Consider the following 56,032-nt stretch of genomic DNA (forward strand, 5'->3'; position numbering starts at 1 on the left):
CCGGTTCGGTGAAGCATGTCCTACCCCGTGAACCTTGGTCAAATCCGGCCGGCACCGAGCCCCATTAAGGGCCAGGGTCTTTAATTTACGTGAACAGCTGCATGTAACTAGGTATTTGGATGCATACTGGACAACGCACCTTGAAAATATTGGGACGGTTAAAATATTCGAAGAAATAATGGAATACCGGTTTGGCATCAATGATTTTTTTTACTCAGATTCCAATTTTTTTTCTCTTTTAAAAACATTATCATTATCTAATCATCTTTCTTTTTTACTTTAAGAAAAATCTGATCTGACTTGCATGCATCACATGTCACCTATGTATTCAACCACTGTTCATAGTTATTTTGCCAGTTTGGTATTTAGCTTTAACAGGCACAACTTTATGTTTTGAACATACTGCTGCATGCATGAATATCCTTTGCTTTATAATAACCTATATTCAAAGAAACGTAAGTATCCAATATCAGAGGATTGCTAGCTAGGGCAATCAGCCAAGCTCTTCGTCTTCTTCTTCCTCCTCCTCCTCCTCCTCCTCCTCCTTCTTCTTCTCCCGTGGCTGTTACTGTGACTCATATATTGAGTTGACAATCCTACGACCAGTATATATCCACACATTAGTTCAAATTGTAATGTAATTATTACTTTCCCGTGACTGAAATGGAGAGGCCACTTTCATGTTTGGAGAGGGGAAATCATGTCCACGACATGTTTCTCTTGATTGGAGGCCTTGACAGTGGAAGATCATCACCTTTATCATTGATTTAATCTTGTCTACCAATATCACATTTGACTGAATGCAGACAGCTTTATAAAATCGATGGCCCATGAAAGATTTAAGGATCCGATTTGTTGGTTGCCTTTGAGAAAAGCATTGCTTCAAAGACAAATAATCACAGCAACTATTCGACATGGAAAATGTGGGAAAGAGCTAGCTCGATCGTACTTTGTAATAAAAAAGAAAAAAAGGAATTGAATTTGTCCCACGTTCAGAAGCAAGGTTCTCTCCAATGTGTTAACATAATTATGGGTCGATCTTCTCTTGTAGATTATAATTAATGTGAGATTTTAACTTTCTTTTTATATAAAATGAAATTGAATTATCGATCCTCCTACTTTCATATCGTGTATAATATTTATATGTTAATACATCAAAATCTTCTAAAAATATTTTAAAAAAATATCAATTTAATATTTTTTTTAAATAAAAAACACTTAAAAACTAATTAACTTTCATATCGTGTATAATATTTATATGTTAATACATCAAAATCTTCTAAAAATATTTTAAAAAAATATCAATTTAATATTTTTTTAAATAAAAAACACTTAAAAACTAATTAGTTATATCGCAAAAACAAATACTCCATTAATTTTTTTTGGGTTTAAAAGATTTTAAGAGTTAAAGGGGCATGCTTTAGACAACACAACAATATCGGCCAATCAAGTTTGTGCTGCTTTCATATATAATTGAACATGCCATGTCCTGGTTTGGACCCGCATGATAGATTTCGGATCAACACCGAATTGATCAGTGTTTGGAGAAAACAATAGTACTTCAAAGCTATTATTATTGTAAAGCAAGATAATGATATGAAAAATTATTGTAAAGCTTTCTATTGAGTGCAGTACTTCAAAGCTTCTTTTGCTTCTTATTGATCCACGAAAAAATGATTAGATTGGCTAAGCTTGAGTACTAGTTGAGAATTTGGACCATCATTCCATTTTTCCCATGTTTACTTTAAAGTTGTCGGACAATGGTGAACATGCAGAAGGTATTCATGGTTAATCTAGGATTCCACCGACTTAGCTTATAGAGTAGATTGAGTTTTAAAAAAATCAATTTGAAGCTGTTTCGATTTAATTCTATCAATCAGGTTAAAAACCAATTTAACATTTTAAATTTTATTTATTCAAAATAATATTATAATTTTAGATCATGTTCACGTCATGAATCGAGTTTTTAATAACTCTGAATTGAAAATGGCTCTAAAATAAAAATAAAAAATAACAAGTAATTTTACTTTCACATTGTTCGAAATCACATTACAAGTTGAATTCAATTTAATTTATAAGTAAATTTGAATTTAATTGTCTGTAAAAAAAAAAGACAAAACAAGAAGACTGAAAAGAGAATAATGACTAGATAAATTAGGTTTATATAGAACGAAACAATTTTAATCACATCATTGTGTAAGTGATTCATATACTAAATCATAAAATGATTAATTAATTTGAACTAATACGGTATCTATTTTCATATATAAAAATCCCCTCCAATATTGCTACTATGATGCAATACTTGACTTGACATCTCTCTTTTAAAAAATTATTTATTTATTTTGCAATAAGTTATGGAAATTAGGGTGTGATTTTGTTTTGAAAGTTAATTATAATGAGTTATTATTGGTCACTTATCCTAATATAAATTGGTTAAAATTAAATCTTGTCAAACTTATCATAAAATTTTATACTTGTCACTTTATTTATTGTTATTTAATTATTTATTATCCCTCTAGGGGAAATGTTGACATTATTGTATCCATATAAAATTACTATTTCTTTGAAAAATACTTTATATAAAAATTATATTATATTTTAAAGTCATATAAAATTGAATTTAGGTAATGCATTTATTATCTCTTTGGGGGCAATGTTGACATTATATCCATATATTAAAAAAATAATTTTAATTTCCTAATTTTAGGTGCATTTTCATCTTAGTCCCGTAGAAATTCATACTAGCCTTCCAAAATTCTCAAAATATTTCTTAACATCGTAAAGGCCCATGATAATTATAATCTAACACTCAAGCAATTTAATCCATCCTATCATATGGCTTTGTGGTAATTTTTTAAAAAATAAATATTTTTTAACATTCATAAAGTCCCATGATAATTATAATCTAACACCATAGCAATTTAATCTAGCATTATATCCATAATTATGATATTCATGGCCTTTGAGAGTTTTGACTTATATCAAACTTCATTATCTTTCGCTTTTATATGTATCAGTTGATATCAGAGTCCAACAACTCTTGATGGGTTTGATTAGAAATCATAGATGATATATATTGGAGCACAATAATTCCTAGTGATTAGTTATTATATATTATTGAATAACCATGATCGAAAGAGATTGTAAAAGAGAATATGCTCGTGTATAAAGGGATGAGAAAGTTCTTCATTAGGGAGAAAACATACTAGAACTAATGTGTTGTTTTTATTTGTGTTAGTTATTGTTACTGAAAATCATGATGGTGAGATCCACGATGAGACGGACCACACAAAAATGTTATGTTAAGGATTCACGATGAGATATTTCACATAAATTAAGGTGTTGTGTTAGTGACTTACGATGAGATGGACCACACATAAAATGATGTTTGTAGTGGATGATAGTTGTTGACTAGGGTTAAAACTCAAGGATGAATTCCTTTCAACCCGGGAAGACTGACGCAATAGCTTTTTTAAGAAAATAAATATTTTTCTTAGTTAATTTTTTTTATTTTTTATTTTGTATTATTATGCTATTCTAGTTTTTTTTTTTCATATTTAAAGGAAGTATTTTTCTTATTTTATTTTTCATATTCAATATTATTAGAGTTTTCTAGTTTTTTTCAATATAAAAAATTATAATAGTTTTTTGACGAGGAAGACTAATTAATTAAGATGAATAAAAATTATTTATTTTAAAAGTCTCTTTATAATTATAATATTCTTGATTTTTAAGGATTTTGATTTTAACTAGTAATAAAGCTATTATCATATATTCTTATATATTCTTGTACGTATATATGCGTCATGCATGAACTTTACTTGTTTAGGATGGTAAAATGTAATAGCATATAAAATTTTATTTTTCTAATATAAACTTAATTAAACTCCGATAAAAATTCCAAATGAATCCAAATAAAATTAGTAAAATCTTGCAATCACAATGCAAAATCCCTGTATAATTTTTTTGTTTTCAATCATAGCTTTGGCATGTGATGAATAACAGAGATCATACTTAAACTTCCATTAATTATTCACTGCCATCTAAACATATCTATTTCGAGTTCATAAAAAATAACTATATATTCTATGAGTTTCCAGGAGTATCCAAGAAATATACGACCCTAAGTTTAGAATCTGAAAAGGATAAGTATGGAGGGACAAGCGTCATAAGTGCAGGTGAAACAGAAAGATTTCCAGTCACGACGGCCGCTGCCACCAATCCAAAAAACACTGAGAATACAGCACACAGCCACCCAAAGTTAGAAAGAGACCTGTAAACAATAACAACAACAATGGCAGTGTCCTAGCACAAATCCCTGTACCTACTACGCCCGTCTTTCCAAGAAAGAAACAAAGAAAAGGGCGTTGTTGGGCTCTCGTTGTTTTCCTTTTCTTGATTCTAACGTTATTTGAATGACGAAGAAGAGGGTGTTGTTCTGTGGACAAGGGGGGCTGGAAAATGGAAGCCTTTACGGAAGTGAACAAGGGAATAATGGAATACGTGACAAAGAACATGATGAATTATCAGGAGACGATGCCAGCCATTTTAGCCTTACCGGTGAGATTCTCCCTTCTCTAGGTGCCACCGCTCGTAGCAACCGCCGTGTCATTCTCCGTCGCTACATTCTCTCTCCCTTCGACCCTCGCTACAGGTTATTGCATTAGTTTTTATTTTTATTTTAATTATGATATGATAATGAAAAAGGTATCTGGTTATTTTGAATCAGAAAGAAAGATGCCTTGGAATTTCAAACTCCATAATGATAACAAAAACGAGTGGTTTTGGAATTCCAAGATGTGTTAAACCATGGTTTTGCAAAAACAATCCAAAACCATGATGGTCCTACACTTTTTAAATCTCATGAAAATATGAAGGCACACATCCTCATGCATAGGACATATATAATGTGGACTAAAACTGTTGTTGCAATGATTCGAGTAATGTGATGGGTTTGGTCTACATGAACAAGGTCGGATTATCATTTATCCTATCACTAATTTTGAGATATTATGTGGTTGGAAAGTTGCTCTTAATTGTGATATTTCTCAATGTTCTTTCCTATAGTTGAGCTAATGATCAATGCCTTGGATTTTTTCTTGAATTGCAGGTTTTGTGATACCCTTCTCCATGTTTTGTTATAGCTGAACAATGAATGTTTAATGTTTGATAATGCAGATTATGGGATACTTTCTTGGTATTTCTAGTTTTCTACACGGCATGGGTGTCTCCGTTCGAGTTTGGTTACCTTAGCAAACCTAGTGGGGGTCTGGCCATAACAGATAATGTTGTCAACGGATTTTTTTCCATTGATATTGTTTTGACCTTCTTTGTTGCATACCTTGACAAAAGTTCATATCTACTAGTTGATAACCGAAAAAAGATTGCTTGGAGGTATACAAAATCGTGGCTGGTCCTTGATGTTATCTCCACAATCCCATCTGAGCTTATCAGGGAAATATTGCCTGATAAACTTCAGTCATACGGGTACTTTAGTATGCTTCGCCTCTGGCGTCTCCGGCGAGTTAGTAAATTCTTTTCAAGGTAATTAAATGCTATCTTCAGCCTTTAGCTTCATTTACAGCTGCAATTGAATATATTAAGCATTGTCCTCACTGTTCTCATTAATTACATCAGATTGGAAAAGGATAGGAACTACAATTACTTTGTGGTTCGATGCGTGAAGCTCATATGTGTGAGTATATACACTCATTAAAAATTCAATTTGGTAATTTTCATAAAATTTTTGAGCTTCTTGAAAAAACCATCCATCTTATAGGATCATGATGTAATTGTAGGTTACTCTATTTGTAGTTCACATGGCCGGTTGCTTCTACTATCGCATTGCTGTAAATTACAAGGATCCAAGTAAAACATGGATCGGATCCGTTTGGGAAGATTTTCATGGAGAGAGCCTGTGGATTCGTTATGTCAAATCACTTTACTGGTCTACAACCACGCTCTCTACCACTGGATATGGTGATTTGCATGCTGTCAATCCGCAGGAGATGATATTCGTCATGTTCTACATGATGTTTAATCTTGGACTGACATCGTATTTGATTGGAAACATGACCAATTTGGTTGTCCATGCCACCTTCCGAACAAGGCAATTTGTGAGTAACTTGTCTTACGATCTGTGTTTTGATAGCCTAGCAAGCCTGTGGTAGATTCTGTAAATGATTAAATGAATTATCTCTACCTTAATCATTTGGTTTTCAAGTGTATTAAAGCTTTTTTAGACTATTGACATCACTTGCATGAAATTTTCAGAGAGATACTATCCAAGCTGTTTCAAGTTTTGCACAAAGGAACCGCCTTCCGATTCGGTTACAAGAACAGATGCTTGCTCATTTGTGTTTGAAGTACAGAACCGACTCGGAGGGATTGCATCAACAAGAGACCATTGGTTCTCTTCCTAAAGCAATTCGATCGAGCATTTCTAACTATCTCTTTTATTCACTTGTGGATAAAGTGTACTTGTTTCGTGGGGTATCAAATGACCTGCTCTTTCAGTTGGTAATTCTTTTACTCCATCTTCTTGATGGATTATGGAAGAAATTTTGAAGCTTTTTCCTGTTTTAGAGGTGGAGGAAGCTGTTAATTGTGTTCATTTGATGCTCATAAAAAAAAAGAGAGAGAAGATTATGTCCTCTTGTTGGCCACTCATATTTGTGTATCTGATTTTTCGTTCCATCTCTGTAACTTGAAATTGTTTAATATTGAAGGTCACAGAGATGAAAGCTGAGTACTTTCCACCCAGAGAAGATGTAATTTTGCAAAATGAAGCACCGACAGATCTGTATATTTTAGTCACTGGCGCGGTGGTAATTAACTAAAACTCCCTTCCCCGCCCTCTTCATGTTCCATGTGGTTTCAATTTATGATAGGTCAAGAACACGACTTCAATATGCCTCCCCGGTGTGAACATATCATGCTCGGAGTCCATTAATTGATTTTGAATGACAGTCTTTCCCTTTGTGCGACTTTTTTTGGAATTCATATCTCCATTTTCTAGGGGACATTTTTATGCACTTATTCTTACAATTCTACTTTGCAGGAACTTATCGTGCACAGGAATGGAATAGAGCAGGCAAGTTCAGTGATTTAAACGTTTCTAATTTCTTTCCACCAATTCCATCAGTTGTATTGAGCTAGAAATTAAATTGGAGTATGCTTACCATGATAAATAATTTGCAATTTTTCTAATTGAAGATTGCAGGTTGTTGGTGAGGCTGCAACTGGAGATGTTATTGGTGAGATTGGTCTGCTATGTTACAGACCACAGTTATTCACGGTTCGAACCAAACGGTTGAGTCAGCTCCTACGTTTGAATCGAACTGCGTTCTTAAATAATGTCCAATCAAATGTTGGAGATGGGACAGTAATCATGAACAACCTTCTTCAGGTCAGCAAAAGTTCTTAACAACAACATTTCTCAAATACTGTCACCATACATAAATATTATACTGTCATTTTCTAAAATACTAGCTATCTTTAGTCGTTGGTTATTTTTCTGTAATCAACCACCTGTTGTCATAATTAAGAATAGGAACTTGGTGCTAAGCATGCATTTTCTGTCATAATTATCTTATCTATCGACATCTTTCATTATTTGATAGAATGAATGAGATTTTGGTTTAGGCTTATTTTACAGCATGCTTTATGGTTTGGAACCTTATTTCCTTCAAATATATCAGAAAAAAGCATCGAGAAAGCCATTTGGTAATGATTTGCTTCTTGTAAAAAATCTGTCATGCTTTTGTGATGTGTAACGTAATTCAACATGAACATGAGTGCTTCCATTATGTTATTTTGGGTTCGGTACTGAAATAGGCCATGATTACACTCCATTTCAAATGCTTCCAAGATATAACTCAGAAATTTGAAATTCAATACCACTTGTCTTATTAACAGATGCTAATTACTTGATACTGCCTTTTTTTGGTTGATGCAGCATTTGAAAGAGCTGAATGATCCAGAGATGGAAGGAATTTTGCAACACACAGAGCACATGCTGACTCAGGACAGAATGGATTTACCTCTTACTTTGTGCACCGCAGCAATGAGGGGTGATGATCTATTGTTGCATCAGTTGCTGAAGCAGGGTTCAGATCCAAATGAGGCGGACGAAAATGGACGAACTGCGCTGGTGTGGAAATATTCTTTCATACATATTGCATAAATCTTGTACTCATAACTTTATTGTCTTACCCGGATTCCTTTATTGTATGGACTCGGAGTGCACAGCATATTGCAGCTTCAAATGGGAATGAGCACTGTGTAGTCCTACTTCTGGAGTATGGAGTAGATCCTAACATCAAAGGTATTCTCTCGGGAATAAGCAAACATAAAGACCCGTAACGATTGTTCCGACTCATCTGGCAAAATAAATTTAACAATAATTTCATTTTATTCATGCAGATTCAGAGGGCAATGTTCCTCTATGGGAAGCGCTACAGGGGAATCATAAATCTGTATTTAAACTTCTTTCAGACAATGGGGCAACAATAACTTCTGGTGATGTGGGCCAATTTGCATATACAGCTGCTGAGCAAAATAACTTGGATTTGCTCAAGGAAATTGTCAAATATGGTGGAGATGTAACACTGCCTGCAAGGTGTGGAACTACTGCCATTCATACAGCAATCTCTGAAGGAAACACTGAAATGGTCAAGTTCATCTTAGACCAAGGAGCCGATGTTGATAAGCCAGATCTCCATGGATGGACACCAAGGGCCTTGGCTGATCATCAGGGCCAAGAGGAAATTCAAGCTTTGTTCGAAAATAGGATGCAGACGAATAAAAAAAGGGTTTCCACAATCCCAAAGCATCCAGGGGTGCCATTTGGTAGGAAGCCCATGGCAAGGTATAATAGTGAACCTACAATACCTCCATTTTCTCCTTCTTTTCGTCATGATGTTATGCCACCAGTCCCTGAAGTCTCATGGCCTGATAGACCTCGAAGGAGAAGGGCAGACAATTTCCACAACTCTCTTGTTGGGATGATGTCAGTTGCTAGTACTGGTAAGAACGCTTCTATTTTTGCATTACCTTGAATTTTTTTTAATACCAAGACATAAGTATGACTTCTGGATGTAAGAATTATAGTGGTCAATCATGTGTTTCACGTCAGGAAAATCAGGAGGAAAAAGAATGCATGGTTGCGAGGTATTGAATTACACAGGAAAATAGAGACCACCCTATCAATTGGGAAGTTTGTAATTAACTTAGTCCTTGAAAAGATAACTAGAAACCATCCAATTGCTATACACTCTTGAACAAATAAGTCTCTTTCTTTGCCAACTTTTACTCTAAATAAACTCAAAATTTCAAATTTTGCAGGTGAGAATGACATAATTTCATCTCCAGCCCGTTTTACTGGCTTCGCAAGTTTGAACTGTCGTGCTAGAGTGACTCTCAGTTGCCCGGATAAAGGTGAAGTTGCTGGAAAGATTGTTGCTTTACCAAATTCACTCCAAGAACTACTTGATATTGGTTCCAAAAAATTTGGGTGCAATGCCTCCAAGATTCTAACCAAGGAAGGTGCTGAAATTGAAGATATAGAGGTACTTAGAGATGGCGATCATCTTGTTCTTGTTAGTGATGCCGGCACTTAAAGTTAAATATGTCAGTTGGTTTGAGTTCTGAGGTCAGATTACCTATCCAAGATTCACGGTGGGCCAATTTATTGAGATTGAAACATGGTGGTCCTTCCTGTAGTCTGGCCTTGTCTTTCTATCTTTCAACATTTTCTTCCGGATCATGTTGTATAAATAGAGAAACTGTGATAGCAAATAGTATAACATTTGTCACACACAGTAGTCACAGAAATGAACGTGCTATGCAAATCTGAAGGTCGCAGGGGCCAAAGGAGATAAGAAGTGGAGTGTAAGAGGAGGTTTGGATTATCGCGGTAATGCTGAATGGTGCAAGTCCCAAGATACTATAGTAGTATCAGGGGATGTGAGCTCACCTCTGCTCACTAATCTCTGTCTCTTTCGTTTCTGTCTTCTGCCGATGATGAACTTGTTGTCTTTTTACTCTTAGGGGATCACCTGCAAGAATACCTGGCTGTTTAGATATGGGGTAAACCTGCTGACCCCCCTGTCTTGTTAAAACTGAAAATTAAATTGTATAGGGAATACAGTATTTGAGTAAGCCTAACGCTCATGTGTTTGCTGCAATTTTCCTGGAGAAAATAGAATACTGAACCTGCTCAACCTGAAAGTAAAAAAAATTAATATGGAGAAGCAGTCTATCCATATCTTGGCATAGTACCAACAGTATGAGAGGGTGCTTAAGGGGAGGATATTATTGTTGTATTATCTATTGAATTTTATTTCTTTTCTGATGAATACTTCATTATCAAAGAAACAAAAGGTCAGAGTGCACAAGAGCCTTACAAACATGAATAGTCCTGGAAACAAACAATCAAAAGCAACATGCACTAAAAGTTGCTCCTGCAAATTTCAGCAATATTAGAATTTGCAGTAGCGTTTTTCAGAATTTTCGAACAACATATTATAGAATGATTTTCTTCACAACTTTAAAAGTACTAGAGCAGTTATTCTCATGTGTTCTTCTATTCTCTCCTGTCATATAAAGTAAATATAGTGCATCAAGCAAGCCTCATCACGGTAGTTTTGAAAAAACTCTTCTGAAAATAAGTCTCTGCAAAATGAGGTTCACATCTCCAATCACCTACTGACCTTTGGATGCTAAAAATCTGAAAAATGGAATGGCATATGCTCTTCATTTCTGGACAAGAAGTGATCTCTGTCCTCAATTGCTCCTTTGCAGAAAACACTTTTAGGGTTAACAAGCCTCCCAGTCTTACTATAGCAGATAGCCTTTTCAAGATGGCTAACCAAGCCTGATCCCTCTTTCACCAATCTGCTCCAGTAAGCTTCTTCAAATGAAAATTCCTTTAGGAGAAGGTTTCCAAAGTACAGAATCATCAATAGAAAATGGGATAAACAACACCACAAGTAGCAGCCTGAACACTTTGTATCAGACCAGGCATTCGGCCAGTTCCAATCACCATTGGAAATAACATCACAAATTTTAGCAGTAGAAGGCAATCTTATTTCCTGATTCATGTATAAGCCTCATCCCAGAAATCTTTATCAGAGGCCCTAAAGGATGCCAATTGTCCCACCACAGAAAGACATTCCTCCCGTTTCCAAATGATCCCGCACAATGTCTCAATTTCAAAATTTTCCTCCAATTCTAACTACAATCATCTGGGATTCTCACATTCCAAACACTCCTATCCTCAACGGATATTTATGGCACCAGGCAACCCATAAGGAACTTAACTTTAACAACAAACACCAGGTGTTCCAAGCTACACAGCAGGGTTCCATTCTTTTAACTTTTTCAACAAAATTGACTTATTAAAGAAGATGAAATGGCTGTTAGCAATGAAGAATTCTAGCAGTAGTCTTCTCTAGAAGTGGGTTTCAATCAGCATAAGTGAGTCCCATTGATTAAAGGGGCACCAGAACTCTCTTTCACTCTCACAGCTTGACTATCAGAGACACCACCACAATAGGATTTACTCTTCCAGGATAGGTGCAAGACACTCTTAATAATGAGCATAGCTTCAGTAATTGCTTTAGTTTTAACAGTTTTTTTTAAAAAAAAAAGTTTCTTCTAATATACTCCTCGTGAGCATTGCACCAGTTAGCATGAGTGGCATGAAGTTGGAAAATGAGCAACTTTCCTTAACATGGAGGTTTGGGAAGAAAATTCCACCTGTATGGATTAGGAAAATAAGTATGGGATAGACCATGACACTTTAGGTACAAAATTATGTCAAAAGGGAGAGAAGCTGGTGAGATAGGGACTCGTTTCAAGGCAGATTCCCACTTTCGAATGAGTTTTTTTTTCTTAAGCATATCAAAGTCCATGCCAAAACTATATGCTTGCCAGAGATGGCACTCACTGATCTCTCTAGCGGTTTGAAAGCATGGAGCATATCAAAACAGCTTCAAGGCTCCATAGAGGTTTAACTGATGGCAATGAGAATACAAAGCGAGAATCTAGAAAGGGCAGGCCATTGTATATCTATGTCAAAATGAATACTGGTTCAGCTTAATGTGATTCTGTAAATTGGGAAAACTAATTATAATGTAAAGTGACCAACAAAAATGTGAAAGATTTCTAAAATTTCTGACTATCAATCTGTTCAAGTAAAAAAAAACAATACTAATAATAAAAATTTCACTAATTTCGTTGGGGATAATATGAGGGTTTCTGCATTCCTAATAGTATCTCATTTCTCCTTCCCTCTCAAAATTCTTTTTCGCGGTAGATATATGTGAGCAAATAATCACAAGCTATATATAAAGCCTCCTCATTAACACTGTTCTTTCTGGCATTCTTTCTCTTCTGCAACAGATTCCGTCCGTCGACACAAGTGATATTCTTCAACACTCTTGCTCAAAAGGCCCTTTGTTTCATGTTCTTTAGGTCAAACAGAGGATCGTAGTAATTATCTAGTATATCCTAATTGTTGTTGAGGTACTCATTGTATTCAAAAGTCATCCTTGTTCGTGTGGATAGACCTGCCAAGCATACCATATCATACTCCATCATAAGCATGAATCATTAAGATACTAAGAGAAAGTACACTAAATTATTTAAAGGGGATAAGTATTTCTTGCCTGATGTAATCTATCTTCTTTGAAGCTTTGGGTTCTGAGTTTCAACTCGCCTCTGTTGGTTGTCATCTCATCCAGTATCTCAGCATCATAGAAATCATCTTCACTCTTTTCAGAATCCACATCAAGTGGTTCTCTTTCCTGCACCAAGTTATCATATGCATTAATAATAGTAAGCTAAGCTAGAATACGAAGCAAAATTATCATCAGCTGGAGTTTGAATTATATGCATATAGATTATAATCCGGTCGATGTTTAACCAAATGAAAATTGGGCTATAGGGAAAGAGTCTATTTCTAGAAGCTCATCCAAGTCATTTCTTGGTCAAATAAGCAGAAATTCAACATAACAAGTCCAGTCATTTGCAGCATTCAAGGCTTTGTCATTAACAGAAAACAAATTAACTAAAATAGTATATTCATCATTTTCCTAGACACTAAAGATATAAGCAATAAATTGGGCACAAGTCTAATGAACCATATATATAAGAAATTAGAAGAATGTACCATGAGGGAAAGGCTTCGGCTTCGTGCTGGAGCACCAGCAATTTCTTCATACTCGTCAGCATCCAGTTCTTGCAGATGGTTAGGTTGAAACAGCTTGGGAAGGATGCGCTGCCTTATGCCAATAAGAAGGAAGAATGGTAGGGGGAACAATATTCCAGCTATGGGTATCCATGTCACTCCAAAACAGATCAAAAGGTAGAAAAATTGAAAAATTGTGAAGATAGCAATTTGCTTGAATGGCACCACCTCCACAAATGAAGCATGAACACCTTCCAGGACTCTGCCCAACAGAACGATACCGAAAGCTAAGAAGTTAGGATAATGATGAAAAACTATGATTCATAGATAATGAATTATGATCCTGTAAGTATCTACTGTTTTCAGAAATTTAACATCCTTCCACTTTATACTTCATATAAAATCTTTTAGACAGAACACTTGCTTTATATTGCCAGCTGCGACTGATATGTTGAAAAGTATTCTCAGAACCAAGATTTGTTTGATTGCTATGGATGGAGAAATCAAAACTCATCATTATCATGGAGTTAGATAAGCAATACTTATATTTCAGCACGCTTTGTCTTCTAATTTCAAGCTGTATAACTTACTTGTAACGCCGGCTAGGAGTGATGAAGAGCAACAGCATCCTTTCCCAGAACTGATTCCCTGGAAGACTATCAATAGCCATGTAGGCGAAGTATCCCCATAGAACCGACGTGGGTATTCTTTTTATCAGAGGCAAAGCACACATTGATACTCCAACAAGGATTGACTGTATCAGGTTGCTCATTCTCTGTTCATTAACTCTCACAGGCAAATAAGCATCAATGTGTTTCTCAGGATCAAATTTTTTTTTAGCATCCTCTTCATCATCAGATTTCATGACGGCCTGCTTCAAGTTCTCCAACTCCATATGTACTGAAACATCCTGCAGCATGATTCCTGTTAAGTTCGGAAAGGAACACACTTGAATACAAACAGATTTCAAGACACTGGTTGGTAAGCAGGCTGCAAACTAACAGCCTTGAGCACTTACAGGTGAAGGCGCATCCATTTCTAAAAACACAGCATGCATTCTTCCATAAATTTCCGAGTTGCTTGCTTTTTGGCCTATGCATTCCTTTGCGCTCTTTACCATTTTCTTTCTAATCAACTGCAGATCAAGCTCATAACATCTAAGAGTCTAAACAAACTGAACTTTAACTTGAAAATGTCCTCAGAAGGTGCGCCATACCTGCCTCCTGAGAACTGCAAGGCTCTTGGTGTGCATGCGGGATTGGGGGAGGACACCATTTGAAGGAGGTAGTCCAAGTAACCCACAAATCAATGTCTGAAATCGTGAACAACAGGCAGCAAGTAAGCCAAATATATAGATGGGCTACAGAGGCTAAACATTAGAAAGAAGAAACACTCATGAATCAATCACATACCATGAAACCAAGCAACAAGACATCATAATGGTAAGCAGATGGATTTTTGAGATTAAACTCCTTCTGTTGTGCCATCTGTGAAGCTACGCTGTGGTCAAAAAAATACAAGCCGGCTATCATAACAGCTGGTATTAAGGCAGCAAAGATGTATGTCAAAGGAACCTTCCCCATGTCCTGCAATGTGTGAAACACATTATTATAGATCACACCGGTAAGTTAAAGCTGGAATGAGGTTTCGCCAAATACTAGGACAAATAATTGTTCTGTCAAGCACTCCACAGACTCGCAGCAAGAGAAGCCCCACAGCTGAGGATATGAATCCTGCAGTCTGAAGACTTCGGAACTAAACATTTCCGAATATCCTCGGAAATAAACTACCCAATGGAAACAACAATTCGCTTGATTATTACCTTTATTACTGTCCAATGGTGCACTGATTCAGCATCCGAAAGAAGTGGAACATGAACTCTCCTAGGAACCCCAGAAGGAACTTCGCTGGGTCTGACATAAGACAAAGCTGTCCACAACACGACCATTAGGGGAACTCCATAGTCTGCAATAAAACCTCGGATCCACCCTGCAAGAATGGAATAAAAGATTAAGATAAGTAAATTGAATCTTAAACCAAGTTTCTTCTGTTAATCATCCACCCACCAAGCTGCAGCTCATTACCTGTGCCATATCGCCATGATCTTGCCCTACGGCTTTTAAGGGCGGTGAACAATACACCCAATGAGAAAATTACAGAGAGCAATCCATTTGCATACCGCCACTGGAATTGGTACTTCTCCGGTTTTGAACTTTCATCTTTAGGAATATTGAATTCACTAACCACTCCCTGTAGTATAAAAATTAATCAACCTCATTATACAGCAAATTCTACCATGAAAAGAACAATCACAAACCAGTACCCTGACAGCCTCTTGAATGAAAAGAACTGAAATCAGCATGCCAAAAAGCTCCCCAGCTATCCTTGTAAATTTAAAGATGATGGTAGCTGCATTACAAATTGCAAGAAGAACAAGCAGGAGTGCTGTCCAGACACAAACCCTGTGGAAACAGTTAGGAAAAGAGAGAATCAATAACAGCACATATGCATATTCAATGACTCTAAAAAATCCTTAAGTTTTTTTTTTTTTAATTCCTTACCAACCAGCCCAAGCTAGAAACAATTTCTGCCCCAACTCTTCCCTTCCTTTGCTGAAATTGTACAGATAGGTGTACATTATAACAGTAGGTTCTGCAACCCCTAGAATCAGCAATGGCTGTCCACCTAAAATTGAGTGGATTATTCCACAAATAGCAGTAGAAGCTAAGGTTTCCACAGTACTCAAGCTTCCATCTACCATAAAACAAACACAATCTTCATCATCATCACAACACATGATACACCTTAAACTATCCTCAGAACATAAAATACATGCGCGCGCGCGCGCATATGCTACTATGACTAATTGGTTTTGACCCTATTGATTCTATAGCTTTTAAAATTAATCTTCCAATTCGAAAAAAAAATATTATTAGAGAATAATTACCTGTGTCTCTACTTAATTGCTCTCCAAAGGCAATCACAGGAAGTGCAGAAGCAAAGAAGATATAGAAAGTTGGAGCCAAAATTCTTAATCCTGAACACAGTCCACTAACCCAATCATCCTTATAACATGCTGTTCTCCCTCTTACATCTTTTATTATTCCCTTGAATGGACTCTTCATGCTCTCCATTTTCTAATGCAAAAAACCATCAACCAAGGTTACACTCATCAAATTTTTTATATAAAAGAAAGAAAGAAAGAAGATAAAAAACCAGTTGAGCATACATAATAAATTTGAATCAAATTAACATAATAAATAATATAACTAGAAATAAAATAAAATTAACAAATCTTAAAATCACTTTTATAACAACGTCCTCATTAATTCTCAAAAATAAATAAAAAGCATCCCTAAATTCACTAGCATTGAATGCATTTATGATGAAATTCTTCAACATGGTCAAGAAAATGTTTATCAAGGGCATGCATGCAAACATGCATAAATGGTACTATTCATCACTTTCTTTTATTAAAACCAACCATGCATGAAAAAAATGATATACAGTAAGCCGTTTTTACTTACTAAAGAAGCAAAAAAAAATGAAGAGAATGAAGGAAGTTGTCAGTTCCGGAGGGGGAGGAGGAGGAGGAGGAGAGGTGGTGATCGGAATGTTGTCAACTGGGACTCGTTAAATCTTCTCTCTAGAACTTGATATTTTCCCTCTCTCCGAGAGCGAGGGAGAGAGAGGAATTTGGGGCGAGGTGAGTCGGGTGACAAGAAACGAAGAAAGGAAGGTGTTTTCTAGTTCAACAAACCCATGAGAGTTTGATGGGGCCCAACCTGATTGTGGGTCATACATAATCAGGGGAATAGCTTACGTTTTGTGTTGGTCGACCGGAGGAACCGTGTTTTTTAGCTGGTGTCGGTTTGTTTACTGTTCTTTGAAGAAAACAAATTCAACAAGGATTTGATTTGGTAGCTCCGAATTTCTTTTTTTCTTCTTTTCTTTTTTTGGGATTACTAGTCATCACGGCAAGTTTTAATGTATATGAAGAATAAATTATTTTTCTTGATCTAATTTTTATATAATTTAATGAGGATAATAAAAAAAAATTGGAAGATATTTTTAGGTTTAATAATCTATTTCTAAAATAAAATTTGAAACTTAACTGATAAGCCGTTAATTCATTACTGAAAATACTTATAAAAAAATATAATTTAAGCTTCAAAAATAAATTGAAAAAAAAATAATAGTGATTCATTACTTAAAAAAAAATCAAGTAAAGTCGAATCAATCATGACTCATTACTCTAATCTTAATTTTAGACTAAATTACTCACGTGTTATAATTATAACTATATTAAATATGAAATTATAACTATAACTATGTATAAATTATAATCACTATTTATATCTCTCGAGTTTTGAACTTAATCATAAAATTAATTGTAGTCGAGTTATTAAATTAGAATGTTCAAGAAAATAAATTATTCTAACATTGCTTGTATGTTTGTGTTATGAATGTAGTGGGGAACATAATGGTGCTGCTTAATGATATGGTGCAAGAAGGTTATTTATATGTTTTCTATGGCATCATGGCATGAAGTGAGGAAGAAGGCTCTCATGAAACCGTGTGAAATTGAATCATTGATCAAAACTGTAGAATGTTGAGGTGGGCTCTTGTGAAGAGCTAGCTAGCCAGCTTTGGTTCTGCAACTTTGCTGGACAAACGAGAGAGATGACAAGGAAATGGAGGGTCCTAGAGGCCATGTACTTAATTTCCATATGATTGCAAAGCACATGCACGTCTCTATAGGCATATTTCATGTGATTAATTAATTTTTTTGTTTGTTTTTATTTCCCATGTGCATTGTCCTCCGACAAAAACGAGCTGGGAAATCTGGATTTTCTACCTTGTAGCCATTGTTTTTTCCATTCAAGGTGGATAGAGCCATGTAGACTAGTTATCACAGTAGATCCAGGCTACAGGAATAACAAAATAAGAGGCCATTCATTGCCTGGACTTGCTTTGAACTTGAAAACTTTTTTTTTTTAATGGATTTGAGAAAACTCTACTTTTCGGAAAGCGCACTTTGTGAATCCAGGTGAGCGAGTAAAACTCCAGCTGTCTCAAGTTCTTACAAGAGGTGCACGTCCTGACTCGAACTCGAAACCTGCTATGCAAATCTCAAACCTTTTGCCATTACGCTACACCTTTTGGAGATCTTGAAAACGATTATTCTCATTCCATGCAAACTATCGTGCATGAAATGACAAGAGAATACATTAAGATAATACAGAAGATTCAGGGAAATTAAGAAAACATTGTACCTGTCAAAACTCTCAGCTGCTAGAATTCCCTGTGTGTTGAAAAGGGAGTAAACAAGACAGCAATCGTAGATAGAAAATAAGTGTTCTTCGTGTTTCCTTGTTATGGGGTGTGTGTCGCATGCATAGAAGCATCAAGCATTGTCCCTTTTTTAAATACGAACTTAGTAAACCTAACCCGTCGCCCACTGGCTAGCATTCATTTTTGTCTATAACGTGGGAAATCTTGTAGCTAGCTTGTGAAAAGTATATACATCATGCCAAAATAGATAACGAGTTTACGGATAAAATAAAATAGATGTGTTTTGAAAATGAGAAAATAATTATGAGGAATTATAATGAAAATTTAATGAGAAATAAAAGTTAAGAAAGAATTGCGTGAAAAAAGTGTTGGTGTAAATTAATCTTGGTTAAAAATCGGTAATGTTACTATAAGACATTAGTAAATCTGTAAATGAAACAAATGATGAAAATAAAAAATAAATGTATTTTGAAATAAGAGAATGGTCCCGATGACTAAATAACTCATATGATTCTAGCAATGATTGAATAAGAAGATTCAGATTTTGATGTAAAATCACCTACTGACTAGTTGTATGTTATCGAGCATAACTCTCAATCCAACCATCGGATTGAACTGAAATCTTACAAGGAGCCTCTTGACACATTGCTCTATCGTAGGTTAAAATTTTAGGGTAATAGAAGTTTGGAAAAATCATGAGAGAATGTCAATTGTTGGATAAAAAATAACATGTAGGCTCATTAATGATATTTTTATAAATAACCTGGAAAAACTGAGAATTCAGCTTCTTCTTCCCCTTTAAAATGCCGGTCAGTACTGAAAAAAATTAGAAAAGAAAAAAAATATGAGAGCTTCCCAGTAAAACTCTAGAGAGAGAAACCGTGATTTAAAGCAAAATAAATAAGAGAATGAGTATTGAACACATCTAACTCAAAAATGACATGAAAAATCAAGTGAGGAAAAAGAAGTTGAGAGAGAAAACTATTGAGAGAGAAAACTCACGATATTAAAAGAAAAAAAAAGAGAAGGAGTAGAAAAATTTGATTGGTTAACATTCGAAGTTCATATCATATCGGATAAGACATTACAAACTCGATTGCACAAGTTTAAGTAAAGATTAACAAAGTTTAGGCAAAAAATTTTAAATTTTGAATTAAGTTCTCAAATGTTAAATTGAAAAAAAAAAAGAAGATATTATGATGTTTTTTTTTTTGGATAAAAATAAGATATAAATGACTCTAAACAAAGCATAATTGAAAAAAAAATGGTGTTTATGGTGAAAATAAGTCAGTCATTTAGGGAAGGGTGTGGGGTTGAGATCTTTTGGAACCAAAATAAATGTTTGTTAGTTACGTGGATTTAGTATGTGTTGTTATGTCGATGGGGATAGAAATAGATTCAATTATGTTTTTTTAACTGTAGTTGAATTTTCAATGTAATTTTTTTAAAAAAAAACCATTGAAAAGTTGATGAAATAAATAATTTATAGTTATTTGTTGGGCTGTGAAATACAAAATAAATGTTGATGATACTAAGATGGTGTGAGAAAGATTTCGGGATGTTTTGATGTAGTTTATTATAAGTGTGTACTTAGGATGAGTATATATATGAATGAAGAAAAAATACTAGTTAATTGTGCTATCGAATCAGGGATGATTGATTGAATTATTATTTGGTTATTTATATTTAAAGGTATTGACGACATTTTCAACATCTAAACTCCGGCAGGGATTTCCGGCAGGGATTATAAGAAAAAAAAAATAATTCGTGGAGCATCTTTTTATGGTACATGTAAACTTATAATATTTGGACTTTTTGTATCTTAATTAATTTAGCTATATACTTGTATTATCTAGCCTGGAATTGGATCGGTCTCTGGCTCTACCTAACCATTGCCACTTCATTTCAGCACTGACTGGCCTCAAAGTTTTTTGTAGTGCGGCCCTACTTGTAGCTTTCAAGGATGATATATATATATATATATATAGCTAGGAAGAATCAATTCATTGCCTCCTATGGCCTTTGGCATTATAGCAGTGCTCAGAGCTTAGGCATACTAGACTTCGCCCACACCATGACGCCTGTTTGTAGACCTATCGAGCTTGTAGGGCTCAAGGGATGGAGCCGAAGGAATCCTCCACCAGGCTAGTCTTGGCAATTATGTTGGGTTAGTATAATTGAAAATGTTGCTTACTTTAATAAAGATAAAGAAGAAGAAAAGTCACCTATAAACACCACACTAGCTATGTAACATGCGGTTCACCGTTCGGTAGATTTTTTGTAGATTTTTTTCAATAAAAAAATAAATATATAAAGTTTTCTAACATGTTATAAGATATAAAAAATTCTCCATCACAGACGAAAATACTATCTAATTAAATAAATAAATATCTAATTAAAAGATAAATAAAATTAATATTATCTGATCTTGCGACACGGGTGATACACTCAATTATGCCAATTAACTTTATTTTCTAGAATAATTTTTTGTTAATAAAATGATTATTTGTGCCAATAAAATATATAAAAAATCATCAACAGAAGTAAATTGAATAAAATTATGAAACTTCACTGCAAACAATTCAATATATATTGAATGACAAAACTCAGAAAAAAAGAAAAAAAATATAAATTAACATAGGTTAACTTGCTAATCTCAGAATAAAATCATTGAAATTTTTTAATTTTAAAGATAATAAAATTATTTTACAATGCATAACATATGTAAACAAACTAGATATCCCTATAAATATGGTAATAAACCGTGTGAAATGATAAAAATACCTCGAAAAGCTATTTAATTGGGTGGTTTTAAGAGTGGCAAAATGGGAAAAACACTGGACTATCCACAGTGTTTTTCCCACTGTTTTAATATTTTTTATAATAATAAAAACAACGAAGACGACAAATGATAATAAAGATGAATGCAATGGCAGATGCTCTAAATGTTACAACCATGTATTTTCATTTGTCAATTCTATACAATTGAAAATCTAATTTTACGTTAATAACTCATAAACCAACTGCAGGTTACAAAAAAAAAATCAGTAAAATGGCCTGTGTATACTAGCATCACCTTTCGCTTCTTCCGTTTTCAGCTCTCTTTTCTGAGGCAGATTCGGCAAGGGCATTGCTTCTAATATTGCAGGAGAAATTAGAGATTTTTAGCACATCAAAAGGAGAGCTTCACGGGAGCGACCAAGCAGTCTTAGCACTGTTGCAGCAATATGATGTCCAGTCAGCCCGGCAAGAGCAAGCTGTTCATTTGGCAGTGCATGTTCAATGTAATTGTCTGGTAAAACAATTGGCCGCCACTGCAGAAGTTATGGGGAAAAAAAACAAGGCAATTAGGACAGAATTTAACAGAACATTCAGTCATATAGGCATCGGTAATGGATTGAGATTAATCAACATTGTCTATGACTAAAAAATTACTCCATTGGCACTTGGCAGTGATCGTGCTTCAGGAAGCATACAATACATTTGTCTCTAGTAAAAATAAGCGAATTGATATTATTTGTGTGTGAGATATTACCTTAGTTCTTCCATCAAGCTGCCCATCAAGAGCAATGAACTGTGAAACATGGGACCCAAATCCTCCAATAGAGCCTTCCTCGACTGTGACCAGAAAGGCATGGTTTTCGCATAACTGTCTGAGAAGCTTCATGTCAAGTGGCTTGCAGAATCTTGCATCAGCAACAGTTACCTCAATGCCAAGCTTTGAAAGAAGGGTCTGAGCTCTGAGGCAGTTCTGAACCATTGTACCATACCCAAGCAAAGCAACATCTTTACCCTCTACAAGAGTTAATCCCTTTCCAATCTGCTCCACATAAACAGTAGTCAAGCCGAGTGCACAAGAACCCACTGACAAACACAGTAACTAATATTATACCAGAAAGAGTAACCGGAAAAAAAAAAAAAAAAAAAAAAAAAAAAAAAAAACACCTTACGGAAGCAATGGGAATCAGCAGCTACAATGAAATTTTAAAAATTTAATATAGAACTTGACAAAGGCTTAATCAAGAATATCAAAGAAATGCTAAACCATGCCAAGTAAATTAAATGAGAACATTTGGGGGACATATGCGTGCTGTGAATAATGATTCAGTTTTCCAACAATAATGTTTATTATCTTATCAGGGATGATAGCCGACATGACAAAAATCAGTGTCAGCTTTTCTTCTTTTTTTCAAAAACATGGTCATAAGCAACACCAGATACACTTCTTCTGAGACAAAACTATATAATAATTTTAGGAAAGCTGGTATCAAGGGCAAGAGAAAGTTAACAAGCAAGGCATGTTGAAAGTACCTCAACAGGAATACCACTACGAGTATAATGATCAGTTCCAGCAATGGCACCCCTTGGATACCGAAAGCAAACTGGACGATCATTAATATGGGCTGCAGTAGCCACCATGTCCACAAGCTGATCCTCATCTGATGGTGCCATAACAATCATGTTTGGCAAACATGACATGAAAGTTATATCAAATGCTCCACACATAGTAGGACCATCAGGTCCTACCAATCCCGCGCTTGTAATGACAAAGCGAACTGGAATCCTCTGCTGATCTACATCATGGACCACCTGGAGAAGCCACAAAGAGCAACATTCTAGAAAAACTAAGATTTTTAATGCAGTCAATGTTACAATTTTGTTCCCAAAACTTGTTGTCATGCTATTCCATTTCTCTTGAAGAATCAAACAATTATAAATCTAGCTAGCTTAAAACGACATCCAGCAAGATCTAATTCAACAATATTCCTGGCATGCACTCATGCTTACACTAACACACACATGCATGCATGCATAAATGTGTGTGTGTGTGTGTGTGTGTGTGTGTGTAGAGAGAGAGAGAGATAGACCTGGTCATATGCTCTCTGCAGAAAAGCTGAAGGAATTATGCAAAATGGCTTTAACCCCCCGCATGACAAGCCAGCTGAAAATGTAACTGCATGTTGCTCAGCCATTCCCACATAAAAAAACCTCTGTGGAAATCTTTCCTGAAATAGTTGAAATGATGGTTCCATTTCCTTTCCTGCATGAACAACCACAATATCTTTGTCTTTCTCTGCCTCCATGATCAGTGCCTCAACAAAGCAATCACTATATGTTTGAGTATGCATATTGGATAGCACTGCATCTGAGTCAAAGAAACCTGCAGAAACAGAAAACCTATTAGAATAGGAAAACAATATGAATTAGAAAAAAAAAACACTAAAGCCAGAAAAGAGGGTGTATGGTCACTCTGCCATAGCAAGGAGAGATAATTTGGCATCTATGATTAATATACATGGGGGGAATGTCTTCCAAGTAAATCCCTACAAATAAGTTGACTTCTGTTGTGAAAAATTAGAGCCCCAGGGCTCACATTGAAAGTAAATAACCGATTAAAAGACAAGCATTAATACAAAGTCTTGTGCATTTACATCATTCAAATGAAAAAAAAAAAAAAAAGTTAGAATTTTTGGGTTTGAACAGTCAGCCACAAGATGCACTGCTTGTCAGATATTCAAAGATGTTGACAAGCCATGGTAGTAGATATAAGTAAACTCAGCACAAACTGAGCCTGAACACAGACAGGTACCCCATAGTCCAAAACTATAAACTAGAGGTAACTGTGGACATATCTCAGATGGATATTCATAATACTTGTGCTACATTTTAATCATTGATTACTTGGAAGCTATAGCATGAAGAAAATAAAGCTAGTCATGGCGGGCTTTATTATACATTTTGTTCAAAACAAGTTGTGTAAATCCAGAATTCTGTAAGAGGCAATTGAAAGCTCTAAGCACGCTGATTTATGTCTAGATTGCAGTTCTCTTGTTCCTTTACAACTGATAAGTGATCTTTAAAATACTTTTAGTTCTTGTTATGATAGAATCTGCACATTAGTTGATTTTAAGATTATTTGATTGTACAAATCGTGTAAGCAGGATAAGCTCCAGTTTAGTTTCCTATTTATCAATTATATTCTTCATTTAACAGAAAATAAAATAAAGCTTAGCCTAGCCTAGCCTAGACATAAGCATTTGAAGCAATCTGCAAATTAAAGAATATGTACGCATTAAGTTTAAAATTAAAATCATCTCCTCTACTTAAAAAGCTGTAGAACAGTTAACCAGTCCTGAGTTCTTATACATTAAGTCGTAGCCTAGCCTAGACATAAGGCCAGATCCTGAACAAAGCATATGCCTCAGCATAGATATCTAAAATATAACCAGGATAGCCAGGTTCAGTGTGACTGTGAATTAATGCATAGATTTGATAGTCATCTATGAAAAATCAAAGAAGATTAAAGTATAAGAATTCAACATACCTCCCTGCTGGTTCCCCATTGCCTCAGTCTGTTGTTTATGTTCTGCACACTGATTTTCTTCAGTTATTACATGTATCAAGACAGGACCCATTGACTCCAGAGTTGACACTTCTTGTAAAACACAAACTAAATCTTCAACATTGTGTCCATCAACAGGGCCTATGTAGTACAACCCAAGTTCTTCGAAGAGAGTTGATCCCAGTGGACCCATCATACCACGTGCATACTCATCAACTTTAGCTGCTAATTCATACATACCTATCCTCTTGGTAACACCCTTGATAAGAAATAAGAAAAGAAAGAGCATTCAATTGAATGAAAACAATAATACATGAAGTTAAAACAAGATATAAAATCTGACTGAATTTTGTTGCGCTACTTATTGCAATAGAGATTTCTAAATTAACTCAAAAAAAATGTATCTTCAATTACAGAAAATTTCCATTCTCTCTAAGCAATTTTATCAGTTAATGATCCTAATACAAGCTTAGTCATGTACGCAAATGGAAACTACTGAAAGCACCTTAGCAACTTCTCTAAGCCTCCGGAATGATTTGCTTGACTGGAGCTTGCTTAGGGTACTAGATAGAGCATTGATTGAAGTCTTGGAGCCCTCTTCAATCTTGGGGTGTAAAGAGTGTCGGCTGTCATTTAAAATCACTATCATATTTGAGTCTAAATAGCCTGCATTGCCCATTGCTTCATAGACCTGACCAGCCATGGTTGTGCCATTGCCAATGACTGTAACAATACGTTCCCGCTTCCCTTTAATATCACGAGCAACCGCCATGCCTGGTGAGAAACTAATTAAATTCCATGTTCTAAAGTTTATTTGTAATAGTAATACTGGAGCATATAAGCAAGAGTTTTACAACTTGATTCAGAGCTAAGTACAACATAAAAGCTAAAGTTAACAGCCTAAACTTGGACAGCTGATTTCATTTGCTGACAGGACAGCACACTTACTAATTTTCAGGGTAATAAGCATGAGTGAAAGAGATGTACTCAGTGGATCTATGAAATGCAGTGCAAGAACTTCAGGACAGTATGCTCATTCAGACAAGTGAGCAAATAAAAGTTGAGAAAAGTATAAGTAGCCGAGGACATGGCATTTTACCAAGTCCAGCAGAAATACTGTTGCATCCATGTCCTGCTCCAAACGGGTCATATTCACTCTCAGACCGAGATGTAAATCCAGAAAGACCATCCTTTTGTCTTAGTGTATGCATAAGAGATCTCCTTCCAGTGAGAATTTTATGTGCATATGTCTGCCGACAAGAAACAAGGAACTCACTTAAAAATGGACCAGATTGTCACTCAAAACTAGCCATTTCCATATACAAAAGGCCACTTTTTTGAATTATTCTTTGGTTCAGACTCTGCCCCCCAGTAACATCAACAAATTCCCAATCCATCCCCATTCTAAAAAATATTTATAAAAGAAATCAATAGTCCTGCTAGCAGCCCCTGTATAGGGCTGCACAACACAAACAAACAAATAAACAGACCCCGATAAGCATGCTATTATCTGCTCTTTGATGACTATGCAGTCCTCCATAAAGAACAGAATCAGCTGCGAATCTTACTTGTTCCCCAACATCCCACAGTATCTTGTCCACTGGAGCATGAAAAACATGGTGAATTGCAACTGTCAGTTCAACCGCTGCCAAACTGGCCTTAAAGTCTTTTTGTGCCTTTGACATTATGGAAGACAACTCTGATCGTATTTCACTAGCTAATAGTTTCAGTTCCTGCATAGACCAATCCTTAATAGGTAAAGAAGCTGAAATATTAATAGTATGAAACACGTCTGGAAAATGGAGAAAGTTCATGAACTTTACTAACCTTAATAGTTAAATTCTTCAAGTGGATAGGGTTTTCAACCACGTCAAGTAATGGTGTTGCAATAATATCCGAAAATATATCATCAATATCAGGTAGAGCACGTATTCTACGAACACACACCTGTATCAAGAAAAAATCCTCCATAATTCAAAACATTAATTCTTAAATAGTTTCATGCATTACTGCCATGACATTTGCATGTATCATCAAATTCTCTGTATTATCTTTTCTATAAATCACACTCATCTTGTCTGCTTAATCCATGCCATTAGCAATTGAATGTAATCAAAATTGTCAAAACAACACTGCCATATCACAAAATAAACACCCCCAAGTACATAAGTACATTATTTCCTCTATCTTCATTACATTACAGTATATTCAACAGGGTTTTTGTTTCACTTCTTTCCTAAAAAACTGGACTAATCAATTGTGCATATAATCTATAAAGACAATCTTTATCACATACCTTGGAGTTAGTGGTGGAAACAGAACTTGGATGCAAGTTATATCTTGATATCTCCACTTTATAATGAGAATTAGAGCTTGAAATCTCCAATTTGTGACCGAATTTCACAAAAGAATGTGAAGTAATTCCATATGGGTACTGAGCTATTGCAGTACCCATCAAGAAAAATAACAAAAACCCACCTCTCAAAGTTCAATATGTGTCCCAAAAGGCACATAAAGATCAATGCTTGATTGCTTAAAAGTTCACTCGACTGAGCAAGTTTTAATGACTTAAAATGTGGAAAATGATTCTAGGATTCTGCAGATAAGACACGAGAAAAGTTGACAAGAAGGGTAATGAAAAAAAAAATGGTTAGAATCCATATGGAATAAGTGAAATAATTAATAACATTTAGACAAGGAAAGTAGAGAGATGACAAAGGGAGCATAATTTGAGGTTGTTATGGTATCAACTGTTACAGGAAAGCAGGCGAAGAAGGAAAGGTCAAATTTTTGGTGGAAAGTTGAACGTTGATTTCGAGATTACGTGGTAATTATTTTTTAAAATATTTTTTATTTAAAATAATATTAAAAAATTATTTTTTATTTTTAAAAAATTATTTTATATTATTATATTAAAATCATCTCAAAATATTAAAAATATTAATTTAAAGTAAAAAATTAAAAAAAAATTAAATTATTTTTTAAAAATACTTTAGTCTAGATATTTTATATGCTGATTCGCCTTAATTTATTAGTTGGGCTTTGCTCATAAAACAGATGGAATTGGAGAAATTATTTGTGGAGAATTTTCTAGTCTTTTATATAAATCTTGAAATGGAAAATTATAGAAAATATATTCACTGATTGAAAATGAAAATTTTCCCTTTTAAAACGTGTTTTTTTCTTCTCATTTTCCTAGAAAATAAAAGAAAATACTTCAAAGTTATAATTAAGTTAAAACACCAAGATTGGAGTTGATGATACTCTATTTTATAAAAATTGAATTATTCCTCAGTTTTCTTTGAATTAATCTTTTGTTTGTGTGAGTATAAAATGTGGGTAAATTGCTACTTTATTTTTATTATTATTTTTATTATTATTATTATTATTATTATTGGAAGGGGCATTGAACCTTGGGTAAGCTCTACTTCATTACATTAACCAAATAAACTGTATTGCCAGAACTTGAAACTGCTTCACTGAAATAAATAAATTGTGGGATATATTAAAAAAAAACAGAAAAAAAATAGGGAAATTCATCGCCCTACTTATAAAATATTATTTATTGTAATATATTTTTTTCTTTTTTTTTAATTTCAATTTTATTTTTTAACTTTAGGTTTATTATGAATTAAATTTCATAATTCTTTTTAATTTAATTTTTATAATATTATCTCAGTCTTATAACATATACTGCTATTTTGATAAGTTAACTTAGTTAGCTCGTGTTTTTTTTATTGAATTTTTTTTTAATTTTATCTTTCAACATTGAGTGATTGGAAATTAGGTTTCGTAATTTTTTTTGGTTTGCTTCTTATGAGATTATCTTTATCTCATGAATCAGGTCACAAGTTTGGCGGATTAATCTGGATTAATATGAATTATTTTTTTGTGTCTTTTTTAATCATTTTTTTTTTCAATTTCACCTTTCTATTGGGTTATTTTGGTTTCATGATCCAAGTCGTGGATATGATAGGTTAATTTAAGTTAACTTAGGTTTTTTAATCTTTTTTTATTGATTTTGTTTTTTTAATTTCATCATTTAACATTGAGTTTATTAAAAATTGATCCTCATAATTTGTTTTGGTTTACTTACTATTAGGTTATTATGCTTTCATAACTCGATATATGGAAGGGTATGGTAACATATGGTTTGACTTAAACTAGTCTAATATGTTATTGTCTCAATATTTATATAAAAAAAATTTTATTTGTTTCGAGTCGAATTATATTTTTACCGATCATCTGAATTGTTTTTAGATCTGCCAAGACTACTAGACATGTTAGATCAATTTCCACACAGTTTAAATATTTTATTTTTTCTAGAAATTTTTTTAATAATACTTAGTTTTTTTTCATGTTAAAAAAATTATTCATATTCATAATGTGGTGCCGATGAATTATCTAATAATCACTTAATTATGCTTGCTTATGTGTAAAGGTTTTACACTGTATATAAATATTGTCAAGAGTGGGTATGTTGATTAATAAAGTTTGGGTACTCTCTTAATTTTCTATATTTAAACTTTAAAACAACATCTAAGAAAATTTATTTTTTAAAATACATCAAATTAAATTAAAAAATATATTAAAAACACTCCTTAATGTTAAACAAAGAGAATGTAAAGGGTGCAGCCACTTGAGAATGTAAATTATGTTTTTCACAAAACAAAAATTAGAATTTATTACAAACATTTTAGTTAACTACTTGACCGAATATTATATTTTAAGAAGGTAAATTATGTGAAATCCCCGAACACATTGCTTCATTGTTAATAACATTCTGGTTCGGGCTTGCAATTCATCCCGTTTCAATGAAGAACTTGAAATGATCCCCAAAATGATACTGGAAAAATCGTTAACAATCCAACCCCCAAAAAAATAAATATTGAAAGTGTTCAGATTTGTATATGTAAATTGTTTTTTGACCAAATGTTTAACAATTATTGCTCCTGCTATGATTTGTGATTTGGTATGATCTTGGCAAACTCTGGTGCATCATCCTCTACAGGGATGATTTCATAAGCAGGTACCTGAATCATGAAGACCTTGCATTTATATACAGGTCAAAATTAAAGGACTAACAACATAATAAAGTATATACTTAGATTTGTGGTCGTGCTATGTATATTTATTTTATTGGTAAAAAAAAAATCAGGTGACCCAAGCATATTTTAAAGAACATATAATGACAATCAATAAATCAATTTCAATTAAAAAAAAAACATAGGAACTTGTAAAAAAATCAAAAACAAAAAGGTCATCAAAATAAAGTTGACAACAAAACTAAGATTTCTACTAATTAAATGAAAAAAAAAAGACAAATACTCGTCTTGAACTAACCTAAGTAACCATGCCTAATATACAAGTCAGGTCATGAGATCGGGATAAATTAATATAAAAAAATAAATAATGGGACTGAGATAAATTAATAGAAAAGAAATTGAAGAAAATTACGAAATCCAATATAAAAAGAAACTCTAACGGATGAAGTTAAAAAAAATATCCTAACTAACCTAATATTTAAAGGATAAAATTTAGAAAATAAATAGAAATTTTAAAAAATTTATCAAAGTTAATTCAATAAAGAAGAAGAAATAAAAAGAATCCAGATTATCCATGTCAATTTCAAATTAGTGATAAATTTTTTAGAAAGTAAATAAATTAAAATAATAGAATTAAAATTCAAATTGAATAATTGCTTAATTCTAAAACTGGAAAAATCTGAATTATTTTTTTAAAAAAAAAAACAAACTCGGGCGATTAAAACCTGAGCTGTTTTATTTCACGTTATCTAAAACCATCATTTTAGTGTTTTTCACGTAAAAACCGTTTTAAATAACGATTTAAAAAACACTCCAAATGGTATATGAAAAGGATTACTATCAATTAGTTATCGTAATTATTAACTATTACCCCGCACCTTTTTGGAAGAATGATAAATAATGAATGGTACAAGCCAGGGACGCGTGTCGTTTGAGGGGCAAAACAGGAATCAAAGATTTAATTCGCATGACATCATGAAAGAGCTGTCATGTTATGGGACGAAGTATCGAATCAAGTGATGAAGACGTTTTCAAATCTTGACACGTGTTTGTCTCCTCAGGCTCAGTCGTCAAACTCGTGGTTGAGAAGAACTGGGGATTCGCCCCTCAGATTGTTGGTTAATTAATTAAATCCTCTTGACTTATTCACCATCCGACGGCTGTTTACTGTACAAATAGAGAAACATAGTTATCGAGTATTTTCATCTTAGTAAATGTTTTTTTAAAACAAAATTATTTAAAAATATATTAAAATAATAATTTTTAATTTTAAAAAAATATTTTTAGCATCATCACATCAAAATAATTTAAAATTTTTAAAAAATTAAATTTAAAAAAAAAACATAATTTAAAACAACTAACCAACCCAAATCTGAATCACACACGTATATTCTTAAGAAAATATACTGGTAGCCTTGCACATTTAGCTGAGTGTTTCTCAGTTTCACACTGATTTTTAACTCTTTGTTTTTCCAATGATTGTTCAATTTTCGTTTGCAACCAGGGATTTCATATGTATTATGAATGATTTTTTAAAAAAATAAATCAATTGAAAATATATTAAAATAATTTTTTATAATTTTTAATATTAAAACATTGAAACCATAAAAAACACTTAATCTAATGTTTTCCCAGTGAAAATTAAAAATTATAAGCAAATGCAATATCAAACGTCCTTTTCCGAGCTGAATTCAGAGGCATAATTCAGTTTATATAATTATACCATGTTATTGGTTGATCTAATTTTATTTTTATATAAAAAAAATTTTAAGGGGGCAATCCCCCCCCTCCCTTTGCCACGTGGCTCCGCCACTGTCTGCCCCTTCTGTCATTATCCAAGCCTTTTCACATGTGTGTTTCTGGGTGGCGCTTGTGTCCATTTGGCCGGACGGCGTCAGCCCCCAGAGCCGCAAAATGTCTTCAATTTCTAGAACCTGGACAAAATATTTGACCATTGACCTTTCATTCACTATACCACTTACATCATCCACACGATATTACAGGTTAATAGTTTTTGTATAAAAAATATTAAAAAAATTAAAATTTAAAAATATTAGGTTTTTTTATAAAATTATATCCAAGAGTCTTGGTATGGCTGCAACGCCTGACCCAAGAGTAATATTTATAATATTAATAATAATATTAAACTTGTATGACCCAAGTTTAAGTGGGTCTGACTGTAATACTAGACCCAATAGTTTTGGATGTGATTCTGGCTACAAGGTCATGTCATAAAAGTGTAATGATTAAATAGATTAATCAAAAAGAAAAAAAAACCAAAAGAAAGAAAAAAATTAATGAAGAAAAAGAAATAAAAATCTGAATTAACTAGATTAACCCTTCAAACCAGGTTAACCCGTCAAACCTTAAATTCATGTCGTGAAAGTTTGATAACTAAATAGAAAAAAAAAATTGACAGGTTAACACAAAAATTGACAGGTCAATCTCGGGATCCATGTCATGAAAATTTGATAACTAAATAGAAAAAAATTGAACATTAACAAACTAAATTAAACGAAAAAAATCAATTAAAAAGGGAAAAAAAAAAGCATCAGCCTTTTCACTGTGGACTATAATGTGCAGTCCACAGTTAAAGGCATAAAAACAACAAAAAAAAATTAAAGGCATCAGTCGATAACTAAATAGAAAAAAATTTAATATTGATGAACTAAATTAAATGAAAAAATATTAAATAAAAAGAAACAATAAAAGAAAAAAAACTTATAAGAAGAAAAATACTAATGAAGAAAAAGAAAAAAAATCTAAATTAACTGGGTTAACCCGTCAAACCTGAGATCCGTGTCATGAAAGTCTGATAACTAAATAGAAAAAAAATTAATATCAACAAACTACATAAAAAATTAATTAAAAAAAAAAGAAGGCATCAGCCTTTTTACCGTGGACTGCACTGTGCAGTTCACGGTGAAAGGCATAAAAAAAAGCAAAAAAAAAACTAAAGGCCTTAGCCTTTTCAATGTGGACAACATATAATATTTAAAGATGAAATCGGAAGAATAAAACTAATGAGAAAAAACAAAAAAAATCTGAATCAACCTAGTTAACCCGCCAAATCAGGTTAACCCGTCAAACTCGAAATTCGTGTCATGAAAGTGTGACAACTAAATAGAAAAATGATTTATTATTAATGAAATAAATTTTTAAAAATATTAATTAAAAAGAAAAAAGCAAAGAGAAAAAAAACCTACAGGAAGAAAAAAAACCAATGAAGAAAAAGAAAAAAAATCTTAATAAACTGGGTTAACCCGTCAAACCTGGGATCCATGTTATGAAAGTCTGATAATTAAATAAAAAAATTTAATATTAAGAAACTAAATTTAAAAAATAATTAAAAAAAAGACAAAAAAAAAAACTATAGGCATCAGCTTTTTCATTGTGAACTGTATTGTGCAATCAACAGTAAAAGGCTTAAAAAAAAGGAGAAAAAAAAAACAAAGGCACACGCCACGGGTTAAATTTTTTTTCTTGCATAAAAAATATAAAAAAAGGCTAAGATCTAAAAGTGTTGGGTCTTTTTGCAAAGATACGCCCAAGAGCCTTTGGTTTAGCTGCAACGCTTGACCCCATAGTAATATTTATAATATTAATAATAATATTAAACTTACATGGCTCAAGTTTAAGTGAGTCTGGCTACAACACCGGACCCGTCAAACCTGGGATCCATGTCATGAAAGTCTGATAATTAAATAAAAAAAATTTAATATTAAGAAACTAAATTAAAAAAATAATTAAAAAAAGACAAAAAAAAAACTAAAGGCATCAGCTTTTTCACTGCGAACTGTATTGTGCAATCAATAGTAAAAGGCTTAAAAAGAAAAGGAGAAAAAAAAAACAAAGGCACACGCCATGGGTTAAATTTTTTTTCTTGCATAAAAAATATCAAAAAGGCTAAGATCTAAGAGCGTTGGGTCTTTTTGCAAAGATATGCCCAAGAGCCTTTGGTTTAGCTGCAACGCTTGACCTCATAGTAATATTTATAATATTAATAATAATATTAAACTTACATGACTCAAGTTTAAGTGAGTCTGACTACAACACCAGACCCATGAGTCTTGAATGTGGGTCTGGCTGCAAGGTCGTGTCATAAAAGTGTGATAATTAAATAGATTAATTAACAAAACAAAGAAAAAAAACTAATAAAGAAAAAAAAATCTGAATTAACTGGGTTAACCCATCAAATCTGAGATTCGCGTTATGAAAGTTTGATAACTAAATAGAAAAAAAAATTGATGGGTTAACCCATCAAGCCCAGGATACGTGTCATGAAAGTCTGATAATTAAATAGAAAGAAATTTAATATTAAAAAACTAAACTAAACAAAAAAAATTAATTAAAAAGAAAAAAAACAAAAAACAAATTCCGGGTTAACTAGTCAAACTTTAAAAAAAGCAAAAAAAAAATTTCAGGTTAACTCGTCAAACCAAGTTAACCCGTCAAAACCCGGAATCTGTGTCATGAAAGTCTAATAACTAAAAAAAAAAATAACATTAACAAACTAAATTAAGAAAAAAAATTCATTAAAAGAAAAAAAAAGCAAAAAAAACTAATAAAGGCATAAAAAGCAAAAAAAATAAATAAATAAAACAAAAATAACAGCTTAGCGTTTCACTGTAGACTGCACAGTGAAACACTGAACAATTTTAGTATATGTTATTAATTAAAAAGAAAAGAAAAAAAATTCGGGTTAACTCGTCAAACCAGGTTAACACATCAAACCCGGGATCCGTGTTATGAAAGTATGATAACTAAATAAAAAAATTAACATTAACAAACTAAATTAAACAAAAAAATTCATTAAAAGAAAAATCCACAAAGAAAAAAGAAAAAAAAAAGAACAAACCTATAAAGGCATAGAATACGAAAAAAAAAAACAGAAAAAAAATGGGAAAACATTAAAAACAGAAAAGAACGAAAAAAAACGAAAAAGAGAAAGAAAAAGAAAAGGAAGAAGACTGCTTAGTGTTTCACTGTGGACTTGCACAGTGAAACACTGAGCAGTTTTAGTTTATTGTTAATTCACTAATTATTTCTACATCATAATTTTAATAAGATTGTTGTGTATGAATTTTTATGTAGCTTCTTATATTGTTTTTCAAAAACACAATTTTTTTTTTGTAATTTAAAAATATAAACATTATTAAAAAAAAAAAGTCACTTACACCTGTGGCCAACAATAATGCCAAATTGTCTTGACATCCTCTTCGTGATGAGGCAGCATGTTTGACCAACGACTGTCAGGCTTAGCATTGATGACTTTTTATTTTTTTTCTCTTTTATTTTTGATTTGGTTTCTATTTTTTCAATTTCTATTTATTTTATGTGGAATAATTTATAAATATGAAATTCTTTTTCAATTTCAACTCCGTGAAATCTTTTCATCTTTTAAGGTGGTCCTCACTCTTTTTATTTTCATTTGTTTTGCTTGAGAAAACTTTTTAAATTGTTTTTTTATAATTTCATCCTCAATTGTTTTTTTTATCAAATTTGATTTTTATTTTTTTTCACTTTGACAATTTTTTTAAATTGATTTTTTCCCTTAATTTTATCCTTCACCATTAAATTGACTGAGAATTAAGCTTCTTGATTTATATTAGATCTAGAATTTCACAGGTTGCGAGTTTTTAAGATTAATATAAGTTAAAAAGATTTATCCAATTTTTGTTTTAAGAAACAACTTATGAGAATTCCCGTGGCTGAACTCTCTCTCTGTGTGTTTTGTATTGTGGTAACTTTTGTGGTCGTGGTGTAAAAAAAGTTATTTTACAAAAAGTACTTTTAGTTGAGGTTGGTTTGGTATTTATATATGTTTGGTTAAAATTGTGGTTGAAATTGAGGTTGAACAAAAAGTAGTTTAACGTGTTTAGTTAAAAAAATACTTTTTAAATTGAGGTTATAAAATAATTAAAAAATATAGATATTAATATTAATGATTTTTAATTTAAATATTATAGATTTAACTACTGCTGTTATATCATGAAATAAATAATACTTATATCAAATATTTTTTATTGTTTCATTAAATTATCTACAATTTTAGTACGAACGAAATCCATCCGACAAGGAATAGAATTTTCTTTGTTTCTTAAGCGCGCAACAATATCAGGTAAAATATCATCAGGAATAAAATTGGGATTGCGATCAAATTCTGCAAATGCTACGTTATCAAGCGATCTCCTTCTAATTTTTTGAATAAAACACAATTAAAAATAAAATAAAAATAAAAATTGAATTTTTTTAGCTAGGTCGGACCCGATTCAATGCATTTAACTTTAGACCGGACCCGGTAACTCCACAGTTCATGTTAGAAAAAAAGTGTTCAAATTTTAGATTTAAAAGTACTTTCACTTGAGATGATATATTGGAAAATAATATAAATTATATCTTAAACCTCACTTAATAGTTTAAGTTATTAAGTTGGGATGATTCTTTAATAAATACATCTAAACAATTAAAAAGTATATATAAAAAATTAATTTTGTTAAAATAAAATGAAACTGAAATACCAAACACTATATTAGTTAGTTGATTGCTATTATTACGAATTAGGTGTCTCCAGATAGTTTAAAGGTGACCACGTCCTTTTCCTAATTTTGCTGTCATATTTTAGGTGAAAGTCTACAATTTGTGTTGAATGTCGAAGTCTGACTTTTCTTTTTATAACAAATTTGGTGCTGACTATTGAATTTGAGATATTATCTCCTTCTGCAGATTAATTTATTTTTCTTACGCCGAAAATGTTTTGCTCGATTTTCTTGGTAATATGGGAGTCGAGGGATTGCCGAGTGATTGTTGTGCAGAAATCAAATTCAGCTCGGATAATTAGAATTGCTTGCTTGGACGGATTTTTTTTAATTATTATTATTAATATGGACGTATTAATATTATAAATTCTAAAATTAATTTAAGATTATTACAAGTGGCCGTACAGTTGAGATTAAAAAGAAGAATTCGGAATCTGAGTCGTGGAAAGCCTCTCGCTTTGATTTTTTTATTGGTTGGAAAATGTTTTTGTAAGAATTTATTTTTAAAAATTTTATTTTATTTATTGTATTTATTTTATTTTAATTTATTAATATCAAAAAATAATTTTTTAAAATAAATACTATTTCAATACATGTTCTATATATATATATATATATATAAATAATATCAAACATTCTCTCCATTAATCAGCTTCTGTTATCAAGAAAAAGTATTAAAAACAAATAATTTACTATGAGTACAATATTCACCTCAATTATAGACACACGAATAAAATATTCACCTCAATTATAGACCACACGAATAAAATATTCACCTCAATTGTGGACCACACAAAATTCTTCTTATCACTTTGACTGCACCGGCCTCCTTTCAAAAACCACACCGTCCTTCTCCTCCTCTCCTGCATCTCTTTACTTTACTCCTCCCATGGCTTCCATTTCCATCACCCTGAAATTCTCCGTCTCTCAAATCCCCCTCTTCCTCTCCCCCCCCCTCTCTCACCTGCCCCGTCTACATCCCCTACAAAATTCCAAACCCCAATTTGCGTTGCTGGTGCTCCCCTCTCCCTCTCCCTCTCTCACCCGCCCTGTCTACGTTCCCAACAAGATCCCAGACCCAAATTAGCGTTGCTGGTGCTAGCAGTGCTAAGGTTGAGACTTGAGAATGTGAGATTTGGGCAAAAGGCAAAGGGGAAAGGGGAGGTTGGGGAGTGGGCAAAAAGCAAAGTCGGGATCGTGAGTCAATAAATTTTATAACTTTCGTCAAACTCGGTCCGAGTTGAACCGAGTTTGATCGAGTTTGCTAAGTTTCGAGTTTTTAACCCTATAGTCAGCTCATAATTTTAACAACATTGGTTACTACACTAGAATTTGACAATTAAAAAGTTTCCTCCATACTCTTCAATTCTGGAAACGAAGAAGTGTCCTCAAGAAAAAAGAAATGTAATTTATTAATAATATGCTTAATTATTCAATTCAATGAACAAGTAATTGAAAACCACATATACACAATTAATACGAATAGCTAGCTCGCTAACCCGCGTAACTCATCACATTAACTTAATCTCAAATACCCCCTGCACTTTATCTAGACTGTTCTTCTTCTTCATCAAACCCTGCACGCCAAAACATGCCCCACGTACGTTTAGTTATGTTCCTTCGAAATGGAAAAATCTAAGATTGAGAGAAAGACAAGACAAGCATGACTTACTGTTGGAATTCTACGTTAACCAATCTTGCCGAAGGATCTGCAATGGTGCCAAATGCGGCAGAGGATAGGACTATGGTAGCCCCATTCGATGAAGGCCTTGACCTTGATGTTTGTGCTCGATCAACAATCCTAACCTGAATGATGTGGTCTGGAAGGCAAGTTCCCGGGACAGCTGCACTGATGCATCTCACCACGTACTGTCTCCCACATGCTGCGCCATTGTCCCATATTCGCTCGCCGGCCGCGGCAAACATGTTGCTTGATGGGAAATGTGATGGTGAGTTCCCATAACAGGCGGTGGCTGCACCACAATCAACCCATAAGAAAATGTCAGGGATTAGGATCAGGGAGAAGCTTTCGAATTTCAGTTATGGAAGTCATATGTTTGTACATGTAGCAGTACTTGGCACTTACGTAGATATGGGGGTCTGTAGTGGGAACAGGTGCCCACATCGCCATGTGAGAGATGGAAGAGTGTTGCCAGGAGCAAAAAGAGTAGAAATGGAGAGGTCTTCCCGAGTGTTGGCATGTTGCAAGCTGACAATGTTAAGAAAAACCACTGCACTGATCTGTGGTGAGAGTTCTGCACATATATATATACTTATTTACAGAGTATATAACGTATTACACATAAATGTTGATTCAAGAGAAATTGAGGATCAAAGAGTGCACTCATGGAATCAGTAGCGTAGCCAGAATTTTTTAAATGAGTAAGCAAACTATTAATAAATCCTTACTATTATATATTATATAGATATCCATTATATAGAGAAATTAATTTAAAATATATGTACTAACTTATATCAAATAAAATTAATTTAAAAATATTTTCAAAATGAAAACACTAACTTGGATTAATTGGTTTTTTTTATCAGTTTAATTTTTTCAGTTATTTATTTTTTAATTTTCTTTTCTTAATTTAATTAGTTTTTTAATTTTTTTCCTCACCCTGAAATTAACAATAGCTAATTTGGATTAATCGATAACAAAAAAAAAATAAAATCTGCTAGATATTATTAATATTAATATAAAAGGAATTAAAGAAAAAAAAAAAACGGGTTAAGGGGGGGCGATTGCCCCCTCATTACCCTACGCGCGTGGCTCCGCCACTGCATGGAATCCTCAACCCAAACCAACACAACATTAATCTAAAAAAAAACTCGAGAACTTAACTGGCTCGTAGGGGGGGAAAGGAAAGCAATAGGGGGCTGTCAGGTGCTTATTGTTTTTGGTTTATTTTTCAGTTATTTATTTTTTAATTTTCTTTTCTTGATTTAATTAGTTTTTTGATTTTTTCCTCACCCCTAAAATTAACAATAGCTAATTTGGATTAATCGATAACAAAAAAATAAAAATCTGCTAGATATTATTAATATTAATATAAAAGGAATTAAAGAAAAAGAAAGGGTTAAGGGGGGGCTGTCAGGTGCTTATTGTTTTTGGTTTATAATTGCATGGGAAATGAAGGAAGAGGAGAAATAAAAGGAACCGCCTTACCTTACGGAGATAGAACAGGAAAGGTGATCAGACCTGCTCCTTCCTTCCTTCGTAAAGATAACAGAGAGAGAGCGAGACAGAGAGAGGAGAGCTTGGCACCAAGAACGGTGTTTGAGCCTTTGGGCCTTTGGGTTTGGTATTTATAGAGGGAGGGAACTGATCCTCTATGCAACTAGTACACAGTGGCGGAGCCACGTGGAAGCATAATAAGGCAATTGCCCCCTTAATTTTTTTTAATTATTTTTTATATTAGAATATTAATATAATAATATGACGTGGATTCTTGTTGTTGACTCGTGCCTTAATATAATAAATAATATATGTGCACCACGTCAGCTTATTTCTCATTTCCCCAAACTTTTTCCTTCTTTTTTTCCGCTAACTATTCAACAGCTTTTCTATTTTTCTTGGCTGCTCTTTTCCCTATACAAATTGTTTTTCAAGTCCAGTTAAGCAACTTTAGATACAAAATTTTCTTTTTTTTATTTGATTTATTATTTAATTTTAGTTTTATTCTTCTATAATTAATTATTAAAAATATTAGAGTTTATAATAATTTAAAGGTTTTGATATATATATAATATTTTGAATCAATTAAAGATGAATGGTAGTGGATTAAACTACAAGATTTTAAACAATAAACATTTATTTGATTGTTTTGAATTAATTAAAGGTTATATCATTTCCAATTCTAATTAATTCCAAGCAAAGGTTGATCTTTGCAGAATTAAAATTGTTTTAGCTTGAGATTGTTTCTTTTCATGATGTTAATTTCCTTGTGCTTTTCTATAAAATAATCAGGACATATAATTAAATAATTCATATTTTTTTGTTTTTGTCAGATAATTTGTGTTTTGCTGGAGAAGAATTAACACATGTATGCAAGCTTGATTTTAATCCGTGCATGTTGGTTTTTTTTTAAAAAAAAAGGAAAGAAAAAAACAATTTTTTTGTTTTTAAAAATGATTTGTCATAATAAATTTAGACTATCAATCCTAATCTATATCTATGCATTATGTACAACATGCTACATGGTAATGAGGTGTGAAATGAATTTTGATGAATTGATGTGTATTTTTATTATGAATTTTAAATGAAAGATTTATAATTATTATGTAACTCAATTGAATTTTGTTATTATGAAAACTCAAAAAGAACAATTACATAATAAAATTTAATTTGATAAAAAAAAATTAAGGATGAAATTATAAAAAAAAATTAAAAAGTTTTCTCAAGCAAAACAAATAAAAATAAAAAGAACGAGGATCAACTTAAAGGATGAAAAGATTTCACGGGGTTGAAATTAAAAAAGAATTTCACATTTATAAATTACAAATAGTAATTGAAAGAATAGAGACCAAATAAAAAAAATAGAAAAAAATAAAAAGTCATCAACGCTAAGCTGGACAGTCGTTGGCCACACACGCTACCTCATCACAGAGAGGATATCAAGACGATTCAACATTGTTGTTAGCCATATTGCAGGTGTAATCGACTTTTTTTAATAATGTTTATATTTTTAAATTACAAAAAGAAATTGTGTTTCAGAAAAACAATATACGAAGTTACATAAAAAAAATCATACACAACAATCTTATTAAAATTATGACGCAGAAATAATTAGTGAATACATGCTATGTGGTATAGTGAATGAAAGGTCAATGGTCAAATATTTTGTCCAGGTTCTAGAAATTGAAGACATTTTGCGGCTCTGGGGGCTGATGCCGTCCGGCCAGATTGACAAAAGGGCCAGATGGAATTAACGACTCCATTGGTTGTCGGCAGACCAAAATGTGGATAGCTCGTGCTTTAAAAACATCGTCAACTTTAATCTTTCCTCAATGCGTGCATGTGGTGATTTGTGTCGTGGACATGAAAATCATGCAGACACAAGTGAGCTTGAATTTGAATGGTTTAATTAATTAAATCTGGTTTAATTTAATTTAATAATTTTTTAAGAGTGGAACGAAACATGTTAAATAAAACCAGAATATTCTAACTGAAATTTAGCTGTAAAATCCAAAACAAATCAAAATTTAAAATTAGATAAAAATTTATTTTATTTTGTTTGGGTTTTTAAATTAGTATAAAATATTAAACTATTATTAATCTTGTTTTTATAGATCGAAAATAGCCTCGAAGCACTAAACAAACTGACCCTATCAAGCCTTTTCCAGGCAGGCTTGATCTCAGCCTGATCCTAATTTAATTAAATAAATGGGACCGGCTTAAAAATATGAAGATTCTCTGTCCACTAGCTGCCCCACTCATAGAATGGACTGCGCAAGAAGAGCATTCTTTGGGAAAAGAATGAGTTGAGCACTTTTATATGCATTTACACGCTAGTGAGCCAAAGAGTTGGTCTAGAGAGAAAACTCGCGAACAGGAGTGAGCAAAGTAGGGTAAGATTTTCTCTGCCTCGTTCGGTAAAGGAGCTTTTTATGACTATATATAAGTCGTGGTTTTTCGTATATAAATGGATCTGCCTTTTAGAGGTTCGAGAAGGTCGTCCGATTGAATCTTCTTGTCCCTGGATGCTTCATAGGAATCCATCACTATTCCTTTCCTCCTCCGAGAAAGGTTCATTTCGAATCACAAGAGCAATCTCTCTTTTCATAATTCATTTTTCTTTTCGTTATGGTAATGCAATGCAAGAAGTCGGAAATCAAGTTGTTTCTGATGATGAAAAGAGCTATTATGCTATGCATAAAACATAAAATGTATATAATTGTTCTTGGCACTCGGATCTAGGATCAAAACACTCACATTCTCCGGGCTCTCATTCAGATAACGTTTGGGAATGCGGTTCAACCTGCGTTCCTAAAAAATTTGAATTTTTTTTCGCTAAAATATAATATGGTTTGTACCTTTTGGATTGTTTTGATGTGCTGATATCAAAAATGATTTTTAAAAAATAAAAAAATATCATTAATATGTATTTACGAAAAATTATTTGAAAAACACTTGTAACTACACTGCCAAACAAGCAGTCAATTCAAACAAGCTTGGAAACGGACCTCAAAGCCGACCTAAGCTTTGGTAGAGAATTACTTTCCTAACGTTCGTATTGTACAAGTTCTGTTCCATAAACATAAATGAATATGATCAGACATTACTCAATATATAAAGAACAAGAAACCATCCTTTAAAGAACACAAAATTTAATCATTCCTCATGATTTCGTTGAATTAATCTTATGTTTGTGTGAGTATAAAATGTGGGTGAATTATTATTGGAATGGGTGTTGGAACTTGGGTAAGCTCAACGCCATTACGTCAACTAAATAAATTATAATTGTTAGAGCTTGAAACTGCTTCACTGAAATAAATAAATTGTGGGATACATTTAAAAAAACCCTAGAAAGAATTTGGAATTTCATCCGCCCTCCTTATAAAATATTATTAATTGTAATACTATTTTTTTTCTTCTGATTTTTTTTCAATTTATATTTTTTTCAATTTCATTTTTATTTTTAAACTTTAGGTTTATTAGGAATTAAATTTCATAGTTCTTTTTAATTAAATTTCTATAATATTATCTCAGTCTTATGACCTAAACTGCTATTTTGATGAGTTAACTTAGTTAAGTCGTGTTTTTTCATTTGATTTTTTTTTCAATTTTATCCTTCAACATTGAGTGATTGAGAATTAAGTTTTGTAATTTGTTTTGATTTGCTTCTTATGAGATTATGTTCATCTCATGAATCAGGTCACAGGTTTGGCAGTTTAATCTGGATTAATCCGAATTATTTTTTTGTGTATTTTTTAATCAATTTTTTTTTCAATTTCACATTTCTATTGGATTATTTTGGTCTCGTGATCCAAGTCATGGATATGATAGGTTAACCCAAGTTAACTCAGGTTTTTTAATTCTTTTTTTATTTTGTTTTTTAATTTTATCATTTAACATTGAGTTTATTAAAAATTAATCTTCATAATTTGTTTTGGTTTGCTTACTATTAGGTTATCATGTTCTCATGACTCGACATATGGCAGGGTATGTTAACATATGGCTTGATTTGAATTGATCCAATATGTCATTATCTCAATATTTATATAAAAAAATCTCATTTTAAATATTTATTTTGAGTCAAATTATCTTTTTACCGGTCATTTGGATTGTTTTTAGATCTGCCAAAACTACTAGATATGTTAGATCAATTTCCACACAGTTTAAATTTTAGTTTTACTAGAAAAGATATTAATAACACTTAGATTTTTTTCTCACGTTAAAAAAAATAATCCTATTCATAATGTGATGCCGATGAATTATCTAATAATCACTTAATTATGCTTGCTTATGTGTAAAGGTTTTACATTGTATATAGATATTGTCAAGAGTGAGTATGTTGATTAATAAAGTTTGCGTACTCTCTTAATTTTCTATATTTAAACTTTAAAACCAACATTTAGGAAAATTTATTTTTTAAAATACATCAAATTAAATTAAAAAACATATTAAAAACACTCCTTAATGTTAAACAAAGAGAATGCAAAGGGTGCAGCCACTTGAGAATGTAAATTATATTTTTTACAATTTGTTTTAGAATTTATTACAAACATTTTAGTTAACTACTTGATCAAATATTTTAGGATGGTAAATTATGTGAAATCCCTGAACACATTACTTTATTGTTAATAACATTCTGGTTCGGGCTTGCAATTCATCATGTTTCAATGAAGAACTTGAAATGTTCCCTAAAATGACACTGGAAAAATCGTTAAAAATCCAACCCACAAAAAAAAATACTGAAAATGTTTAGAATTGGATGTGTAAATTGCTTTTTGACCAATTGTTTAACAATTATTGCTCCTGCTATGATTTATGATTTGGTATGGTGCATCATCCTCTACAGGGATGATTTCATAAGCAGATACCTGAATCATGAAGACCTTGCATATATATATAGGGTTAAAATTAAGGGACAAATAACATAATAAAGTAAATAATTAGATTTGTGGACATGCTGTGTATATTTATTTTATTGGTAAAAAAAAAAGAGCCAGGTGATTAAATAACACATACTGATAATCAATAGATCAATTTCAATAATAAAAAAAATCATAGGAACTTGTAAAAAAACAAAAATAAAAACAAAAACAAAAGGTGACAACAAAACTAAGATTTCAACTAATCAAATGAAAAAAAAAACAAAGAAATACTCATCTTGAGCTAACCTAAATGAGCACGCCAAATATGCAAATCAAGTCACGAGATCAGGATAAGCCAATATATAAAAAAAGTGATGGTACCGAGATAAATGAATAGAAAATAAATTGAAAAAAATCATGAAGCACAATATATATACATAAAAAACTCTAACATGGTGTTGTTACTCATTTTTGGGCACCACATGCTGGAGATTGTGTATACCCCTCTTGAACCAAGTGCAAGAGATTAACTCATGTTTGCTGGAAGATTGATAAAAGCAAAGAAGAAAAAAATATTTTTCGAGCCCTGTTTGAGCTGCCCTCTTTATCCTCCCCTTTGCTACCAAAATCTTTAGGTTTCCTAGATTGATTAGGAGTTTTCATAATGCTAACTTCATTCATTAGTTATTTGGTCTTTAAACTTGGATAAATCTATCAAAATTTGCACTAAAAAAAACTGATTATGTTGTTTTCACGATTTATTGTTCCAACTTAGGCTTTGATTCTGACTTGGTTTCGTGCAATATCTAATCATCCCAGCCATATGCTGTCACTCATGTCATGTTAAAGAATTGACCTACACCTTTATTAGGTCCTAGAGCTCGCTGTTTTTATGACAGACTCTCAGTCAGATTGAGATGCTTGGCATTGTTATTTTTCTGAAATCAGATCAGGAGATCCCTATTGACCAACCAAGTTGCGGCCAGATTCTGTTCTTCAAAACAAATTTATTTCACCTTGAATTCTTCATGAAAGTTGTAGTCTTGTACGTGTAGATGAATTTTAGTTTTTGAATCGCTTGATTTTGATATCAGAAGCTCAAAATATTTTCTTTTGAATATCTAGCATAAAAGCAGAGAATCCTGTGCAAGAACAGTTCTAGCCTGAGTTTTTTTTTCGCAATTCTATTCTTCAAAATAATTTTATCTCACTTTGAATCCTTAATGGAAGTTTTAGTCCTTTAGGTTCTGATGATTTTGAGCTTTTAAATTGCTTGATTTTGATATCATAAGATTAAGATATTCTCATTTGAACATCTCCTATTGAATTTATTTTTTTATTTAAAAAACTTCTCTTTTACAAGTTTTTATTGTATTTCTTGCTTATTATGGAGCTAAATTATTTATTTATAAATATTGTTGGCTATTGTTATTTATAGATTATATCATGTTTCCTACTTCTTCTACTTAAGATTTAGTTATGTCAACAAATGCTGCTTCAAAAAGTACTACTTCAATAGTAAAGATTCTACCATCACCTTTTATGGTTTATGGTGAGAAAATTGAAAATATTTGACGAGATAGTTTATGTACAATTCATCAAAAGAAATGAGTTTAAAGCCTTAAAAAGATGAAAGAGTGTAATCATGACAATCATATCTAGCTGATTGAAGATCCTAAAATCTAGATTCAAGTGGAAAATAAGTTATATAACATTCTCGGTAGCAATAAAAAATTATTATTTCTTACTTACTCCGATGATAAAATAAATGTTAGTTATAATGTGATAAAGGGTGAGCTAAGTTCTTACCGATTTTTATATTTTGGTACACTAAGTGGGTTATAACATAATATTTTTAATGAAAGATTACATATATGAGTAAGAAATATGGATGTTTGTTTAAGAATTTCAATAAAGGCTAAATTCTTTGAAATACTCATGAATCCAAGAGTTGTTCAGGGCCAAAATGAATATAACAGTGAGAACCAAAGAAAATATCTAGTTAGAGAACTATGTGATTACTATTTTCATGGTTTATATAACAATTAAATAGTTCAAGATAATATTTTTGCTATTTAGTTGAGTAAATCCGATAGAATTTCACTAAGAAATGTTCAAAACCAAAAGCTATTTATCTTGATATAGTAATCTACCATATCAATATATCTCAACAAATCCTTGAGTCATTTTCAAACTGATGAGATAATTTTCATTCAAATAAGGAATTGTTGGAAATTTGTTTTAATTAAACAAATTATGGGTGAATATAAAATTAATCTAAAAAAACCCTTGGTTTTTCTAATCAAAGAACCCTTTATTTTTCTAGATTTATTCTTAATTTACGGTGGCTAATTAAAGGTTGATAATAATAAGAATTAATTCTTATTAATTCTTCAACCTTCTAGCTTTCAAGATTCACTATAAAAAAATGGTAAAGAAAGAGTTTTTAAATAGAATTTTTCAAAATTTTCCTTACTATTTCTCACTTTAGTTTTAGTGTTTTCATTCTCTTTTAACTTTTTTCCCTTTTCATATTTAGAGTTTATATTCATCTTGTTGAGAAATATTTGAGTTTTATATTTTTTGGTTCAAAAACCTTATTTGAAAGTGCATCTAAACTAAGGTGGTGTTGTTTTAATTTTAAGAGGTATATTGCAAACATCTTAGATGTACAAATGAGGAGCAATAAAGCTTTAAAAATAAATGATTTATCATTGACAATAACAAAAATCGCATTACTTTAAAGTGTTTCAACAAGTAAGTACCCTTTTTTATTTTAATTTAAGCATACATGTTTTTTTCATTAACATATATGCTAGAACTTTGAATTATATCAATTATAAGTTTGAATATATAAAACAAACCTCTGATAAGACATTTTATGCCAACTATTTTTTATTAGCAATGAAAATACTATTAAAATTTTGTCTAATTATCGACAAAATATTCCATCAGCAATTTATAATTTTCTAATAGTGATTATTTAAGATAATAACCCATAATAGTTAGCAGGTCACTGTTAAGTTAAAAAACACTGTGTAGGTAATCTATTAGGTTTGGGCATGACATAACACTACTAGTTATAGCAAAAGAAGGCGTGAATATGGAATCAATACTTTAGAAAAAATGAAAATGATCATTTGACCTTCACATGTACAAAGAAGATAGAAAAATATAGAGTCTAGATGGTAAATGCCACTACACTGTTAAGTTGTGTATGAAGGCATACGTACAATGTCGTCATTTGGAACGATGTTTCTCTTTAAAAACACTGAATTTTTCTTTGGTTAGCTATATATGTCCTTTTTGCATTTTTGAGTTAGAAAAAATTGTCTTAGAGATTCTGGAATAAAATTGTTGGCTGGTGGGGACTTTCATAGCGCACCCCTTTTTCCTTAGATGATTTGTTTCATTAATTGTAAGGAATATATATGATTAAAGAAGAGGTTCATTGAAAAGTTTGGCAAGGACTATTCTATGGAATAGTATGGATTATCTAGCATGCATACTAGGAACAAATTCATATATATTTGATGTAATTCCATTGGATTAATTGGAATATATTATGTTTTTCGCTTTTTATTTCACAATTAATGTTGCATCTTGGATTTGTTCTTATAATCCTTGTTTTGTTTATGCTAGCATGGATTTGTTAAGGAATAGAGAGTGAGTTGCATATTCTAGTAATTAGTACTTGTATATTGTTATGTTATCATAACTATTGTTGTATCTTTTTTTTTTCTTGTGTTGGATTTGTATATATCCACATAATATATGACCAACTTAATCTAGTTCTTGATATCAAGAAAAAGAAGAAGAAGAAGAAGGTGTGAATATTAGTTTTGTTTCCAACCAGTCCTTGGTGGAAACAAACAAAGTCATGAGTCGAAGGATTTATTGAATATTGATGTTCTAACAGAACAAGTCATGATTTCAATTTCTATTTGAAGTTCCTACATGTTAAACTCTTATTTGAAGGTTCTGGTGCATTTAAAATCCCATCAATAAAGTTTAAGTGTGCCTTGAATCCACATAAACCATTTGTGGAACTAGTAATTAAAAAATAACAGTATTCCATTTGTGGAACTAGTTTAGATATATAAAATTGATTGATGACGGAAAAGGACTGTTATTTAGATATTTTATAAGAACATTCTAAAGAATTTTTTTTTTTACTTAGAGTTATAAAATCAAAGGAATTATATAGGTAGGTATAATATTAATTTTGAATACTATCTATCGTTTAAAATATTTTATTTGTGTGAAGATTTTAAAACTTATCTTTATCTTGAAATAAGAAAAGGAAACCTAGAGAGAGAAACATGTGGTTAGGGTTTGAATTTAGGTTAGACTTTTCTGGATGAATCCCCACTTGTAATTAAAAATAATAAAAAGCCGCAAACTTCTTAATTAAGGAACTCATGGTGGTATTGTTGCATAGAAGTTTATGTGTAATTTAATTAAAAATATTATTGAAAATTTAATAATAATTGTTTTTTACTTAAAAATATATCAAAATAATATATATTTTTTTAATTTAAGCTAATCAAAACAATTTAAAAATATTAAAATTTTAAATTTTAACAAAAACATGATAAAATTCAATACCAAATAACCCTGCGGAAACTCCGGGTGGGTTGCATAGAGCATGCGAGTATAAAATTCATTTTCCAGTTGTTGATTAAATTAAGATCTTATCAAAAACATCTTTTCAAGGAGGGATGATGTCAAAACATCTTACCGTAGAAATCTTTCCGACTACGATACTCTTACCGTAGAAATCTTTCCGAATTCACGATAAAGATATGAGCAGCAGCATTAAAATAAAAAAGTCTATTGTCTAGCATCGTTACTGTATATGGATAGATAGATCCTAGTCCTACTGGCCTAGAAAAGCCTACCTTTCCTTCCTTGCAGAAGCAAGGAGAATGTTGGTTTTGATCAAGTTAAATCTAACCAAGAAAAGTCAACTCTCCCACTCGTCATTATATATATATATATATATATATATATATATACACACACACACACACACACACACACACAATTTGGATGTAATCTATGATTAAAAATATATGGATGGAAAAACTTAATTAATTGAGAAAATCTAAAAATCGGTGATCATCATTAATTGATACAGTAAAAGCTAGCTAGGAGGACAATTTTTTATGTTGGATTAGGATTTATTTTATATTAATTCCCTTACAAACGCGACAAGTCATAACCCTAAAATCATTGTTTTAAATGCAATTTATATTACAAGCTTTTCGTTGCAATTTGTATTAATATCAAGAATTTTTGGTGTATTTTTTCTATTTGTATATATTAATTCATACTCTTTTTATAACTTAAAAATAAAAGAAAAGAGAGAATAGAAGTAGCTAATTCAATCAAATAATTAATATTATGTATTAAAATTATGAGGATATTACGTACGTGTTCATACACTAACTTCTTTTTTTTTTTTTGATTCTTCTGTATAGTAGTACTAAATTGTTCTTTGTACGGAAGATTTGATGTTTCTATAAAAGGCATATTTGACTAAACCAGTAAATTGTCCAGATAACTTCCTATATATAGCATTCTCCCTCCTTGACCTTGGCCTCCATGCTTTTAATTTTAGATATACTCTCCTTAACGTCAAGATTATTGTCTTGTAAAGATGGCAGATATTGCTCGTTCTCGGGCACCGAAACATGCATTAATTTAGCAAAGAGCCGGCTGCTGAGATTTTTTTAATTACTTTGTTCCCTTTACCTGAATGTTTATAGAATTTAAATTTATTTTTACCTAGACGGCCAATAATATGCCCTCGCTGAGATTTAGAAGTTTTGAATATATATATATATATATATATATATATATACACACACACACACACACACACTACTAACGAGCTCATAATTAATATATACAGAAGGTTTATTTCCTTGCTTTGCGAGATTATGCCAACACTCGGGATGACCTCTACATTTCTACTCTTATTGCTCCTGGCAACACTCTTCCATCTCTCACATGGCGATGTTGGCACCTGTGCCCACTACAGACCCCCATATTTACGTAAGTGCCCGGTACTGCTACATGTACAAACATATGACTTCCATAAATGAAATTCGTAGTCTTCTCCCTGATCCTAATCCCTAACATTTTTTTTATGGGGTGATTGTGATGCAGCCACCGCCTGTTATGGGAACTCACCATCACATTTCCCATCAAGCAACATGTTTGCCGCGGCCGGCGAGCGAATATGGGACAACGGTGCAGCATGTGGGAGGCAGTACCTCGTGAGATGCATCAGTGCAGCTGTCCCGGGAACTTGCCTTCCAGACCAAATCATTCAGGTTAGGATTGTTGATCGAGCACAAACATCAAGGTCAAGGCCTTCATCGAATGGGGCTACCATAGTCCTCTCTTCTACCGCATTTGAAACCATAGCAGATCCTTCGGCAACATCGGTTAACGTAGAATTCCTACAGTAAGTCATGCTTGTCTTGTCTTTCTCTCAATCTTAGATTTTTCAATTTCGAAAGGAACAAAACTAAACGTACGTGGGGCATGTTTTGATGTGCAGGGTTTTGTGAAGAAGAAGAACAGTCAATGTGATGAGTTACGTGGGTTAGCGAGCTAGCTTTTCGTATTAATTGTGTATTTGTGTTTTTCAATTACTTGTGAATTGAATTGAATTGAATAATTAAGCATATTATTAATAAATTACATTTCTTGATTTTTTCTTGAGGACACTTCTTCGTTTCCAGAATTGAAGAGTATGAAGGAAACTTTTTAATTGACAAATTCTAGTGTAATGACCCATTTTTTACTCCATTTCTAGTATATTTTAAGAACTAATAAAAAGAGAGAGAGATTAAAGATGAACACAAAAACATCATCACACTTCACATAAATATGAACACAAAAACACCATAGTCGTCGGTCACTAAAAAGCATTGGAAACAAATTAAGAAACATATAATTAATAAACATTCAACAACCTGCAGAGTCTGTCACTATATATCTCCACGCACAAACCTCCATCACCGCAGCAAACTCAAAAACACAGCACTCACCTCATGGCAGGCGGGCACATTAATATATACAGCAGAGTCCCTTGTTAATTGCCTGTTAATCTTCCTGACTAGAATCCGGTACAGAAATAGCTTATTATTATTTTTTCAAAACATATACAGTTTCATATAAATATAATTAATTTCATCAACCTTCAAAAATTTTATTCATTTTCCGGTAGTAAAACAATATTCATACACAATTTAAAACTTGACTTTCTACCTTTAAAGTCTTCCTCGAATTTGACATGAACCCAAGCTATCCATAGAATTTAATATGCATTCAAGTCGGATTGGATTGTGTTGTCGTTCATGAGGTAGAGATGAAATTGCCACCCTTACTTTAACATAGCATCAATCTACGATAAAATAATGTCTTAATTTATCGTTTAAATCAACCTCTTGCCGGCATTTATTTTTATTTTTTCAACCTGGAAGAGATACGACAGTGGTTAAAATATTTAATAAGAGGTTCCGTGGCAGCGATAGATCATGCAGACCATTGACTAGAAGGATTGGGTTCCGTGCAAATAAAGGGACCTCAAGCCACAAAAAGACAGCACAAATGCCCTACTTTGCGTGACATATGGTCATCCATGATTGAATAACGGCGCTGATATGATATCTAACTAACTAGTCTGAGCTCTGACAAATTTGAAAGCATTCAACATCATTGACTAGACAAGGCATGGCATATTTTATTTCAGCTATCTTTTTTATTTTATATATTTTTATACATTTTATCTTATAGATTAATTTTCATTGCTAACAACAAACAATTTTCTCTTTTATAATTATATAAAATATAAGAAAAAAGTGTTATGAAATTAAAAGAAATAATTAAAATATTAATCAATATTTTTTAAAAAAACAAACTAAACAATTTTGAAAATAAGAGAGTATTTATTAGAAAAATAATGAAAAGTAAAAGGAAAGAGTGGTCAAGCTTGCAAGCTCGGTTAAATATACATGGGGGGGGGATGTCTTCCAAGTAAATCCCTACAAATAAGTTGACTTCTGTTGTGAACAATTTGTGCCCCGGGGCTCACATTGAAAGTAAATAACCGATTAAAAGACAAGCATTAATACAAAGTCGTGCATTACATCATTCAAATGTAAAAATTATATAAAAGTTGGAATTTTTGGGTTTGAACAGTCAGCCACAAGATGCACTGCTTGTCAGATATTCAAAGATGTTGACAAGCCATGGTAGCAGATATAAGTAAACTCAGCACAAACTGAGCCTGAACAGAGACAGGTACCCCGTAGTCCAAAACTATAAATGGACATATCTCAGATGGATATTCATAATACTTGTGCTACATTTTAATCATTGATTACTTGGAAGCTATAGCATGAAGAAAATAAAGCTTAGTCATGGCGAGCTTTATTATACATTTTGTTCAAAACAAGTTGTGTAAATCCAGAATTCTGAAAGAGGCAATTGAAAGATCTAAGCATGCTGATTTATGTCTAGATTGCAGTTCTCTTGTTCCTTTACAACTGATAAGTGGTCTTTAAAATACTTTTAGTTCTTGTTATGATAGAATCTACACATTAGTTGATTTTAAGATTATTTGATTGTACAACTCGTGTAAGCAGGATAAGATCCCGCTTTAGTATCCTATTTATCAATTATATTCTTCATTTAACAGAAAATAAAATAAAGCTTAGCCTAGCCTAGACATAAGCATTTGAAGCAATCTGCAAATTAAAGAACATGTAAGTATTAATTTTAGAATTAAAATCATCTCCTCTACTTAAAAAGCTGTAGAACAATTAACCAGTCCTGAGTTCTTATACATTAAGTTGTAGCCTAGCCTAGACATAAGGCCAGATCCTGAACAAAGCATATGCCTCAGCATAGATATCTAAAATATAACCAGGATAGCCAGGTTCGGTGTGACTCTGAATTAATGCATAGATTTGATAGTCATCTATGAAAAATCAAAGAAGATTAAAGTATAAGAATTCAACATACCTTCCTGCTGGTTCCCCATTGCCTCAGTCTGTTGCTTATGTTCTGCACACTGATTTTCTTCAGTTATTACATGTATCAAGACAGGACCCATTGACTCCAGAGTTGACACTTCTTGTAAAACACAAACTAAATCTTCAATATTGTGTCCATCACCAGGGCCTATGTAGTACAACCCAAGTTCTTCGAAGAGAGTTGATCCCAGAGGACCCATCATACCACGTGCATACTCATCAACTTTAGCTACTAATTCATGCATACCTATCCTCTTGGTAAGACCCTTCATAAGAAATAAGAAAAGAAAGAGCATTCAATTGAATGAAAACAATAAGTTAAAACAAGATATAAAATCTGACTGAATTTGTTGCGCTACTTATTGCAATAGAGATTTCTAAATTAACTCAAAAAAATGCATCTTCAATTGCAGAAAATTCCCATTCTCTCTAAGCAATTTTATTAGTTAATGATCCTAATACAAGCTTAGTCATGTAAGCAAATGGAAACTACTGAAAGCAACTTAGCAACTTCTCTAAGCCTCCGGAATGATTTACTTGACTGGAGCTTGCTTAGGGTGCTAGATAGAGCATTGATTGAAGTCTTGGAGCCCTCTTCAATCTTGGGGTGTAAAGAGTGTCGGCTGTCATTTAAAATCACTATCATATTTGAGTCTAAATAGCCTGCATTGCCCGTTGCTTCATAGACCTGACCAGCCATGGTTGTGCCATTGCCAATGACTGTAGCAATACGTTCCCGCCTCCCTTTAATATCACGAGCAACCGCCATACCTGGTGAGAAACTAATTAAATGCCATGTTCTAAAGTTTATTTCTAATAGTAATACTGGAGCATATAAGCAAGAGTTTTACAACTTGATTAAGAGCTAAGTACAACATAAAAGCTAAAGTTAACAGCCTAAACTTGGACAGCTGATTTCATTTGCTGACAGGACAGCACACTTACTAATAATATTTCCAGGGTAATAAGCATGAGTGAAAGAGATGTACACACCTGTATCAAGAAAAAATCCTCCATAATTCAAAACATTAATTCTTACATGGTTTCATGCATTACTGCCATGACATTTGCATGTATCATCAAATTCTCTCTATTATATTTTCTATAGATCACACTCATCTTGTCTGCTTAATCCATGCCATTAGCAATTGAATGTAATCAAAATTGTCAAAAAAACACTGCCATATCACAAAATAGACACCCCCAAGTACATAAGTACATTATTTCCTCTATCTCCATTACATTACAGTATATTCAACAGGGTTTTTGTTTCACTTCTTTCCTAAAAAAATGGACTCATCAATTGTGAATATAATCTTTAAAGACAATCTTTGTCACATACCTTGGAGTCAGTGGTGGAAACAGAACTAGGATACAAGTTAAATCTTGATATATCCACTTTATAATGACAGTTAGAGCTTGAAATCTCCAATTTGTGACCGGATTTCACAAAAGAATGTGAAGTAATTCCATATGGGTACTGAGCAATTGCAGTACCCATCAAGAAAAACAACAAAAACCCACCTCTCAAAGTTCAATATGTGTCCCAAAAAGCACAAAAAGATCAATGCTTGATTGCTTAAAAGCTCACTCGACTGAGCAAGATTTAATGACTTAAAATGTGTAAAATGATTCTAGGATTCTGCAGATAAGACACGAGAAAAGTTGACAAGAAGAGTAATGAAAAAAAAAATGGTTGGAATCCATATGGAATAAGTGAAATAATTAATAAAATTTAGACAAAATTTAGACAAGGAAAGTAGAGAGATGACAAATGGAGCATAATTTGAGGTTGTTATGGTATCAACTGTTAGAGGAAAGCAGGCGAAGAAGGAAGGTCAAAATATTGGTGGAAAGTTGAAACGTTGATTTCAAGTGTTTTATGGGCTGGTTCTAGGCCTTAATTTAGTTGTTGGGCATTGAATGATAATGGGCTTATCAAGTGGGCCTTGAATCTAGCTCATAAAAGAGATGGAATACGAGAAATTATATGTAGAGAATTTTCTAGTCTTTTATATAAATCTTGAAATAGAAAACTATAGAAAATATATTCACTGATTGAAAATGAATTTTTTTCCTTTTAAAACTTTTTTTTTCATTTTCCTAGAAAATACATGAAAGTTATAATTAAGTTAAAATACCAAAATTGGAGTTGATGATATTCTATTTTATAAAATTAAATTATTCCTCAGTTTTCGTTGATTTAATCTTGTGTTTATGTGAGTATAAAATGTGGGTAAATTGCTACTTTATTATTATTACTACTATTATTATTATTACTATTATTATTATTATTACTATTATTATTATTGATTTTAGAGTATATACTTAGATATGTTGTCAGCGCACTGCCATGAGCAGTCTCACATGTTGTGTACTGTACAGCGACCTGAAAGAATATTTATGGGGATAACATAGCTGAAGAAGACTAAAACCAAGAATTGGAATAAACAACAAGCAAAATTAAAGATGCATTTGAAAGCTTTGTATGAAAGTTCGAAACATTGATGTGAGAATCAACA

General features: G+C 32.4%; 5 protein-coding genes and 1 long non-coding RNA gene across 10 annotated transcripts; 2 read left to right on the plus strand and 4 right to left on the minus strand.

The window, feature by feature from the left end:
* Nucleotides 1-4,017: 4,017 nt before the first annotated feature.
* Nucleotides 4,018-10,170, plus strand: LOC133673940 (potassium channel AKT1-like). Of its 2 annotated transcripts, XM_062094878.1 has the most exons (12): nucleotides 4,018-4,657; nucleotides 5,182-5,547; nucleotides 5,641-5,698; nucleotides 5,802-6,119; nucleotides 6,277-6,522; nucleotides 6,732-6,830; nucleotides 7,064-7,096; nucleotides 7,226-7,411; nucleotides 7,961-8,155; nucleotides 8,254-8,329; nucleotides 8,428-9,030; nucleotides 9,349-10,170. In XM_062094878.1, exons 1-12 carry the CDS (start codon nucleotides 4,419-4,421, stop codon nucleotides 9,621-9,623), a joined length of 2,694 nt encoding a protein of 897 aa, XP_061950862.1. In that variant the 5' UTR covers nucleotides 4,018-4,418; the 3' UTR covers nucleotides 9,624-10,170. The 2 variants fall into 2 exon arrangements, with proteins under 2 accessions (XP_061950862.1, XP_061950863.1); XM_062094879.1 differs by lacking the exon at nucleotides 4,018-4,657 and having other exon boundaries at nucleotides 5,408-5,547; nucleotides 5,818-6,119.
* A 1,989-nt stretch (nucleotides 10,171-12,159) lies between these two features.
* LOC133674176 (boron transporter 4-like) lies at nucleotides 12,160-16,927 on the minus strand. The gene is made up of 13 exons (XM_062095187.1): nucleotides 16,723-16,927; nucleotides 16,143-16,332; nucleotides 15,757-15,949; nucleotides 15,519-15,657; nucleotides 15,280-15,445; nucleotides 15,018-15,184; nucleotides 14,608-14,781; nucleotides 14,412-14,507; nucleotides 14,214-14,330; nucleotides 13,786-14,105; nucleotides 13,178-13,457; nucleotides 12,675-12,812; nucleotides 12,160-12,575 (listed from the first exon to the last, which is right to left on the minus strand). Exons 2-13 carry the CDS (start codon nucleotides 16,327-16,329, stop codon nucleotides 12,552-12,554), a joined length of 2,001 nt encoding a protein of 666 aa, XP_061951171.1. The 5' UTR covers nucleotides 16,330-16,332; nucleotides 16,723-16,927; the 3' UTR covers nucleotides 12,160-12,551.
* A 4,472-nt stretch (nucleotides 16,928-21,399) lies between these two features.
* On the minus strand, nucleotides 21,400-27,620 carry LOC133673973 (probable 1-deoxy-D-xylulose-5-phosphate synthase, chloroplastic). 3 transcript variants are annotated; one of them, XM_062094926.1, is made up of 10 exons: nucleotides 27,130-27,620; nucleotides 26,661-26,780; nucleotides 26,402-26,566; nucleotides 25,933-26,083; nucleotides 25,339-25,607; nucleotides 24,816-25,092; nucleotides 23,359-23,651; nucleotides 22,802-23,080; nucleotides 22,026-22,310; nucleotides 21,400-21,804 (listed from the first exon to the last, which is right to left on the minus strand). In XM_062094926.1, exons 1-10 carry the CDS (start codon nucleotides 27,286-27,288, stop codon nucleotides 21,655-21,657), a joined length of 2,148 nt encoding a protein of 715 aa, XP_061950910.1. In that variant the 5' UTR covers nucleotides 27,289-27,620; the 3' UTR covers nucleotides 21,400-21,654. The 3 variants fall into 3 exon arrangements, with proteins under 3 accessions (XP_061950910.1, XP_061950909.1, XP_061950911.1); XM_062094925.1 differs by having other exon boundaries at nucleotides 26,324-26,566; XM_062094927.1 differs by lacking the exon at nucleotides 21,400-21,804 and having other exon boundaries at nucleotides 22,223-22,354; nucleotides 26,324-26,566.
* A 10,187-nt stretch (nucleotides 27,621-37,807) lies between these two features.
* LOC133673876 (EG45-like domain containing protein) lies at nucleotides 37,808-38,745 on the minus strand. The gene is made up of 2 exons (XM_062094801.1): nucleotides 38,504-38,745; nucleotides 37,808-38,390 (listed from the first exon to the last, which is right to left on the minus strand). Exons 1-2 carry the CDS (start codon nucleotides 38,616-38,618, stop codon nucleotides 38,086-38,088), a joined length of 420 nt encoding a protein of 139 aa, XP_061950785.1. The 5' UTR covers nucleotides 38,619-38,745; the 3' UTR covers nucleotides 37,808-38,085.
* An 11,632-nt stretch (nucleotides 38,746-50,377) lies between these two features.
* LOC133673828 (EG45-like domain containing protein) lies at nucleotides 50,378-51,192 on the plus strand. Its single transcript, XM_062094731.1, has 3 exons — nucleotides 50,378-50,517; nucleotides 50,632-50,932; nucleotides 51,029-51,192. Exons 1-3 carry the CDS (start codon nucleotides 50,403-50,405, stop codon nucleotides 51,036-51,038), a joined length of 426 nt encoding a protein of 141 aa, XP_061950715.1. The 5' UTR covers nucleotides 50,378-50,402; the 3' UTR covers nucleotides 51,039-51,192.
* A 134-nt stretch (nucleotides 51,193-51,326) lies between these two features.
* Nucleotides 51,327-55,570, minus strand: LOC133674239 (uncharacterized). 2 transcript variants are annotated; one of them, XR_009835172.1, is made up of 4 exons: nucleotides 54,853-55,570; nucleotides 54,048-54,281; nucleotides 53,500-53,776; nucleotides 51,327-51,589 (listed from the first exon to the last, which is right to left on the minus strand). It is a non-coding gene; the product is annotated as an uncharacterized LOC133674239 (long non-coding RNA). The 2 variants fall into 2 exon arrangements; XR_009835171.1 differs by lacking the exon at nucleotides 51,327-51,589 and having other exon boundaries at nucleotides 53,248-53,776; nucleotides 54,853-55,566.
* Nucleotides 55,571-56,032: the final 462 nt, after the last annotated feature.

Source organism: Populus nigra, chromosome 15 (assembly GCF_951802175.1).
Source record: "Populus nigra chromosome 15, ddPopNigr1.1, whole genome shotgun sequence".
Lineage (NCBI taxonomy): Eukaryota > Viridiplantae > Streptophyta > Magnoliopsida > Malpighiales > Salicaceae > Populus > Populus nigra.

Coding starts and splice junctions, on each gene's coding strand:
- LOC133673940 (XM_062094878.1), top strand. CDS start 4,419: ATGACGAAGAAGAGGGTGTTGTTCTGTGGACAAGGGGGGCTGGAAAAT. Junction 7,412..7,960: donor TCATGAACAACCTTCTTCAG/GTCAGCAAAAGT, acceptor TGGTTGATGCAG/CATTTGAAAGAGCTGAATGA. Junction 8,156..8,253: donor AAAATGGACGAACTGCGCTG/GTGTGGAAATAT, acceptor CGGAGTGCACAG/CATATTGCAGCTTCAAATGG.
- LOC133674176 (XM_062095187.1), bottom strand. CDS start 16,329: ATGGAGAGCATGAAGAGTCCATTCAAGGGAATAATAAAAGATGTAAGA. Junction 15,446..15,518: donor TCATTCAAGAGGCTGTCAGG/GTACTGGTTTGT, acceptor TTTATACTACAG/GGAGTGGTTAGTGAATTCAA. Junction 12,576..12,674: donor AAGAAGATAGATTACATCAG/GCAAGAAATACT, acceptor TATGCTTGGCAG/GTCTATCCACACGAACAAGG.
- LOC133673973 (XM_062094925.1), bottom strand. CDS start 27,288: ATGGGTACTGCAATAGCTCAGTACCCATATGGAATTACTTCACATTCT. Junction 26,084..26,323: donor ATAATAGCATGCTTATCGGG/GTCTGTTTATTT, acceptor TCTTGTCGGCAG/ACATATGCACATAAAATTCT. Junction 25,093..25,338: donor GGCTTAGAGAAGTTGCTAAG/GTGCTTTCAGTA, acceptor TTTCTTATCAAG/GGTGTTACCAAGAGGATAGG.
- LOC133673876 (XM_062094801.1), bottom strand. CDS start 38,618: ATGCCAACACTCGGGAAGACCTCTCCATTTCTACTCTTTTTGCTCCTG. Junction 38,391..38,503: donor CTACAGACCCCCATATCTAC/GTAAGTGCCAAG, acceptor ATTGTGGTGCAG/CCACCGCCTGTTATGGGAAC.
- LOC133673828 (XM_062094731.1), top strand. CDS start 50,403: ATGCCAACACTCGGGATGACCTCTACATTTCTACTCTTATTGCTCCTG. Junction 50,518..50,631: donor CTACAGACCCCCATATTTAC/GTAAGTGCCCGG, acceptor ATTGTGATGCAG/CCACCGCCTGTTATGGGAAC.